Source organism: Lactuca virosa, chromosome 9 (genome assembly GCF_052849685.1).
Source record: "Lactuca virosa cultivar CGN04683 chromosome 9, Lactuca_virosa_CGN04683_v6, whole genome shotgun sequence".
Lineage (NCBI taxonomy): Eukaryota > Viridiplantae > Streptophyta > Magnoliopsida > Asterales > Asteraceae > Lactuca > Lactuca virosa.
In genome coordinates this window covers 90,748,334-90,820,422 of record NC_136434.1, presented here as the reverse complement: position 1 = coordinate 90,820,422, position 72,089 = coordinate 90,748,334, and the positions used below count along the sequence as shown (strand labels likewise).

Genomic DNA, 72,089 nt, shown 5'->3' with positions numbered 1-72,089 from the left:
CTAGCATGCTTATTTCGAAATTAACATATAAACAAGTTAGAATGATACCTTTCTTTGTAGCTTGAAGATCTTCAACCTTTGAGAGCTTTAGTATCACAAGTGTAATACCTCTAAACGATCACAAACACCAAGAGCAAGTTGGAGGAATATGAGAGAGAGGCTAAGGATACTAATTTTTGGCTGGAACTATTCTTAGGGTTTCAAGTTGCCGAAAATATGATGCCCCAAGGGTTCCTTATATAGCTGAGGTATTAGGGTTTCAGTTAAATACCTAATCTGGTTGCTTAGGCCTTAAGCAGTCCATAGGATCCTTCCCGAACACCCTATGGACGAATTCTATGTGGGCTTCCACAAGAATTTCGTCCATCCCTTAACTTAGGGATCCACAACCCATTTTGCAATTATCTTATAATTACAATATCAGTCCCCTTAATTTAATTAATATCTTTTGATCACAAAATTAATTCTAAATTAATTCTTGACCAATATTAATTAAATAATATGATTTCACTTTTAATATATTATTCCTATAATATATTAATAAATCATAATTAACCTCGTTCTCTATAATTCATCCAGTCAAGTTGCTATGGTGAAGGCAACCCAAAAGGACCATGCCACTATTGGGTCAAGTACATACCAAATATAGTTATGGGCTTAGACACCTAATCAAACAGTCTCCTACTTGGATAAGTCTAATAACTATAAATTCAAGTATGATTTCAAAATCCGATTAGCAATCGTAGCTCTCAAAAGTCGTTGTCGAACTTTGACACGTCCTATAGATAAGGGATCATGTAGTCCTCCGTTCTCAAGATATCTGACAAAGAACTTAATTGAACACATCAATTTAGTCCTGACCGGGCCCGACACATAAGTCAAAACAAAATCATCGAGGGGCCCAAGATATCGCTTTTAATCCTATTAGGATAAAAGGAACAGATAAACTTTGACTCATATGCTTGTACTATTTACTCATTAAATCGTACACAACAATACATTTTTATAACATCAAGTTACTGATGCGTTTACGCATTATCAATGCACAACCAACTCGTAAACAACAACTCATATATCTCGGTTTAAAGACTATACGATATTATCGTCACACAATCACTCGTGATAAATTCCATGAAGTGATTCATGTGAGCGCGGGTTTAATCCAATACTCAAATCTTACTTCAAGAGCACTCATGAACGTTGTAGCAAACCTTTGCTATGTCTAAACGCTTAGACAATCTACAAGCCAATTCATGACAGCCTTGCCTCAATACTTACTTCCGAAGTATGATCGACTGTGGATAGTTTGAATAATCATATTATTCTGGAAGTCAAATCATGCAAAATGAAAAAATAGTAAACAATTGACACAAGACAGTAACATTACTTATAAATAAAACTCCTTTATTTAATCATCAAATGTCAATTACATTTTATCTATTACAAGTTTCTAAAAGCTATCTAATCACTAAAACTAATATCGTCCTTCAGCCCAATACTCTTAGCATGTTGCAAGTGCTTAACCCTACTCAGTCCCTTCGTAAGGGGATCTGCTGGGTTCTCCACTGACGATACCCTCTTCACTACGAGGAGTCCCTCTTCTACTCGATGTTTGATGAAGTGGTATTTTCTATCGATGTGCCTGGATTTGCCATGATCCCTCGGTTCCTTGGTTAAGGCAAACACACCTTTGTTATCACAGAAAATCTTCATAGGCTCCTTTATGGCAGGTACAACTCCAAGGTCTCCAATGAAGTTCTTTAGCCATATTGCCTCCTTTGACGCTTCACTCGCTGCTATGTACTCTGATTCGCATGTTGAATCAGCTACAGTCTCCTGCTTGGAACTTTTCCAGATCACTGTTCCTCCATTCAGGGTAAACACCCAGCCCGACTGAGAGCGGAAATTATCTCAGTCGGTCTAAAAAATGACGTCACTATACCATCGCACTCTCAAGTCATCACTCCCACCGAGGATAAGAACTCAGTCCTTAGTCCTCCGCAGGTACTTAAGAATGTTCTTTACTGCATCCAATGAGCTCTACCAGGATTCCCTTGATATATGCTGGCCATGCTCAAAGCGAAGGCCACATCAGGGCGAGTACACGTCATAACATACATGATCGATCCAACAGCGGAAGCATAAGGTACACGACTCATTTCTGCTATCTCAGCTTCGGTACTCGGACTTTGAGTCTTACTCAACTTGGTATTGCTTTGGATTGGTGATTCCCCTTTCTTGGAATTCTCCATGCTAAAACGTTTCAACACTTTATCCAAGTAAGTACTTTGACTAAGTCCTATTAGTCTCTCACTCCTATTTCTCAATATCCTTATCCCTAGAATATAAGCAGCTTCTCCGAGGTCCTTCATAGCGAAGCACTTCCAAAGCCATAACTTGACCTCCTGCAAGGTTGGGATGTCGTTTCCTATGAGTAGTATGTCATCCACATACAATACAAGAAAGCTAACTACAGTCCCACTGGCCTTGAGATATACACAAGACTCATCCTCGCTTCTCGAAAAACCAAACTCTTTGACTTTCTCATCGCAAAAAAGATTCCATCTGCGAGATGCTTGTTTTAATCCATAGATGGATTTCTCAAGCTTACACACTCTATTAGGGTGCTTCGCATCGACAAAACCCTCTGGCTGACTAATGTAAACATCCTCAGCCAACTTTCCATTAAGGAAAGCGGTTTTGACATCCATCTGCCATATTTCATAATCATGAAATGCAGTTATGGCTAGCATAACCCTTATAGATTTAATCTTTGTTACTGGTGAGAAGGTCTCATCATAGTCAACTCCGGGAGTTTGAGTAAAGCCCTTCGCAACCAATCGCGCCTTATATGTGTGTACTTTCCCATCCATGTCGGTCTTTTTCTTGAAGATCCATTTGCACCCGACCGTCTTACGACCTGGTACATTGTCAACCAAGTTCCAAACTTGATTGTCATACATGGACTGAATCTCGCTGTCCATAGCCTCTTTCCATTTCGCAGACTCCGGGCCTTCCATGGCTTCCTTGTAGTTGTTAGGTTCATCCAATTTTATCAGTGCACTATCACTAATAAACGTATCACCCTCAGCAGTTATATGAAAACTGTCACAACCCCAAACCAAGGATGGCGGAAACGTCCGGGGGTGGAGGACTTCATGTATAGTATCATAACAACAATTGTAATAGTAATTCAAGCAAACAAAACCAACATATATATAATTGAAAAAGTTACATCATTGTATGAATTACATGTTTACGAATCAATTACAATATGTTGACAAAATATGAAATAGTAGACGCCTTAGCGTCCCATCCTCAAAAGCACTTGGTTACCTGTTTAATGATTTCCTGAGAATACAAGTTGTTTGGAAAAGTGTCAACACAAAGGTTGGTGAGTTCATAAGCTTTTGCTTGATATTATTAAAAGCCTTTCGTTTGTAAAAGTAGTATTTGTTTTAGAAAATCCAATATTTTCCTTAATGTGTAAATGTAGTCTTAAATTCAAAGACCGAAATGTACAAGTAACTTTTCTTACTTATAATAAATAATGTAAGTTTAAATCGACATAAACTCGTTTAACTTTAATGAAGTTCCCGTAAATTCCAATATTTATTAATACTTTGTGTGAGTTTATTATAACCATGCTATGACCAAGGTTGCCTAAAACGACGTTCTTCGGGCGTCGGAAATGTTATGACATTTGTCACCCTAGACCTATCGGTCTAACTGTTGCATACAGTTTAGGTGTGGGTTTGTCAAACCCAATATAGATCTATACACAACTATCACGCTCTCCCTCAAGGAGACTCTAGTTACAATACAAGACTTAATGGTAGTTTGAAGTAAATGTCTCACAAAGTCATTAACGGAATTACGTGTTATGAAAACTTGGTACCGTATGGCCGTACCTTGCTTAATGAAAATATCCTTTGTATAAATGTACCCTTTTTAAATGTGTATGTGTTATGTAATGTATCATAAACTATACCTATTATAGTTTATCAACCAAGGGTAGTACGTAGTAATGTATGCAAACTATATTCAAAATAGTTTATTAAATGTTTGAATGTATCGGTTGTACTTTGATTATAATCACTTGTTATTCTTTATATTTTATATGTCCAAATCCATTTGTAAACTGATGTGTGTCTAAATATTAAGATGAAATGTCATATATTGCAATAACATATAATCACATAAAGATATACACCTTGCTCAACATGTTACAAGGTGAAATGAAATTGACAGCAACTTTTCGTTAAAATAATGGGGCCGTCTGCGAGACCTCTCGGATGGGGGCCGAGACTTCGGACCCTCGCATGCGAGGCTGGTGTCCGAGGGCTTCAGATTCGGTCTCCTGAGAGGCTTCAGCTTCGGTCCTGATGAGAGGCTTCGGATCCGAGGCCTCGGATGAGAGGCTTCGGTCCTGAAGCTTCAGTTCCAGGTCCTTAAGGTTATTTTACCCGTTTTTACCTCGTTTCAAGCGATTTTTGACCCGGTTAAGGGTCGATATGACCCAAATGATTACAAAAAGTTAAAGTAACTTTTGAGAGAGATTTGGGAGAGATTTCAAATAGAAAGAGATAGAGTGAAAACGATTTAGAGAGGTTTCGTTTGTGATTAATTTGAGTGTCCGGCTTCACAACGCAAGGTTCGTAAACCCCGTTAAACCGTGTTTTAGTGTCGTACACAATCCCGATGATTGTGCAATAGTGTTTTATCGCTTTGGTTCGTTGTTTAGCACTGTTAAGGCTAAGGAAAATCAAACACATGAACTTTCCAAATGATGATTTCTCATTAAAATAGCTAATTGTATAGTGATTACATAACGTAAACCCTAACATACAAGGGTTATTGGAGTTGACCGGTTTGACTTGTTGACTTTGTTTGACTTTGACTTGACCGAAATTTGACGGTTGTCACATCATCCCCCCGTTAGAAGGAATTTCGTCCCGAAATTTTCATTTTGACTGGGATTTCAAGAGTTTGGGAAGAGATGTGGATACTTTTGTTTCATCTGATCCTCGTGTTCCCAGGTGAATTCGGGTCCTCGTTTAGCGTTCCAACGGACCTTCACGATGGAAATACGACTTTGTTTCGTTCGTTTGATTTCCCGATCCATGATTTCGACTGGTTCCTCCACGAAGTGGAGATTTTCGTTAACTTCGATTTCGTCGAGTGGTATTACGAGTGTCTCATCAGACAAACACTTCTTTAGGTTCGACACGTGAAATGTGGGATGTACTTTGTCGAGTTCCTGAGGTAATCGAAGTTTGTATGCTACTGGCCCAAGCCTAGCAAGGATTTCGAATGGCCCGATGTACCTTGGATTTAGTTTCCCGCGTTTGCCGAATCGTATCATTCCTTTCCAAGGGGAAACTTTTAGTAGTACACGATCACCCACCTGGAATTCCAAGGGTTTGCGTCGTTTGTCTGCGTAACTCTTTTGCCGATCGCGAGACGCTTTCAGTCTTTCTCGAATTTGAACGATCTTTTCTGTGGTTTCCCTTATGATTTCAGGGCCAGTGAGGGTGCTATTAGAGACTTGCCCTCTAGCTAGCTGTGTATCCCCCACCTCAGCCCAACACAGGGGTGATCTGCATTTGCGACCGTAAAGAGCTTCGAATGGAGCGACTTTGATGCTAGTATGATAGCTGTTATTGTAGGAGAATTCGATAAGCGGTAGATGGGTATCCCATGCTTTACCGAAGTCTATCACACAAGCTCTTAACATGTCTTCCAACGTTTGAATGGTTCGTTCGCTCTGTCCGTCGGTTTGTGGGTGGTAGGCCGTACTCATGTCAAGCCTAGTTCCCAAGGATTTTTGTAGAGATTGCCAAAACCGTGAGGTAAATCTACTATCTCTATCGGAGATAATGGATATCGGCACACCATGGATTCGTACAATCTCTCTGATGTACGTTCTAGTCAGCTTCTCCATCTTGTCGGTTTCTTTTATCGGTAGGAAGTGTGCTGATTTGGTCAATCTGTCTACGATTACCCATATGGTGTCAAGCCCGCCCGATGTCTTAGGCAGCTTGGTTATGAAGTCCATGGTTATTCGTTCCCACTTCCACTCAGGTATATCCGGCTGTTGCAATAGCCCGGATGGTTTCTGGTATTCGATTTTGACCTTGGCGCAAGTCAGACACTTGCTCACATAGGTAGCAATCTCAGCTTTCATGTTCGGCCACCATTATAATTTCTTGAGGTCCAGATACATCTTATCTGACCCGGGATGGATGGAATATCGAGTCTTGTGTGCTTCATTCATGATGACGTCTCGGAGTCCACCGAACTTCGGTGTCCAGATTCGATTCATGAGATAACGTACTCCATCATCCTTGACTTCTAAGTTTTTATCCATTCCCCTTAATGTCTCTCCTGCCACCTTTTCTTGTTTCAAAGCTTCTAGTTGAGCTTCCTTGATTTGTATGGTCGTGTGGGAATGGATCGTCATTGTTAAGGATTTTACTCGGCGGCCCGAGTACTCCTTCCTGCTTAGAGCATCAGCCACTACATTGGCCTTGCCCGGATGATAACGAATTTCGCACTCGTAGTCATTCAGCAACTCTACCCATCTCCTCTGTCGCATGTTGAGCTCTTTCTGATTGAGGATATGCTGAAGACTTTTGTGATCAGTGAAGATAGTGCATTTCGTGCCGTAGAGGTAGTGTCTCCAGATCTTCAAAGCGAATACCACTGCTCCTAATTCCAGGTCGTGCGTAGTATAATTAACCTCGTGCGTCTTAAGCTGTCTTGATGCATACGCGATAACCTTCCCTCTCTGCATGAGCACACATCCGACCTTGATTCGAAGCATCACAGTACACTACGAAGTCCTCGGTTCCCTCTGGGAGAGACAAGATCGGTGCGCTGCATAGGGCTTGTTTTAACGTTTGGAAAGCAGTTTCTTGTTTATTTTCCCACTTGAATATCACACCTTTCTGCGTCAAGGTGGTGAGTGGTTTCACAATCTTGGAGAAGTTTTGTATAAATCTTCGGTAGTAGCCAGCAAGCCCAAGGAATTGTCGAATTTCGGTTGGCGTCTTGGGTGCTGACCAATTCTCGATTGCCTTGATCTTGGAGGGATCCACATGTATGCCTTTCTCACTTACCACATGGCCAAGGAAATCCACTTCTCTAATCCAGAATTCACACTTAGAGAACTTAGCATAAAGCTTCTCCGCTCTTAGTGTCTCTAGCACTTAGCGTAGATGTAGGCGATGCTCTTCTTCGCTTCGCGAGTAGATCAAGATATCGTCGATGAATACGATTACAAACTTGTCTAGGTAGGGTCGACACACTCTATTCATTAGGTCCATGAATACTGCAGGTGCGTTTGTTAAACCGAAGGACATCACCACAAACTCGTAGTGCCCATAGCGAGTTCTGAATGCAGTTTTGGGAATATCTTCTTCTTGAACTCGTAGCTGATGGTAACCTGAACTTAGGTCGATCTTTGAGAAGAAATTTGCTCCTTGGAGTTGGTCGAAAAGGTCGTCGATTCGGGGTAGAGGATATCGGTTCTTGATGGTGAGTTTGTTTAGTTCCCGATAGTCGATGCACATGCGAAAGGATCCGTCCTTCTTCTTTACAAAAAGGACTGGTGCTCCCCAAGGTGAGAAGCTTGGTCTGATGAACCCTTTGCTCAAAAGCTCGTTCAACTGACTGGACAACTCTTGCATTTCTGTTGGTGCGAGGCGGTATGGAGCTCTGGCTACGGGGGTAGCTCCGGGTATTAAGTCGATTCTGAAATCGACTTGTCGTGCGAGTGGTACACCAGGAAGATCTTCTGGGAACACATCCGGGAAGTTACACACTTCGGGGATGTCTTTGATGTCTTTCACGTCTTGTTTCTTGTCTACTACGTGGGCCAAGAAGGCGTGGTACTCCTTCCGGAGATACTTTTGGGCTTTGATGCATGAGATGATTTGTAAATTCGCACTAGGTTTGTCACCATAGATGAGAAGGGTTTCGTCATTTGGTAGATTGAGGCGAACGGCCCTTTCGTAACATAGAATGTCGGCACAGTGAGGAACTAACCAATCCATCCCGATGATTACGTCGAAGCTTTTTATGGTGACCGGCATCAGGTCAATTTTAAATGTATGGTTGTCTAGAGTGAGAGTACACTCTGAGTATATATCGCTAGTGCGTTCTACTTTCCCATTTGCCATTTCTACTACATAAGTATCCTTTAGTGATTGGGGATTTTGTTCAAGTAATTGTTTATATTGGTGGCTCACGAAACTCCTCTCCGCTCCACTATCGAATAATACGCATGCATACGTACCGGTAACCACCGCGGGATCCTCAACTGCTTCCCCATGTCCTATTGCCAGGATTCTTCCTACTCCACCAGCATTAGGGGCTTGTGCTTTGGGGCAGTTTCTTTTGAAGTGACCTGCGTCTCCACAGTTGTAGCAGGTTCGGGTTGCCCCCGTACTGGCGACTTGGTTGATTGGTCGAGCCGGCGCTTTACAGAAACGAGCAGTGTGCCCCTTCCTGTCGCAGTTGATACAGTGCATCTCCCTACAAGCACCATTGTGGTGAAAGTTGCATTTGTTGCACTTGGGTAGGGTTCCAGCATATGGCTTCGGTGGTGCAGTAGTGGCAGCATTAGTGGCAGCATGGACAGCAACAGTTTGTTGCTTCTTAGCGGGGTCCTGTGCTGGTTGGCTCTTCTTTTGGTTCCAGAACTTCCTTTTGTTGTTTCCCCCTTTTGATTGATCAGTGGTGGTGGTTGTAGTATTATGACCGGCTCGGTGGTCAACAAGTTGTTGTGCCAGCTCTCTGGCACTGTCAAAAGTAGTTGGCCTTGAAGCCAGGACACTACTTTGCACTTGGGGAGACAGTCCCCAAAGGTATCGCTCCACCTTTTTCTCCTCCGGAGTAACCATTGTTGGGCAGAGGAGAGCCAATTCATTGAATCGGGTGGTGTAGGTTTCAAGGTCGGAGCCCGTCATCCTGAGGTTCCAAAGTTCTTGTTCCAGCTTTTGAATCTCACCTCTCGGGCAGTACTCCTTCATCATCAACGTTTTTAGTTCTGCCCAGGTTATGGAGCTAGCCACTTCGAGAGTAAGTGAATTAATCCGGCAGTTCCACCAAGTAAGGGCCCGGCCGGTGAAAGTGAAGGCTGCGAACTTAACTTTGCTCGCTTCGGGGCAAGAGCACACCTGAAAGACTACTTCGGTCTTTTCAAACCATTGCATTAAAGTGATGACTCCCCCGCTCCCATTGAAGTTGTCGGGTTTGCCATTGGTGAAGTCTTTGTAGGTGCACTCTCTTGTGCGCACCCATTTGTCACCCTGGTTAGAGGGTGTAACACCTGGTCCAGATCCACCATTTCCATTAGAGACAATTTGGGACACAGCTGCCGCTACTGCTGCTGTTATTGCAGCTTGGAGTATTGCTGGATCAAATTGTGGAAGTGGCGGCAGAGGTGTTGGTGATGGTGGTGGAGGTGTCGGTGATGGTGATGGTGGTGGAGGTGTCGGTGATGGTGATGGTGGTGGAGGTGTTGGTAGTGGTGGTGGAAGTGTCGGTGATGGTGGTGGAGGTGTTGGTAGTGGTGGTGGAAGTGTCGGTGATGGTGGTGGAGGTGTTAGTAGTGGTGGTGGAGGTGGTGCTGCACTGCTAGATGGTCTAGTCTCCTTCCTTGGCGGCATGGTTCTGTCATAAGTTGTAAACCAATGTACTTTTAGTACAAGTATATTTATAGGAAGAGAAATCTTTTATACATAAAGTATATTATTACGTTGTTTTCCGATATGTTTACGATACATACGATTTTATACTTTTAATTGACCCAATACATTGGGCTACGAGGTAAAATGAAAGTCTAAAATATTTTATTTGAGTTTCCTTGTTTCCAAGTATATGACCATTTGTAAGAGTTTCCCATATGCTAATTTAGTCGGGACATAATTAATATATTTATTATAGTAACACAAAATACTCCTATAGTATTTGTAAATATTTAGTTTTGAGTTCTTAAAGTATCCTTTGTAGTGTGATATTAGGTTGTTAGATTTGTTGCCCATCCTGACCATCCCCCGGTATATGCAAGTCAATTCTCGGACTGATATAGTTGATCAGGCTATATCCTTCCCAGAATTAATCCACATATACTAAGGCATACTCAAAATGTTCAACTCTTCTTCTTTTGCTTTATGTTTTCTCTAGTCATGATATCATGCAAGTATGTAATGTATGTATGTATACTTTAATCAAGAAAATAATTTATTTTCTAAAAGTATATTTATTTGAAAAATGCACAATTCAGAGACTATTAGTCCCAATTGTGTTTATAGTTTGTATATCTTATGTGGTTTGATATACTTAATTCACTATAAACTGTGCTCTGATACCAATCTGTCACACCCCCAAACCAAGGATGGCGGAAACGTCCGGGGGTGGAGGACTTCATGTATAGTATCATAACAACAATTGTAATAGTAATTCAAGCAAACAAAACCAACATATATATAATTGAAAAAGTTACATCATTGTATGAATTACATGTTTACGAATCAATTACAATATGTTGACAAAATATGAAATAGTAGACGCCTTAGCGTCCCATCCTCAAAAGCACTTGGTTACCTGTTTAATGATTTCCTGAGAATACAAGTTGTTTGGAAAAGTGTCAACACAAAGGTTGGTGAGTTCATAAGCTTTTGCTTGATATTATTAAAAGCCTTTCGTTTGTAAAAGTAGTATTTGTTTTAGAAAATCCAATATTTTCCTTAATGTGTAAATGTAGTCTTAAATTCAAAGACCGAAATGTACAAGTAACTTTTCTTACTTATAATAAATAATGTAAGTTTAAATCGACATAAACTCGTTTAACTTTAATGAAGTTCCCGTAAATTCCAATATTTATTAATACTTTGTGTGAGTTTATTATAACCATGCTATGACCAAGGTTGCCTAAAACGACGTTCTTCGGGCGTCGGAAATGTTATGACATTTGTCACCCTAGACCTATCGGTCTAACTGTTGCATACAGTTTAGGTGTGGGTTTGTCAAACCCAATATAGATCTATACACAACTATCACGCTCTCCCTCAAGGAGACTCTAGTTACAATACAAGACTTAATGGTAGTTTGAAGTAAATGTCTCACAAAGTCATTAACGGAATTACGTGTTATGAAAACTTGGTACCGTATGGCCGTACCTTGCTTAATGAAAATATCCTTTGTATAAATGTACCCTTTTTAAATGTGTATGTGTTATGTAATGTATCATAAACTATACCTATTATAGTTTATCAACCAAGGGTAGTACGTAGTAATGTATGCAAACTATATTCAAAATAGTTTATTAAATGTTTGAATGTATCGGTTGTACTTTGATTATAATCACTTGTTATTCTTTATATTTTATATGTCCAAATCCATTTGTAAACTGATGTGTGTCTAAATATTAAGATGAAATGTCATATATTGCAATAACATATAATCACATAAAGATATACACCTTGCTCAACATGTTACAAGGTGAAATGAAATTGACAGCAACTTTTCGTTAAAATAATGGGGCCGTCTGCGAGACCTCTCGGATGGGGGCCGAGACTTCGGACCCTCGCATGCGAGGCTGGTGTCCGAGGGCTTCAGATTCGGTCTCCTGAGAGGCTTCAGCTTCGGTCCTGATGAGAGGCTTCGGATCCGAGGCCTCGGATGAGAGGCTTCGGTCCTGAAGCTTCAGTTCCAGGTCCTTAAGGTTATTTTACCCGTTTTTACCTCGTTTCAAGCGATTTTTGACCCGGTTAAGGGTCGATATGACCCAAATGATTACAAAAAGTTAAAGTAACTTTTGAGAGAGATTTGGGAGAGATTTCAAATAGAAAGAGATAGAGTGAAAACGATTTAGAGAGGTTTCGTTTGTGATTAATTTGAGTGTCCGGCTTCACAACGCAAGGTTCGTAAACCCCGTTAAACCGTGTTTTAGTGTCGTACACAATCCCGATGATTGTGCAATAGTGTTTTATCGCTTTGGTTCGTTGTTTAGCACTGTTAAGGCTAAGGAAAATCAAACACATGAACTTTCCAAATGATGATTTCTCATTAAAATAGCTAATTGTATAGTGATTACATAACGTAAACCCTAACATACAAGGGTTATTGGAGTTGACCGGTTTGACTTGTTGACTTTGTTTGACTTTGACTTGACCGAAATTTGACGGTTGTCACAAAAACCATATAATACGGGTGGAATTCTAACTCTACTGGAACGTCTAAGAGGTAGGGACTCGTCAATCGGTTCAACAGGAGTTTCCTCCTCGGGTTGAGCGCCAGTGTTAGAGGTTCCTTCATTGCTTGATTCTTGAAGCTCTTCAAGATCAATTTGCCTCCCACTGTCCTCTTGGCATTTGAGTTCTCTCTACCAGAAAACCCCTCTCCTTGCAACGAAGACAACATTGTCACTCAATCTATAGAAGAGATATCCAAAGGACTTCTGTGGGTAGCCGATGAAAATACATCGCTCACTACGAGTTTCGAGCTTGTCGTGAGTCTCTCGTCTTACAAAAGCCTCGCAACCCCAAAACTTGATATGTGCCAACGAGGGAACCTTCCCTGTCCATATCTTGTGAGGTGTTTTGGCAACCTTCTTAGTTGGGAATAGATTAAGGATATGGGTGGCAGTCTCTAAGGCATAGCCCCAGAATGAGATAGGTAACGAAGCACGACTCATCATGGAAAGAACCATGTCCAACCAGGTTCGATTGCGCCTCTCAGCCACACCATTAAGTTGTGGTGTCCTTGGTGGCTTCAATTGTGAAACAATTCCACATTCCTTAAGATATTCGTGGAACTCGAAACTAAGATACTCACCACCTCGATCGGATCGGAGCATCTTTATCTTCCCGCCCAACTGATTCTCCACTTCCTGCTTAAGCTCTTTGAATTTTTTAAAGGTTTCTAACTTGTGCTTGATTAAGTAGATATACCCATATCTGCTATAATAATCGGTAAAAGTCACATAGAAGTGGTTTGCATCCCTTGTGGTGGATCTAAATGGCCCACATAAATCCGTATGTATGAGATCCAATAAACCATCACCCCTTTCACAAGTACCAGTGAATGGTGACTTGGTCATCTTTCCAAGCAAACAAGATTCGCATGTGTCATCTGGCTTTAAGTCAAATGACTCCAACACTCCATCCTTTTGGAGTTGGGCTATGCGTTTTGTTGTTGACATGTCCAAGACGACAATGCCACAAGCATCCTTTGTCCAAACCATTGGATGAATTGATATGCAACACATTATTTCCTAAGTTGTCTACAACCGTCACAGTTTCATATATACCATTACAAGGCAATGCGTCAAAATAGAAAGTACCATTCAAGAAAGCATTAATAGAACCAATTTCATTATTAAACGAAAATCTAAAACCTTGTTTATACAAACCATGAAAATAAATAATGTTTCGTGTCATTTCTGACGAGTAGCAACAATTATTCAACTCTAAACCTAACCCACTACTAAGCACTAAAGAATAAACTCCAATCTTGGTGACATGTGACGCTTTCCTATTCCTCATGATCAAGTTCATCTTCCCATGCGCCACATCCCTACTTCTTCTTAGACCCTGCAAATCAGAACAAATGTGAAAACCACATCCTGTATCAAGGACCCAAGAAATAGCATGTGATGAGTTGTTAGATTGAATAGTGTAAATACCTGCAAAGGTGGGCTTTATCTTCCCATCCTTGATGTCTTGCAGATACTTCGGGCAACTTCGTTTCCAATGCCCTTTGTCGTGACAGTGGAAGCATTCTGCACCCTTCAGATTGGAAGAGGGAGCAACAGAACTAGCTTTGGTCCCACTAGAAGAGGATCCATCATGGGGCTTTCCCTTGTGGCTCTTAGAAGGAGCCTTCCTCTTCTTCCCTTTCCCTTGTCCAATTGCCAAGACAGGGGCAGCAGCAACAGGAGTAGATGCAACAGATTTGCCTTTCAAACTACTCTCAGCAGTTCGCACAAGGCCTTGGAGCTTGGCTAGAGTGACCTCCTCCTTGTTCATATGATAGGTCATACGAAACTGATCATAACAGAGAGGCAAAGAGTGTAGAATGATATCTATGGCCAACACTTCATCAAAGTTTACATTTAACTTCAACAAGCGGTCCACGTACCTTTGCATCTTTAGTAGATGGGTGGTGATGGACTCTCCATCCTTCATAGTAATCATGGAGGCGATGATCTCGTACCTTTCCTGCCTCGCACTTTGATGGCACCTTTCCATCAAATCTTGGTGCATCTCGTAGGGATAGTAGTCCTCGTAGGAATTCTGGAGTTCGACAGTCATGGTTGCGAGCATGATACACGACACCTTTGTCGCGTCCCTCTCATGAGTATCATATTGAGCAATTTGCTCGGGAGTAGCAGTGTTGTGATCAATCTCCTTCAGTTTCTCATCGAGAACATACTCTTTGTCTTCGTAGTGGGTGACCATGAGTATGTTGCGAATCCAATCATTAAAGTTAGATCCATCAAAGATCACCCTCCCACACAAGTTTATGAGGGAGAAGGAGCTAGAAGCGTTGGAGTTAGCAGCGTTGTTTGAAGTAGACATCTGAAAAGGAAAAGAGACAAAGTTTAGATTAGATAAGAATCCCCAATTTAACACCCAAATGAAAAATTAGGGCTAGGACCCTACACAATATTTCACAATTCGGAAGAGGGATGCCGTAATCCAATTGTCAAATATTTGAAGGTAGGTAAATGACGATTTACCAATTTCCACCATGAAAAAAACGAAAAGGAATTTAGGTTTTAAATGAGTTGAAATTCCTAGATTCTTTTGAGATTCATTGAAATTTTCAATGGCATGTTTGAATCTCGATTATTCCCTTCAAGTTTGTGACTGGGATACCAAGGATCACAAACAAGGTGTGAATAACCATGCAAATATGCTTGGTACTCTCGATGTCATTTATCACCTAATCAATGTGCCGGTTAACCACACACGCTCTATTGGTCTATGATAAACATCGAGCTACCCTTTTCCACCCTTGCTAGTCCCAAATTAGTGTGTCGGTTAGCCACTCACGCTCCACTAACGACTTGGCAAGGTGCAAAGTGCAATTTCATGGAATAGCAACATTTTCACATTTTTCCTAAAGTAACTAAGATTGAGAATTTATGAAAACATTTAGTTACTTTATAAAATCATTATACTTATTAATGAAGAATTAGTTTGTCCTATCCTACTCGTTCGGCTAACGACCCTCCACCTATCAAGGAAGCGGTAGGTGAGAGTGGACACCCATTCAACCGCCATTTTATAGACAGTTTCCTTATACCCCCCATCATAGATCGGCTTCGTGAATGAGGCCTACTAACGGTAAGACTGACTTATCTTACACATATAATTATTAATCCTTTAATATTATAATAATATAAGGGTTGAATTTTAAACTTTTAAAACTCTAGAGTTTAGAATTTAAATATTTCAAAATTAAAACTTTTTAATCAAAATTTAAAATCCAAAACTTGAGGGCAAGTTTTGAAACTTTTCAAAACATTTCTAGATCAAATTTAAACAAATTAAATTAATCGTATAATTTATTATTATCTAAATTTGACCTAATCCAATTTTTTTTATATTGGCAAGATAATTACAAATTAAAATTTACAAGTAATTAGTTTATCACATAATCTAGTAATTATCTTAAATTTTAACCATTATCTTTCAATTAGATTAAGATATGCATTACCATAACAGATAAAACAAATTTTAATTAGAAAAACAATTTATGATAATTATCCAAATCTAAGTTAAGCCAAAATCCCGAAAATATGCACTCCGACTCGCCACCACGTCGTGGTCATCAGGCAAATGCAAAATTTTCGACTTTTCAGCTAAGAACAATTAAGTTATGCATCAAATACAATAGAAAAACGACCTAAGCTCTGATACCACTGATCAATTTTGAGCATTACATCAATCATATGGTGCACATGCAACCCTAAAGCTTTGGATCTAGGTTTTCTCTAATTGTACATGTAATAATAATCATCCAAAGCTATAACCCTAATCTAGCATGCTTATTTCGACATTAACATAATAAACAAGTTAGAATGATACCTTTCTTTGTAGCTTGAAGATCTTCAACCTTTGAAAGCTTTAGTATCACAAGTGTAATACCTCTGATCGATCACAAACACCAAGAGCAAGTTGGAGGAATATGAGAGAGAGGCTAGGGATACTAATTTTCGGCTGGAACTCTTCTTAGGGTTTCAAGTTGCCGAAAATATGATGCCCCAAGGGTTCCTTATATAGCTGAGGTATTAGGGTTTCAGTTAAATACCTAATCTGGTTGCTTAGGCCTTAAGCAGTCCATAGGATCCTTCCCGAACACCCTATGGACGAATTCTATGTGGGCTTCCACAAGAATTTCGTCCATCCCTTAACTTAGGGATCCACAACCCATTTTGCAATTATCTTATAATTACAATATCAGTCCCCTTAATTTAATTAATCTCTTTTGATCACAAAATTAATTCTAAATTAATTCTTAACCAATATTAATTAAATAATATGATTTCTCTTTTAATATATTATTCCTATAATATATTAATAAACCATAATTAACCTCTTTCTCTATAATTCATCCAGTTAAGTTGGTATGGTGAAGGCAGCCCAAAAGGATCATGCTACTATCGGGTCAAGTACATACCAAATATAGTTATGAGCTTAGACACCTAATCTAACATGTTATTCCTTTGATAGGTAACAGATGCACACGTAGATTTTTTTTTATCATATGCAGTTGGTTTTGGGATAACAGCTTAGTTTTTGGTGTTTGGTTATGTTGATGGACAGGTTTACTCATGGGTATTATATGGTGATTATCTATTATATATGGAAGATGTTAGTATTGGTTGGAGCATTTACATTTCAACAGATGAAGGGGTAGATGTATGATATTTTATGCTTGTTAAACTCGTTATTAAACTTTTATACTTATTTACTTATATTATTTGGATTAAAGTTGGATTTATTAAATTTTGAACATTTTTCTTAATAATTAATGGTCCCCGATTAATCTCCGCCTAGCCGTTTAATCCATTGACCCCACTCTACCGTCTAGCTACCGCCAAACGTGTTTTACAACCTTAAAAAAATATGTTACTATAAATATATTAGTATGTTGCTATTTTATTTTAAAAACATAAGTATGTGGTTAATTTTGAGTTAAAGATAAAAATATGTTTCGGTTTTCGTTTAATAATATAAATATTGTAAATTTTATATTGGTTCAATATAAACTTTTGATATTAATTTTAAAAGAATGTTTAGTTTGATCAAATTTAGAATATACTCCTTAATAAAGACATAAATTTTTCAATGCAAATCTAAAAAAACGTTTGATAAACTAATAATTAACTATGCTGCTACACATGCTAAAACGTTTAATTCATTTTATTATTATATTTGTTATATTTTAGTTTTTTTGTCTCTTTATTTGATTTATGATAATTAATATAAGATTTAATAGACTTATCTAGAATTTCTATATTGGTCGTTGGATAGTTTTTCACAAATGGTCTTCAGACAAGTTTCACAAAATAACAGAAATTGTTTTTATGAAAAAATTCTTTCAATTTAACGGATTTATTTAATGGACATCCATAATAAAGACTATTTACGTACAAGGTTTGTTCTAAAAATACTATCCATGAAGAAAAAAAAAGATTATTTTAGAGAAAAATGTGAAAAGAATTAGAACCATTTGTGAAATATTGTCTAAAATTAGTTACCTATAGAGAGAAACTTTAATATTAAAGGTACCCAATAACCAATTTCCGTACATAGACAAATATAGAGAGTTACCCAACCATCCAACCACCTTATGCTAAAGGGAAGTAGTTTGGACGTAATATTTATATGTCTATACAAAACATTTTGTATAATATGTTTCTTTAAAATATAAATTGTTATGTATACAATTATAGATAAAAAAAATGGTGTGCTAAACCCCTCTTTGCAAAATTGCATGTAATAAAAAGATGTTTGATAAACTACATAAAGATTTTGATAAAAAGTTTATATTCAATAGATATACAAATTCACATAACAGAGCACATATAATTTCGGAATCGAGAAAGTTGACTAAATCCAAACGACGCCGCTGTTTGGCTATAAACTGTAAACATGGGCCTTTATCAGATGCATTAAATATGACCCACCCGGTGGATATACTTATGAACTTTAATGTAACCGAAATGCTAGTTTTCAAATCCCCAACATGACATGATAAGCGTAAGCATTTATACCTCTACCACATGCATATTACAGTATATAGAGTCAATTTCATGATTGGTCCCTAAGGTTTGAGATAATATGCGTTTTGTATCCTTAATTTTCTTTTTTAAACTCGGACCATCCATGTAGTTTGTTTTTGTTTCGATTATGGTCTGGGACCGACTATGAATGACAATTATGCACTTATATATTTCAAACCTTTTATTTATTTAATTATTATTATAATGATATAAATAAAATATCCAGAATATAAAGTGAAAAAAAGAAAAAAAAAAATCCCAAATCTAATTGTTTTCACTTTCAGCTCCTACGTTTTCTACAAAGGTTCAAGCCTTCTTCTCTATTATATCGCCATTTAGTGTATTGCATGTCCAAGACGTACATTGGGTAAATGAGAAATGAATCACTGAAATTTGATGTTTTAAATGGTGATTTGAGTGATCAACCACTTTGACTATGGTGCTTTGGTAAGACATATGAAAGATATGGTGGATAACCTATTGATACATGTTCAAATCCTGACATTACTTAGCCCATGTGGCCATGGAGTGATGGAGGTTCGCCTGCAGTGACTCCAAGGCATGAGACATAGTCTCATGTTTACAATGGGGGATTAGTTGGTGCGCGTAAGCTGACCCGAAAACCCTCGCTAGGAAGTTGTCTTTCCAAAAAAAATTGGTTTTATGTTTTGTTTTTAATATTGATTTATTTATGGAATTAAATCTTCAGTTTTGTGATGACCTTAAGTTGTGATTATGGTTGCCGTTCAAGTTTACAATAAAAATAGACCATTCTTGTAAACAACACATATACACCGAAAGAAACCGAACTCTCCTTTTTTCTTCCTTATATTGCTGCCACAACGAGTTTTAAGGTGAAGTAAATCCCCTATATCTGATAGCTGTAACAGGCCTTCTTCTTACAAAGAAATGCCCCTATTGCGCCGACCTCCCGGAGGCTCCCGAGAAAGCTATTTCAGCATTCCGGACAGTTAAGGGCAATTCCTACGCCCCTCATCGGTCTGAATCCCCTCTGTCAACTACCTCTTTATTTTATATTTTGATCACTCTTTTTTCCATCAACGATTGCCACGTGAAAGCTCTAAGTCAAGAAGTCAAGCCAGCAAGAAAGTCTGAAAGTGAGAAGGTACGGTTTCATCATCCTAAGCTACCTCACCTCACTAAGTCCAGTCTATGCGCCCTTAGCCCAAGGATAGAGACAGGGCTAATGCTTTGGTCATACTAGATGACGAGGCTTACCGAACTACCTTTGCCGTAACTCAGAACCTCTCGCTGGTTTTTGGAATTCGATATCAGGAAGTGTTTTCACACCATCTACCGACATCGACAAAAAAAAACAATAGCCTAATTGAATTCCAAGGTCTCGCATAACCATCTGTCTATGTTGTATCCTGAAAAAAAAAGGATGAATTTGTTTTAAGATTGTAAGAAAGTGTAGTAAAAATATACGAAAGAACATATACAAAGAAATCAAGGCAGAGGTATGTAGAAGTATATGTGTCTAAGGTATAATGTTATTAAAACAAATTCTTATATTTTTATAGAATATCAAACAAACATCATGAACAGTTTCGCCCACTCATTAAATGGGCTAAGCGATGACAAGTTCCTCTTCTTCATATCTCGATCCAACAATTACTTGTCAATTCTGTAATAAAATGTATCAAATATTTTTCTAATTATTATTCAATTAATTGGTTTTAAAAAAATTATTGCAATGCTAATGAAAACTGATTATTGTTATTCAATCAATGCTTGTAGGTATTTTTAATGTATATAGAGTAAGGTTGGTTTTCATGGATGGAGAGAGAATGACAATTGTGCCCATGACCAAGAAAGTAGGCTAATTTATTGTAAATTAGTGGTTGTTTTCACTAAGAAAATATCATAACAAATATAAGAAAATTTGTCGTGTGTATTAAATGGCAAAATTAGTTTTACATATTAAAATTTGATTTTTATGAATCCTAGTTATATACGTGCATGTTGTGTGGCTATATTAATTTGTGTATCTTATATAATAGTCATGCCCCGATTAAATCTATTTTTCTGCGTAACACAGTTCATATGCTTCAGCAGTTCAGCTTCACATTACTGGCGACTAACACACCTTTTGTGCGAAAAGATTTAAAAAAAAATGTAAGTATGAATGGGTAGAAAGTAACTTATCAAATTCAAACTGATCAACTCAGTTACAAAGACCGATGTAAACTGAATATGAAATTATAATTGAATTGGACCAGTTTCAATTTTAATATTTAAATCGGATGGCTTGGTTGTTAGATGTCAATCCAGATTCAATAAAATTTAACCGGATGGATGTAATTATTATCCAATTGGATATCAAAGTATTATCCAATAATATATCTAACTCTTCTTTTTTTAAAACGATAAATATATTAGGTACTGGACGCCAATAATTAACCCATTAATATTTGGTAATCCAAATAATAGCTAATTAATACTTGGTTATCCAAGTAATAGCTAATCAAATATCCATTGAAATATGTATCAAAATAATAGCTAATTAAATTATTCTCCAATAGTTAGGCCTGTTATACAGTGACATTGCTTCTACTAGACTCATGAGGGGTGATGATTATTGGGACTGTATTCTTGCGAACTGATGGTGAGTACAAGGTGGAGCTTCTTAGGAAGAAAATTGATCATATCCCCCCCTCCCATCCAACTCCTTCTATCATATGGTGTAAAGAAGTTCCAATTAAAGTCATAGGCTTCATGTGGCGTGCAGTTCAAGGGCGGATTCCTACGGCTATGGCTCTTTCTCATCGTGGGATTGTTCTGCACTCGTCTGTGTGTGGCTCTTGTATCGGATATGAGGAGGATGCGAACCACCTGCTAATTTCCTATCACTATGCACATTGTATTAGGGATATGATTTTCAGGTGGTGTGGAGTCAATAATTCTCGGTTTACCGACGTCGATGATTTGATTAATTACGCAAACAATTGGGGTAGTTGTTTGGTAAAAAGAAGGAGATTCGTGACTATTTGCTATGGTTTATTGTGGGGGATATGAAAATTTAGGAATGATAGAATTTTTCAGGACAATTTTACTAGTCCAAGAAGAGGTGTGGATTACATTAAGTCAATGATGTTTATGTGGCTTAAATGTAGGAGTAAAGGTATTATATGTAATTGGGATGAGTGGAGTACCTCTCCTTTCCTTTACTTTCATAGTTTTTCTGCATTCTAAAATTGTATTAGTGAATCATTGTTCCTATTTTGCTCCTGTCAGCTTCTTGCTTTGCTGGGGTTTTATATATGATGGCCGTTTCCAAAAAAAAAATTTAACTGGATGTTCAAATTTTAATTATATAGTTGGTTATCCTATTTTTATCTATTAGATGTTTCCACGTATCATCCGGACTGAAAGTAAATTTTCATAAGTCCAAAGTGTTTGATATTGGAGCTCTGGAGAGCGAAACTAACAGGTGGGCCGACATGAATTTAATAAAAAACTGGAAGCAAATCATAGACAAATTTCACTCCAAACTATCTATTTGGAAGGCAAAAGCGATGTCATTTGGTGGTCGAATAACATTAGTGAAGGCAGATCTGGGTAATCTTCCCAAATAGGCACATACTATCGTTCTCCGTTTAAAGCTCCATGTTGTGTAATTGGTACACTCGAAGAGATCAGGAAGAGGTTTCTCTCGTCTAGGGTGATTCAGAGGATATGTCCAAAATTAATTGGGGTTTCGTGGGAAAAAGTTTACTACTTCAAAAGAAATTGGTGGCTTAGGTGTCGGGTCCTTACACTCTTTAAATATCTCTCTTATGACGAAATGGTGGTGGAGGTTACGTACAGATGGCAACTCCCTATGGTTTGGGATTATAAGTGGTATACATAATTTGCACGGTAAACCTCCTGATTATTTATCTAAAAAGAGTACGATCGAGGTATGAAATAATATAGTGGGGGAAAAACATGATATATCCAAATTTGGTCTTCATGTGAATAATATTGTATCGAAAGTGAATGATTATTGCAGATGTAATTTGGTATTTGACAGTAAGTTCTCTGTGGATGTCATTAGATCGAAATTCAATCTATCTCCCTATTGTCCTATCGGTGCAATGGTTAAATGGTTGAAAGAAGTCTCAATCAAGATAACATCTTTTGTATGGAAGGCTATTCTTGGTAGGATCCCTTCGGCAACTGCCCTTCATTGGCATGGTGTCAACATTGATTCAGATACTTGTCGTTATTGCACCTTAGCAATCGAAAATTCAGATCATATTCTTATTAGTTGTAACTTCGCAAGTATTAATTGGAAATGGATTTTCAAATGGTGTGGGATTGGTGTTGTTTTGTTTACGAAGGTGGAAGAGATATTGAATTATGCAGCTTCTTAGGGACATTGTCCAAAAAGAAGCTTTTTACCGTCATTTGTTATGGTACAATTTAGTCGATATGGAAGGTGCATAATGCGAGCACTAAGGTCGCTGACAATATCATAGCTTTGGTTTTCTTATGGTACAAATGTAGGAGTGGGGGGGGGGGGGTGTTTAATTGGTACAATATCATAACTTTGGTTTTCTTATGCTACACATGTAGAAGGAGGGGGGGGGGGTAGGGGTTATTTGGTTGGATTGGTGTGTCTCACCATTTCTTTGTGTGTAAATTGAATCTTTTTCTTGTATGATTTCTCCTCCCGGTATCCTGCTAGGTGTAGGTTTTCAATATACCTGATACCGCTAGGCTACTCCTAATATATCTTTCTTTTTCACATAAACCAGTGGCGGAAGTGATGGAGGTCTCGAATGTAATAGGGAGTTCCGACGATACAGGTAATTAATATTTTCTAGTGAATGTCGATTGAATGGTTGATGGTTATCTGTGGTGGTGTTTGGTGGAGGGTCGATGGTGGTGTAGGTTGTGGGTTTCGAAGGTGGATGCAACAATTGTGAAGGGGTGGTGTCGTTCAGTGTTTCCATCCAGAGAAGAGCTTCAATGGCAGAGATGTGTTCGGTGGTTGAAGGTGTCACAACTAGCATTCTAGCTAGGAAATTCTGTACTCTTGTAAACATTATCTACTGTAAACTCGTAAACCCTAATTCATGTTATGCTTGAAATTCAACCTATGGAAGCACATTCAAACCTAGATTCATCAAGTAAAGTTGAAAACCCTAGAAATCTCGGTTTAAGTCCATTATGGATTAGGATTTCCTTATTGGGCCTAATGGGCCAATAAACTTCCAATGTGACTATTTTGGGCTTAGAACTCGTAATTGGGCTCTAATTCAACCCACTTTCATAAAATTTAACATTTTGGGCCATAATGGGCTTAAAATGAAATAAATTACCTTAATGGGCCTTGTTGGGCCATAACAAATCCAATAAGCCCTAATGGGCCATAAAACTCATTCTTTTATGCAATTTGGGCCGTAAACTACCCTAAGGGTCCAATGGGCCGAAAACCATCAATTTGGGCTTCATATTATGGACTCTAGCACAAAAGGCCCAAGCCTTTCTTTCCCTTCTCTCTCTGTCGGCCCAACTACAAAAAAAAGTGAGAAGAGTTGACTTTTAAGGTTGCCACCTCACTATTACACTTCATACTCCCATGCAAGACCCAGCATGTATCCAAGCTAGTCATTCACCACTCTCTCTCCCCTCTCTTCTTCTATTCTCGGCCGAGGATCACCAAAACACACACAGATCACAACAAACTCTCTTAAATTCTCTCAAGACTCATCCATATTCTTCATCCAAAATTCTCAAAACTTTTGCTTGTGTTTCAAGAGGTTTTCACCAGATAATCATCATTCTTGAGCTTCTTAAGTTCGAAATCAACTCTAGGAGGCTTGCTAGGACCAAAAATCTCCTTCACACCTTCTTTAAAACCGAAGCAACTAAGCAAAGGTGAGTTCATACCCCTCTATTTTCGGTTTTCATATGATTTATGGGGGAGAATACAAGTAAAATGTGAAGATCTATGTGTATTTGTATGTTATGTGTGATTTCTTGTGTTTTTGTGGTAAATATGTGCTAAAAATGAAAGATATTTCGAGATCTATAGCTCAAGAAGGAAAAATATGTGATCTAGGTCATATTTCACTTAACATGTCAAGATAAACTACTATACAAGCTTTAAAATAACACACTACAACATAAAACTCATTATTGGACTATTTTTGTCAAATAAACAAAAGTTTGGGAAAAAGTTGTCATTTAATTTATACAAGGCTCAAAATGTCAAAACAGGTAAAATGGAAGTTTCTATGAACATTATGTTTTTCAAAGGACTAAAAATGAAATTTGTAGCTTATTGGGCTAAAATTTTGGGCTTTTCGACCCATAGGCCCAAAGTTGCGAAAAATATGGTTTAAGGGGGGCTGAAATGGTAAATTTCTCAAAACAGTGGGTAGAAAAGTAAATAAATCTATTTCTGGGGTTAAAATGACCTTATTTGCTAAAAATGATTGAAAATGCAAAGATTTTGGATTTTGGGTAAAAAGTGTAAAAATTGCGAAAAGTGTGGATTAAAATGCAAGTCTTTTAACTAAAGGGTTGAAACTTTCTAAAAATTTACTTTTGGACTTAAAGCATTATTTAAATAAGTGTTTGGGTCAAAAATGTCAAGAAAAATAGTTCAAGGACCTAATATGTCATTTTTTTTATAAAAAGGACTAAAATTGCCAACTTTACCAAAATAAGGGGCTGAATAGGTCAAACTAATATTTTTGGTCAATTATGTTAATAATAAAATAATTGGGTCAAAATATACAAAACTTTATAACTTATGGGTTTTAAATAGAAAAATAACTATTTTTATAAATCTATGAATCATTATAAAACAAATTCGTGATTTTTACGACATATCGATTAAACAACTCGCAACATTAATACTATACAAAACAAGTAAACATTCTAATGGTTGGGCTTGAGAGATTCTAATCATGCTTATTGGGCCTTCGTGACTCATTAACATGACTTTTGGGCCCAACATAAATAATACATGTTATTGGGCCTCCTGTGACCCAATTACATGCTTAAGGGACCCTCAATGGTTTTTTACATGCTATTGGGCCTCAGTGGCCCATTAGCATTACTAGTAAGGTCTAAATAAATCATATGCGAAATGGGCCAACGCGCTTTTCGTATACCCGACAGCCTCAAATAACATACGAAATTAGTAGGGCCTAGTAGTCATCTTCTCCTCGTCTGTTAGGCTTACCTTCTCTTCAAGTAAACTAAAATCAGGTCATTAATCAAGGTTAATCAAATTCATGTGGATTAAGTGAGTAATAACGGGTGACACCAATAAGTGTCGGTCGTAGTCTGTAGTTGTAATCAAAGTCTCCTGGAGGGAGAGTGAGAGTTTGTGTATAGATCTATACGGGGGTGACTCCTCCACACCTAAGCTGTTCGCTATAGTTAGACTCGGCCAGTCTAGGGTGACAAAATCTTAAGATCAATTTCGGTGTTCATTAGAATGCCAAGACAGATGAACTAGTCATTATCATGCATGGTTATAACGACTCACGTAGAAATCCGATATCATTTAAGTAATCAAGGGAAATCATATTCATTCGATGTGACGATACAATAATGTAAAACCATCATAACTTTTTATCGGAAAACATCAGGTTTTACGGGGAAACCAATCTTGCTCATTTGTAATTTCAAAAACTATAATGCAAAACTTCTCATTTATTCATGTTTTGAAATCATTCACGCATATACTTACAGGATCATCACAACATTTTCAAGAAAAGTCTTAATACAGAAAATATTGGATTTTCTGGGTTTTACGAACGACATAAACTATTTTACATCAAACACACTTATGAACTCACCAACATTATATATGTTGACCGTTTTCAAAATAACTTGTATTCTCAGGTAATCGTTAGACAAGGAAGCATCCTGTGTGTTGAAAGTTTCTTTTGTAGTTGCTAATCACCAAACACTTTATATTTTGGAATCATGTAATGTAAATCTTGTACTTAATGTAAACAATGCCAGTTGTACTATGTAATGTTTGGTGATGAATGTGTTATGTTTCATGTATATTCATTGTGATGATATTTCAATTTAAGTCACGCGAGCCCTCGGACGTTTCCGCCGTCTGGTTCGGGGGTGTGACAGGTTGGTATCAGAGCTCTGTTTATAGTGAACTGGCATATCTAACCACACATTGATATGCAACTATAAACCCAGCAAGGGACTAAATAACTCTGAACAAAACAAATAAAATGTGCTAATAAACACTCTTATTTGTGCGACTTAGAAAAATGAACATAATAACAAATCGAATAAGACGATTGGGAGAACCTGACATCTCGGTTAAGCCAGGACTGTTCACAGTTGTATTAGGGATGAAAGTAGCCTGATCAACTACATTTCTTCGTAATATAACTATCACATGCCCTGGAACAATCGCGATGGTCAGTAAACCCAAGGCATACCCTATTGTTAAGCAAGAAGAATGCATCAACCCAATTTTTATAACAACTAAAATTATTTTAGGATTAATAATAGTTTATTTATATACCTCCTTACGTGTTCCCCCTCACAGTCACCATGGAAGAGGAGCATCAGGGCATTCAGTTTCATCAGGTCTTAATGGCCCACGGAATGATTGAGGACGACCTGGAGGATGAGCAAGGGGGAGCACACGACGTTGGACCCGACGAGTACACAGACACAGACTACGAGTTTGATGGGACCGATGACGATATGGAGGAAGAAGGAGGCACAGACGAAGCCTCAGTCACACCACCTACTGGTGAGACACCACGGAACCACCCCGCCCCACCAGGAAATCCCGTGAGAGAGAATCGTTCTCCGGAGGCTGAGGCTGCCGCACTACGACAACAACTATTCGCCATGGAAGCACGAGCGGTGCAGGCTGAACAGGAAAGAGATGAAGTCATTGGAGAAATGACTGAGATGGGCCAGTTGTTGGCACAACACTTCGGTATATGATCTCACTGCCACCGTTGGGCGCTTCCTAGTGTGTTAGGATCAACTTTACCCTACTAGTGCTATGTTCTCTTATGTTTGTTATGTACTACCGACTCCATGTTTAAGTGATTACACTACTCATAGAGTCGTTATGCTGTCGAACTTTGTACCTCTATGTATGCTCTTTCGAGCAAATTTTCATGTATCAAAGTACAAATATTATTAGTGAAAAATATTATGTGTTTTATGGTGATGTTGTGACCTGCTATGTGTTTTATACGATTATTGTTTGGTGTAAATATATGGGAACAATTAGATACAAAAAAAAATCGATTCACGAAATTCTCAACTTAAAAACAATACATACTCAACATCTTTCTGTTCCGTAACAACAAGATGCCTCAGAGACCAAACCGCAGAAATAACCAACCACCGACACCACCGGAAGTCAACTCAGCTGCGTTTCAAGCCGCTGTATCTGCTGCAGTCACAACAGCCATGGCACAAATTCACCAAGGGAACAATGGCGGAGGAAACGGGCAGGGAGCTGGAAGTTCAAACAACGGAATAAATCAAGGACCTACCAAGACATGCTCTTACAAAGACTTTACAAACGCCAAGCCACGAACCTTTAATGGAACGGGAGGTGTCATAGCCCTAAAGAGGTGGATTGAGAAAATTGAATCCGTCTTTGAAATTTGCGGGTGTCCAGATGGGTGCAAGGTCAAGTTCGCAGCATGTACCTTTGTTGATCAAGCTCTTTCATGGTGGAACGGTCACATCGAAGTCATGACCCTTCCAGTGGCAAACGCAATGCCCTGGGAAGAAGTGAAGGAAATGATGTTGGCAGAGTACTGCCCTAGAGGCGAGATACAAAAGATAGAACAAGAATTGTGGAACTTGACAGTTCAGAACTCCAACATCGAAGGATACATATCCAGGTTTAGCAAGCTATCCCTTCTGTGTCCGGGTATGATCACCTCAGAAGGGAAAAAGATTGAGAGGTTCATTTGGGGATTGACTGCACCTATCCAAGGGAATGTCATTGCGGCAAACCCTGAGACGTTTGTTAGCGCCAAAAGATTGGCCAAGAAACTGTATGATCATGGCAGCAAGAAGAGTGTTAAGATTGTGGAAGCGGATGTTAAGAAGGAAGAAGAGAATAAGAAAGGGAAGAACTCAGAATCATCTAAGAAGCAACAGACATTGACTGTCCATGCAGCAACCCAAGCTACCACAACACCACATGCTCCAGCCTCATCCACGCCGAATACTCCGAAGCAGTACACAGGGAATCTTCCCAAGTGTAACAAATGTAACTACCATCACCTCGGGGAATGAAGAGAGATGATGTGTACAAGATGCAACCGGAAGGGCCATACAACAAAATATTGTAGGACCCAGTTTCCACAAAACCAGATGCCCAACAACAACAACAACAACAACACAAAGGATGGAGCCAGTTATACCTGTTACGGGTGCGGGAAGACCGGACATTTCAGACGGAATTGTCCCAATGCAAACACCCAGACGACAGGAGCAGCAGGAAGAGTGTTGATTATGGGACAAGGAGAAGCGGTTCAGGATCCTGCTGTCGTCACCGGTACGTTTCTCCTTAACCACTCATATGCATGCATCCTGTTTGATACCGAGGCAGAGCGAAGCTTTGTGAGTAACAAATTCAAACACTTGCTAAAACAACAACCCCAAAAGCTTAATGAAACCTTTACGGTGGACATGGCTAATGGGAAAACAGAATCAGCCGGGGAAATCTATGTAGGATGTACCCTAACTTTAAATCAGCATACCTTTCAAATAAACTTGATGCCTGTAACTATTAGGAGTTTTGATGTGATTATCGGCATGGACTGGTTGAGCCCCCATCATGCCGAAATTATGTGTCGCGAGAAGGCCGTTTGCCTTCATCTCCCTAATCACGAAACCCTAATTATATACGGAGACAAACCCAGTACGAACCTTCATCTTATCTCGTGCATTAAGGCACAGAAGTATCTACAAAAGAAGAACTTGGCGATTCTGGCACACATAGTGGATAAGTCTAAGGAAGAGGTCAATATTCGAGACATCCCAGTGGCTTGCGACTTCCCAGACGTCTTTCCCGAAGATCTTCTGGGGATACCCCCAGAAAGACAAGTCGAGTTCCGAATTGACCTGGTACCGGGAGCTACGCCCATTGCCAAATCACCCTATAGGTTGGCTCCTGCGGAGATGCAAGAACTGTCAAGCCAACTCAGCGAGCTCTTGAGTAAAGGATTCATCCGACCTAGCTTCTCACCCTGGGGAGCTCCGGTCCTTTTTATTAAGAAGAAGGATGGATCCTTTAGGATGTGTATCGATTATAGAGAGCTGAATAAGCTCACTATCAAAAATCGCTACCCACTTCCACGAATCGACGATCTGTTCGACCAGCTCCAGGGAGCAAATTACTTCTCTAAGATAGATCTGCGGTCCGGCTACCACCAGCTCAAGGTCCGGGAAGAGGATATTCCCAAAACTGCTTTCCTAACCCGCTATGGACATTATGAATTCGTTGTAATGCCCTTCGGTCTAACGAATGCCCCTGCCGCATTCATGGACCTGATGAATCGAGTCTGCCGACCCTTCCTCGACAACTTTGTCATCGTTTTCATCGACGATATCCTGGTCTATTCTCGAAGTGAGGAGGAGCATGGCCGACATCTCCGGCAAATCTTGAAAACCCTACGGACCGAAACGTTATACGCAAAACTCTCTAAGTGTGAGTTCTGGCTCCATAGCGTAAACTTTTTGGGTCATGTTGTTAGTCAAGAAGGGATACATGTGGACCCTTCTAGGATCAAAGCCATTGAAGGATGGGCAGTCCCAGCGACACCCACAGAAATTCGTCAATTTTTAGGTCTCGCAGGCTATTACAGGAGATTCATTCAGAACTTCTCCAAAATAGCCACGCCACTTACCATGCTTACACAAAAGGGGTACCATTTGAATGGACAAAAAAGCAGGAGGTTGCCTTCCGAACTCTGAAGCGAGCTCTCTGTAGTGCACCAGTACTATCACTACCAGAGGGAACAGAGGACTTCGTAGTTTACTGCGATGCTTCGAATCAGGGTTTAGGCTGTGTACTCATGCAACGTGGTAAGGTGATAGCTTATGCATCCCGGCAACTAAAGACGCATTAGGTGAATTATACCACCCATGATCTTGAATTGGGAGCTGTGGTCTTCGCCTTGAAAATTTGGAGGCACTACCTTTATGGTACCAAGTGCACCATTTTCACCGACCACAAGAGTCTCCAGCACATTTTAAATCAAAAGGAATTAAACATGAGGCAGCGAAGATGGGTTGAGCTGCTAAACGATTATGAGTGCGAAATCAAGTACCACCCAGGCAAGGCTAACGTGGTAGCTGATGCCTTGAGTCGGAAATAATACTCCAATCGTCGTGTGAAGACTCTTTCAATAACCATCCAATCCCATCTGTCCTCACAAATCAAAGCAGCCCAGTTCGATGCCATGAAGACAGAAAACAGAACGAGCGAAGCGTTACGTGGAATGGAAAAGAACTTCGAAGTCAAGGAGGACGGAACATATTATTTCATGATCTGAATTTGGGTCCCTAAACTTGGAGGATTCAGAGAAGTAATCATGAATGAAGCTCATAAGACACGATACTCCATCCATCCAGGATCGGATAAAATGTACCTGGATGTCAAGCAATGTTATTGGTGGCCTAACATGAAGGCAGAGATTGCCACTTACGTTAGCAAATGCCTCACTTGTGCTAAAGTGAAGGTAGAGTATCACAAGCCCTCGGGACTATTACAACAGCCGGTAATACCCGAGTGGAAATGGGAAAGGATTACTATGGTCTTTGTGACCAAATTACCCTAGACAACAGATGGATTGGATACCATATGGGTAATAGTCGACAGGTTGACAAAATCCGCCCATTTCCTGCCAATAAAGGAGACATACAAGATGGAGCGACTAATAAGAATCTACATCAAGGAAATTGTGAGACTCCATGGAGTACCAATATCTATCATCTCAGATCGAGATAGTAGGTTCACTTCACGCTTTTGGCAATCGCTACAGAAGGCTATGGGGACACAACTCGACATGAGCACTGCTTACCACCCACAGACGGATGGTCAAAGTGAGCGAACCATTCAAACGCTTGAGGATATGCTTCGAGCGTGTGTGATAGACTTTAGAAGGTCGTGGGATACCCACTTACCTTTAATTGAGTTTTCGTACAACAACAGTTATCACAAAAGCATCAAAGTTGCTTCTTTCGAAGCATTATATGGTTGTAAATGTAGATCACCGTTGTGTTGGACAGAGGTAGGCGACACTCAACTGGCAAGAGGGCAGACACCAAACAATACATTAATAGGACCATAAATCATACGCGAAACGACAGAGAAAATAGTTCAAATCAAAGCTCGACTTCAAGCATCACGCGACCGACAGAAGAGCTACGCTGATAAACGACGAAAGCCCTTGGAATTTCAAGTCGGGGATCGGGTGTTATTAAAGGTCTCCCCCTGGAAAGGGGTGATCCGTTTCGGGAAACGGGGAAAACTAAACCCACGGTAGATTGGACCATTCGAGATTCTTGCCCGAATTGGTCCAGTGGCTTATAGACTGCAGCTACCTGCCGAGCTCAGCAATGTACACCCCGTGTTTCATGTTTCCAATTTGAAGAAGTGCTTATCCGATGAAACTCTCGTCATTCCGTTAGAAGAAATCGAAATCAACGAGAATCTCCTGTTCATCGAGGAACCAGTTGAAATCATGGACAGGGAGGTGAAGCGTACTAAGCAAAGCCGCATTCCAATAGTGAAGGTTCGGTGGAACGCGAAACATGGACCGGAATTCACATGGGAACGCGAAGACCAGATGAAGCTACCCTCACCTATTCTCGCATTCTCAAATCTAGCTTCAAAAAGAATTTCGGGACAAAATTCCCTCTAACGGGGGGATGATGTCACAACCAGCATTCTAGCTAGGAAATTTTGTACTCTTGTAAACATTATCTACTGTAAACTCGTAAACCCTAATTCATGTTATGCTTGAAATTCAACCTATGGAAGCACATTCAAACCTAGATTCATCAAGTAAAGTTGAAAACCCTAGAAATCCCGGTTTAAGTCCATTATGGATTAGGATTTCCTTATTGGGCCTAATGGGCCAATAAACTTCCAATGTGACTATTTTGGGCTTAGAACTCGTAATTGGGCTCTAATTCAACCCACTTTCATAAAATTTAACATTTTGGGCCATAATGGGCCTAAAATGAAATAAATTACTTAAATGGGCCTTGTTGGGCCATAACAAATCCAATAAGCCCTAATGGGCTATAAAACTCATTCTTTTATGCAATTTGGGCCGTAAACTACCCTAAGGGTCCAATGGGCCGAAAACCATCAATTTGGGCTTCATATTATGGACTCTAGCACAAAAGGCCCAAGCCTTTCTTTCCCTTCTCTCTGTCTCGGCCCAACTACAAAAAAGGGAGAAGAGTTGACTTTTAAAGTTTCCACCTCACTATTACACTTCATACTCCCATGCAAGACCCAGCATGTATCCAAGCTAGTCATTCACCACTCTCTCTCCCCTCTCTTCTTCTACTCTCGGCCGAGGATCACCAAAACACACACACATCACAACAAACTCTCTCAAATTCTCTCAAGACTCATCCATATTCTTCATCCAAAATTCTCAAAACTTTTGCTTGTGTTTCAAGAGGTTTTCACAAGATAATCATCAAACTTGAGCTTCTTAAGTTCGAAATCAACTCTAGGAGGCTTGCTAGGACCAAAAATCTCCTTCACACCTTCTTCAAAACCGAAGCAACTAAGCAAAGGTGAGTTCATACCCCTCTATTTTCGGGTTTCATATGATTTATGGGGGAGAATACAAGTAAAATGTGAAGATCTATGTGTATTTGTATGTTATGTGTGATTTCTTGTGTTTTTGTGGTAAATATGTGCTAAAAATGAAAGATATTTCGAGATCTATAGCTCAAGAAGGAAAAATATGTGATCTAGGTCATATTTCACTTAACATGTCAAGATAAACTACTATACAAGCTTTAAAATAACACACTACAACATAAAACTCATTATTGGACTATTTTTGTCAAATAAACAAAAGTTTGGGAAAAAGTTGTCATTTACGGTTTATACAAGGCTCAAAATGTCAAAACAGGTAAAATGGAAGTTTCTATGAACATTATGTTTTTCAAAGGACTAAAAATGAAATTTGTAGCTTATTGGGCTAAAATTTTGGGCTTTTCGACCCATAGGCCCAAAGTTGCGAAAAATATGGTTTAAGGGGGGCTGAAATGGTAAATTTCTCAAAACAGTGGGTAGAAAAGTAAATAAATCTATTTCTGGGGTTAAAATGACCTTATTTGCTAAAAATGATTGAAAATGCAAAGATTTTGGATTTTGGGTAAAAAGTGTAAAAATTGCGAAAAGTGTGGATTAAAATGCAAGTCTTTTAACTAAAGGGTTGAAACTTTCTAAAAATTTACTTTTGGACTTAAAGCATTATTTAAATAAGTGTTTGGGTCAAAAATGTCAAGAAAAATAGTTCAAGGACCTAATATGTCATTTTTTTTATAAAAAGGACTAAAATTGCCAACTTTACCAAAATAAGGGGCTGAATAGGTCAAACTAATATTTTTGGTCAATTATGTTAATAATAAAATAATTGTGTCAAAATATACAAAACTTTATAACTTATGGGTTTTAAATAGAAAAATAACTATTTTTATAAATCTATGAATCATTATAAAACAAATTCGTGATTTTTACGACATATCGATTAAACAATTCGCAACATTAATACTATACCAAACAAGTAAACATTCTAATGGTTGGGCTTGAGAGATTCTAATCATGCTTATTGGGCCTTCGTGACTCATTAACATGACTTTTGGGCCCAACATAAATAATACATGTTATTGGGCCTCCTGTGACCCAATTACATGCTTAAGGGACCCTCAATAGTTTTTTACATGCTATTGGGCCTCAGTGGCCCATTAGCATTACTAGTAAGGTCTAAATAAATCATATGCGAAATGGGCCAACGCACTTTTCGTATACTCGACAGCCTCAAATAACATACGAAATTAGTAGGGCCTAGTAGTCCTCTTCTCCTCGTCTGTTAGGCTTACATTCTCTTCAAGTAAACTAAAATCAGGTCATTAATCAAGGTTAATCAAATTCATGTGGATTAAGTGAGTAATAACGGGTGACACCAATAAGTGTCGGTCGTAGTCTGTAGTTGTAATCAAAGTCTCCTGGAGGGAGAGTGAGAGTTTGTGTATAGATCTATACGGGGGTGACTCCCCCACACCTAAGCTGTTCGCTACAGTTAGACTCGGCCAGTCTAGGGTGACAAAATCTTAAGATCAATTTCGGTGTTCATTAGAATGCCAAGACAGATGAACTAGTCATTATCATGCATGGTTATAACGACTCACGTAGAAATCCGATATCATTTAAGTAATCAAGGGAAATCATATTCATTCGATGTGACGATACAATAATGTAAAACCATCATAACTTTTTATCGGAAAATATCGGGTTTTCCGGGGAAACCAATCTTTGCTCATTTGTACTTTCAAAAACTATAATGCAAAACTTCTCATTTATTCATGTTTTGAAATCATTCACGCATATACTTACAGGATCATCACAACATTTTCAAGAAAAGTCTTAATACATAAAATATCGGATTTTCTGGGTTTTACGAACGACATAAACTATTTTACATCAAACACACTTATGAACCACCAACATTATATATGTTAACCGTTTTCAAAATAACTTGTATTCTCAGGTAATCGTTAGACAAGGAAGCATCCTGTGTGTTGAAAGTTTCTTTTGTAGTTGCTAATCACCAAACACTTTATATTTTGGAATCATGTAATGTAAACCTTGTACTTGATGTAAAGAATGCCAGTTGTACTATGTAATGTTTGGTGATGAATGTGTTATGTTTCATGTATATTCATTGTGATGATATTTCAATTTAAGTCACACGAGCCCTCGGACGTTTCCGCCGTCTGGTTCGGGGGTGTGACAGAAGGGTATTAGGGCGTTATACGATGTTTAAAGGTGGCGATGGAGGGTGCGATTGGAGGTTGTGATAGGTGGCTACCGGATGAGATGGTTGACGAGGCTGCTAAGATGGAAATGCGGCGGTGATGTATGTTCTCCGGCAGGTGGTATAATAATGGGGTGGTTGTTTTTCGTTGTTTAATGGTTGTAACATCATGTTTCAAGAAGTTTCTTATTACGAGATGGTGTACAAGAAATGGATCGAGTAAAGGCCTTGGGCTTCAAGAGAATAGGTTTTAGACCTTTTTGGATGTTGATAATATTGGTTATGTAATCTTAATCCCTTTGTTTACGTTTTGGAGCCAAATGGTGAAATGGGAAAACTTATATGTTAGGCTTCTTGCATGAATTATGGTTTCTATTTCAACATGTATTAATCCAAAATTAACTAGATAGAAGTGTGGGGATCGCCAATACCTTTCTGTGGATATAAAGATCGCCCAAAAATGGATTTTGGAGGAAAAACCGTTGCCATAGAGTGGGGATCAGAGCCCACAATGTGGCAGTCGCCACAACACGACGACCAGTCATGCCCAAGCCCATGATTTTTAGGGTTTTCAACGTATTTAAGCATAAGGTTCTGACTTTTTGGCCATTTTATCATCCTCCATCACCTCTAGAACCCCTTGGGAGAAAACCTAGACTTTACCTTCAAGATTTAAGCTTATCCTCTCTCATCTCTCCTCTTTTGGATGGTTTTTATGTTATTTTGATGAAGTTTAAATATCAAGAAGGTTCTTTTGGTTGCAAGGAATGATGCTTTAAGTTTAGATCCACCAAAGACACTACATTTGTAGACTATTGTAAGTATAAAGTTCCAATCTTGCTATCTAGTTCTTTAGATCTTGTCATTTGGGGGTTTTTGGCACTTTTTGTCCATTTTATGGGTGATCTTGGAGTTGAGTGGACTCCAACATCTTTTGACCATTTTATAATGCTTCATGGACCTCATGGACTAGGAAAGTTGTGATCTTTTGCCTTGCCTTATAGTCGTGCAAGTTATATTGGTCCTTTAGGTCATTTTGGTGTATTAAAGTTTAGATCTTGTAAGCTTGAGACATTGTTATGGATAAAGTTGGAAACTTTATCCATCTAAACATCATGTTGATTCAGATCTGAAGGTTGGAGACATGGACTTAATGGATTAAGTTAAGAAAGATGCATTTTTTTGTCCCTTTGAGACTTAAAGTCTACATCTTGATGGTTTGGACCTTCGTAATGGATAAAGTTAGAAACTTTATCCATTAAGACCTTGGAAAGGATCAGATCTGAGCTTTGGAACTCCTGAAATTGGAAGAACATGGATTGAGCTCGTTTGAGCTATTCAGGTTAGTCCCCACAATATGGCCTTGGCTTCCATGACATGGCGAGTGGGGAAATCATCGACTGCTTTGGCATTTTGTGCCCATGATGTGGCCAAGGATGGCCACAACGTGGAGGATTGATGTTGGAAAATTTGACCTTAGCTTTGACCATTGACTTTTTGACCAGTTTAGTCTTTGGTTAAATGTGGGTAAAACTGAGTATTTGACTAAGGATGGGTTTCGGTTTGGCTTTAGGAAGCTTGGATTGGCTATTGTGTTGTTGAGGTAGCTGTTGAGCTTCTGATGAGTAGTTCAGGTGAGTTCTTCCTTACTGTACTCTGGAGTCGAATGCACCAATGCCGACCCTCTAGACTTTGTATGTATCTTGGTATATAGAATGTGGTATGGTGTAGAGATTGGATAGTTAGTAGATCTGTATGATTACCTGTTTTGTTGGTTATTATTTGTTATATGTTTATCTGTTGCATATGTCGACATATTGGTGGTTGGGTTGAGGCGGGAGGACAACAAACCCTATATGATGGGTTGAGGTGGTACTGCTTCATGCGGTAGACCAACAAACTCAGGAAGGTTGGGTTGAGGCTATAAGCCAACAAACCCTATATGCATGTAATCTAATTGTTATTGTGTTGTTGTGTGGAGTATTTTGTGGGAAACTCACTAAGCTTTGGATTACATTTTGATTTTATGGTTACAGTTTGAAAACCATGGTTTTGTATGGCTAATGGATTATTAAAAGGTTTTAAAAACGAAATTTTTTACTATGATTTTTGGGATGTACAATGGTGGTCGATGGGGCATCCGGTATTCCGATGGAGTTGTGGGGTTGTTTTCAAGGTTAACTAGAGGTGGTGATTCTGGTGGTCGGAGTTGTTTACAGCATGCATCCTTGGTTGAACATGTAACTTTTTACAAGAAAATATAGGACCAAATATACTAATATTGTAAATTATTATGGCAGAAATTAGAAACATATCAAACAAACTATTCATTTTCCATTTGCAATTAGTAATATAAAATAATTATAAAATCGTCCTTATTAGTTAGTTTGTTTTTTTGTCACCTTCTAAGGATTTGTTGATAATTGATGCATCATATACATCTAGATGTTAATGGTGACTTTCATGTAGAGGGGGGGGGGGTGAGGGAGGAGGAGGAGACTTGACTATAATATCGAAAACAATAACAAAAAATATAAGTAATAAGGGCTTTTATTATAGAATAGTCTGCAATAAAATAATACAATAAATGTATATTTATAATGACCTCCAATCATTAAATTGTAACAACTAAGAGTAATAGTGTATGGGGAATGACTCATACAAGAGGTGTTTGATGTCAAACCAACAAATAAAGAGATAAAAGTAATAACAATTAAACACAAGTTACTATTACTAAATATACGAAATATAGTATAGAATAAGCAGGGTCGGTCCATAGGGATACAAGACTTAATGTTTAAACATATTCTCACATAAATTCATTACCAATTGATAAAGTAAAGGGGGGTTTGTTAACATCAAATTAAACTTCATAACCAATAAATTGAAGACTAAAGTCAAAATCTAAAAGACATTTCCATTTTCAAATCATATTCAAGTACTATGTTGAAAGATGTAATGTGACTTCAATTTATGTTCATCTAGGTTGGTAATTAAGATATTAATAAGCTATAATATCTCAAAATTTACAAAAGTATTTTACTCAGAACATGATCTTTAAGTAAAACTTCAATTTATGTTCATCTAGGTACATGTAGGTTACGAAAGCAAAGTAAAAAAGCAAAGCACATAGGTTCTGGACTGCATCTCCGAGGTTATCTCCTTCTTCGAGCGGGTTTATTCTCTTGGGAATACATGTGGTTTGAGAGGTCAACATAATGTTGGTGAGTCCACAAGTTTTATTGTTATAAAACATGTGTCAATATTTTAGTTGTTTTGTTATCCTAAACTCACTTCCTTGAGTTTATGAGTACTATAACTACTTCCATAGGTACGCTCCTAGTAGGCGTCTAAGATAGTTGAGAGTTGGTTGACCTAAACTCGCTTCCTCGAGTTTGTGAGTACTATCACTACTTCCATAGGTAGGTTCCTAATGGGAGTCTAAGATAGTTGAGTGTTGGTTGATCTAAACTCGCTTCCTCGTGTTTGTGATTACTATCACTACTTAGTTGGATTAATCCTAATAGTAGTTTATGACAGCTATTTTTGGTTTGAAAAAGTTACGATGAGTTCCTATAATCGAGCTATGACTGTTGATTACGAAAAAAATAACGCGACGCTTCATCGGATGTCACTGTGGTAAAAAAGTTATGCCTGCTTCGACTTGCCGTCGGGTTGTAGCTAGCAACCATAGGTGGGAGTGTCAATCCTGTATAGATCTATACATATCTCTCTCGCTCATTTAAGAATTAACGATTATAGGTCGGGCGCTAGCTGAATATCAATCAGCGTGTTGATGAATCGTGTCTCATCTTACTTTTTTCGTGGGGGCCTCCCCTGGTCGATCGTTTTGTTATTCGCGTTGTGTTTTATATGGTGTGTATATATATATATATATAAATATATGTATGTATGTATGTATGTATGTATGTATGTATGTATGTATGTATGTATGTATGTATGTATTTAGTGTGTTTAGTGTAGCCGATAATTTAGGCAGAGTAACGCTAGGTACTGTGCTTATCCAGAGATGGTTATAACTACGAGTTTCAGCGTTTCCTGGAAACTAGCCAGCGTGACAACAAGGTATGATCTTATCTATAATTGTGGTTCAACATAACAACTAGGCATAATATTAGCTAAAGATTTTAGGCAGAGTAACTACCAGCCTAATATTATCCTAATGTTATGTGCATAAGTATCTAACTATAATTAGTGATAACTATGTAAAGTTGTAATTTAGACATGTATCCCCCCCCCCGAAAATAGTTGAAAATGGGGCCGTGAACTCACCTGTGATTTTGAAAACGTTGGTGTAGGTTATAAACCACAAGTTAGCGCTTCGATAGGCGATTAGGGCGATGGCACACGAGGCGATTTTTAGAGAGATTATTCGAGAATGGTGTGAGGAAAGTGTATGCCGAGACCTGCTATTTATAGCATGTTTAGAGCGCGCGCCGTGAAAATGCACACGAGTCGCACGATCGTGCCACATGTCCTCATCTCAGTGTGCCACGTCATACCGTATCTCGACGCAATCAGATGTTAGTGCGTGCGAGCGCGCGTGACGGTAAATTTTAAACTTTAAAAACTCGTAACTCTCGCATACAAACTCCGTTTTCAACGAACCTTATATATTCGTGTAAAACTTTCCTTTTGGTCGTTTTGTCTAGTTTTGACTTTCATTTTTCGACGTGTTTTTTATTACCGTTATAATCTTATAAAAATCATAACTCTCATATGTGATGTCTATTTTAGGCGTTCCTTGGCTCATAATTGCTACTTTAAGTAGTACTATGATTGTCTAGTTGGTGACTTTCTACGGAAGTCAACCAATCTCCTTATAGTTTTCATCGTTGTAACTTTTTAATTATGGTAGATACAAATTTGCCATAAACGTTATATCTCCTCCGAATTGTGTCAGATTTTTACGAAATTTATATTTATGGAATCACGGTAGCTTAAGGAGTCTAAATATCCTAACCTGCTCTTAAAGTGACGCGACTTTTTGTGCACTTATTTTTGAGCCTAATGGTTGGTGTAATTAAGGATGAAAATTTCGAATATCTTAAAATATATCGGGTGGTTACAAGGTTGTCCTTATTACATTTTTACATCCTATCGTTCAGTGTTAACGACGTTTGGTGACGTATTCTCTGGGTTGTCATACCCTCCCCCCGTTAAAAGAAATTTCGTCCCAAAATTTAGCGTGTAGTTGGGGAGTTCTCAAATAAATGGGGATACTTGCTCCTTATTTGATCTTCGTGTTCCCATGTGTACTCCGGTCCTCGCCTAGAGTTTCATCATACCTTGAGTATGGGAATGCGTCTTTGCTTAAGCTTCTTGACTTTGTGATCCATGATCTCGACTGACTCCTCTACGAAATTGAGTTTCGTGTCGATCTGGATCTCATCGAGAGGTACAACTAGCATGTCTTCTGAGAGACATTTCTTAAGGTTCAAAACATGGAAGACATTATGTACGTTGTTGAGCTCTTGGGGTAGAGCGATTCAATAGGCTACTAGGCCTATTCTGGAAAGGATCTCAAAAGGTACTATGTATCGTGGATTGAGTTTGCCTCTCTTGCCAAATCTTATAAATCCTTTCCAAGGAGATACTCTTAGCCTGACTCTATCCCTAACTTGATGTTCAAGTTGTTTTTGTCGAAAGTCGGCTTATTTCTTCTGACGATCACGAGTCGTTCTCAATCGTTTGTTTACATTCATGATCTTCTCGGTTGTCTCGTGAATAAATTCAGATCCGGTTAGCAACGTGTTTCTAGCGTGCTTCTTTTCTAGTTGGGTGTCACTGACTTCTGCCTAACACAACAGTGAACGACACTTTCTCCCATAAAGTGCTTCGAACGGTGCATCCTTTATGCTCGTGTGATAACTATTGTTATAGGAAAATTCAACCAATGGTAGGTAAACATGCCATGCATCTCCAACATCTATCACGTATGCTCTAAGCATATCCTCTAGGGTTTGTATGGTCCTATCGCTTTGACCATCTGTCTGTGGGTGATAGGCGGAACTCATATTTAGCCGGGTTTCTAATGTTCGTTGCATTGATTTCCAGAAGCGGGACATAAATCGGTTGTCTCTTTCCAAAATTATAGATGTAGGTACGCCGTATAGCTGGACTATTTCCTTGACATAAGTCATGACTACATTCTCCATTTTATCCGTTTCCTTAATGGGTAGGAAATGGGCGGACTTTGTCAGACGATCAATTACTACCCAAATCGTATCAAAACCGCTAGGCGTCTTGGGTAGTTTCGTGATAAGTCCATGGCAATTTGTTCCTATTTCCATTCGGGAATTTCGGGTTGTTGCAGTAGAGCCGATGGTTTCTGGTATTCGGCTTTAATCTTAGCGTAGGTTAAGCACTTTCTCACATATGTTGCGATCTCTTCCTTTAAGTCCGGCCACCAGTACCTTTTCTTTAGGTCAAGACACATCTTATTAGATCTTGGGTGAACTGAATATCTTGTCTTGTGAGCTGCGTCCAGTACCAGACTCCTAATGTCGCCAAATTTTGGTACCCATATTCGGTCCAGGAAACACAAGGTTCCATTTTCTCTGGACTCGAATTTCTTCTCCATACCTTGTAGGCCTTCTTCTGCCTTGTTCTCTTCTTTGAGTGCCTTTATTTGGGCTTCTCGAATTTCGGAAGGAAGGTTTGACTGAATTGTTAGATTAAGTGCTTTCACTTTGCGAGGATTGACTTGTTTCTTTCTGCTTAGGGTTTCAACTACTATGTTAGCTTTGCCCGGGTGGTATTGAATCTCACATTCGTAGTCATTCAGTAGCTCAAGACATATTCGTTGTCTCATGTTGAGTTCCTTTTGGTTGAAGATGTGCTGAAGACTTTTCTGGTCCGTGTATACGACACACTTTGTGCCATACAAGTAGTGTCGCCAAATCTTTAAGGTGAAAGCCAATTCCAGGTCATGGGTCGTGTAATTATTCTCGTGAGTCTTAAGTTGGTGTGAGGCATAAGTGATCACTTTGTCTCTTTACATGAGTATGCATCACATGCCCTGATGTGATGCGTCACAATAGACGACAAAATCTTCGGTTCCTTCCGGAAGTGATAGAATTGGCACACTAAACAACATGTGTTTCAACTTCTGAAATTCGGATTCTTATTGTTCTTTCCATTCGAACTTTTTATCTTTCCGTGTAAGCATAGTGAGAGGTTTTGCTATTTTTGAGAAATTTTCTATAAATCTCCTATAATAGCCTGCCAATCCTAGAAATTGACGCACCTCTGTTGACGTCGTGGGTGCTTCCCAATTCTTTATGGACTTAATCTAGGAATGATCTTCATAAATGCCTTTATCATTAACCACGTGTCCTAGAAAATGTATTTCTCTTATCCAAAATTCACACTTCGAGAATTTTGCGTACAATTTCTCCTTCCTTAACAACTCCAAAATGATTCGAAGGTGTTGACCGTGCTCTTTCTCTAGTCGTGAGTATATAAATATATTATCGATGAATACTATCACGAATTTGTCGAGGTAGGGTTTATAGACACGGTTCATTAGATCCATGAAGGCTGCTGGGGAGTTAGTTATGCCAAAATGCATAACTAAGAACTCATAGTGGCCATAACGAGTTCGGAATGTCGTCTTCAGAATATCTTCTTCTTGTACTCAAAGTTGATGGCACCCAGACCTAAAATCAATCTTCGAATAGAAGCTGGATCCTTGAAGTTGATCGAACAGATCGTCAATCCTTGGGAGTGGATATCTATTCTTGATTGTTAACTTGTTCAACTCTCAGTAGTCGATGCACACTCTAAAGGTTTCGTCCTTTTTGACGAATAACACTAGGGCTCCCCATGGTGAGAAACTCGGTCTTATAAAGCTTTTATCCAAAATCTCTTGGAGTTGACCGGATAACTCTTGCATTTCCAAAGGGGCTAATCTGTAGGGTGATTTTGCCACTGGAGCTGCCCCTGGGACTAGGTCAATTTGAAATTCGACTTCGCAAATTGGCGTTAGTATGGGAACGTCCTCCAAAACTACATCAGGAAAATCACATACTTTGGGTATGTCCTTGATTTCCTTCTTCTCACCCCTCTTATCTATGATATGGTCCAAGAAGGCATGATACTTCTTGTGAAGGTACTTATGTGCCTTCATGTAGGAGATAATTCTAAGACCCTTGTTGGTCTTATCTTCGTAGATTATTAGAGATTCCCCGTTGGGTAACGGTAGTCAAACAACCTTGTCGTAGCACAAGATTTCCGCTCGGTGCGGTAATAGCCAATCCATGCCGATTAGGACATCGAAGCTACCAATGGTCATAAGCATGATGTTGATGTGAAAGGAGTGGTTATTGAGAGTTAGAAGGCAGTTTTCTAGTATTTCCTGAGTACTAAAGGATTCTCCATTGGCCATTTCTACTATATAAGGCTCATCTAATTTCCTAGATTTATGGTTTAAAAGTTTTCTAAACTTAAGTGTAATGAAACTTCTTTCAAAACCATAATCAAAGAGTATAGATGCATATAAACTAGGCCTGATAATTGGGTTGGGTTCGGGTTGGCGGGTTGGCGGGTCAGAAAACATAAACTCAACCCAACCCATATAATATATGGGTTGACGGGTTGGCGGGTCACGGGTTGGTGGGTTGGAAACCTCAACCCAACCCAACTCATATAACCCGTTTAAGTATATGGGTTCGCAGGTTCACAAGTTAATGGGTCAAACCCAACCTATATAACCCGTTTAATAAATAAGCAACACATTTTAAGAAATGAGGTTTTCTCAACATAAATTCATAAAATGATTAAAGTAATTAACATAAAAAAGGTTTTCAACATAAATTCATAAAATGATTAAAGTAATTAACATAAAAAAAAGTTTTCAACATAAATTCATAAATTCAATAACATCCAAATAAAAATGAAAAATGAAAATATTCATAGAAATTGGATGTGTTCTTCGTTCGTGACTCGTGAAAACAACGACATGTATTTTTTTTTCTGATTAACGAACCGCAAATGCAAATTAGTCACATACGAATACGGAAGGAATACAATGATACGGAATATTACGAATACGGATGGAAATCAAATTTCATTAATAATTAAATGTATCATTTTTTAAATGTAATATATATATATATATATATATATATATATATATATATATATATATATATATATATATATATATATATATATATATATATATATATATACGGGTTGGCGGGTTGACCCGCGAACCCAAATAGACAACCCAACCCAACCCATGAAATAAACGGGTTGGTGGGTTGGCAGGTTGACGGGTTGGCGGGTCAAAAATCTCAACCCAAACCCGTCTATTTTCGGGTTGGGTCAGTGTCGGGTTACGGGTTGGGTTGAGAGTTGCCACCCATAATATAAACCGTTAACAGGAAATGTACCTGTCACAACGGTGGGGTCCTGAATGGCGTCCTTCGTGCCAATCACGAACGCTCTTCCTCTATCATTTCCCCCCTCATTCTTAAGCTTTGGACAGATCCTTCTAATGTGACCAACAACCTCATATTCAAAGTAGGCTCGACTATCTCGCAAAGCAGCCATGCCTTGGTTGGTTGTGGCAATAGGAGCAGTTGCGGCCTGGCGGCAATATTTCTCGGTATACCCTCAACGATTACACATGTTACAGTGCATGCAGTTGCCATAGTGGTGGAAGTGAAACAAATGGCACTTTGGTTGCTGTCCCACATACTATCGTTGAGATGCAGGAGCTGTGACCGCTGTCGGGGCCGGACTGATGATGTAAGCCCTGACAGTCTCCTGTCTCTTGGTGGGAGTTTTCTTAAAAAGTACCCTTGAATCCGTTCCCAGATTTGCGCTTGCCCTTGCTCGACCTAGGGATGTCAGTCTTCCGGACTAACGTGCCTCGTCTTATTTCTTGTTTGGTCAAGCTAAAAGCCAACCTTTTGGCACTGTCATATGTTGATGGTCGAGAGGTCGTGACCAACCCTTGGATGGGTTGAACCAACCCCCAAATGTACCTTCCCACTTTCTTGTACTCAGGGGCCAAAAAGTTTGGGCAAAGGGTTGAAAGGTCGTTGAACATGTTGGCGTAGGTTGAGATGTCGACGTCGCTCATGGTCAAGTTCCACAGTTCTTGCTCTAGTTGTTGCATCTCCTCTCGAGGACAGTACTCCTCGATGAGCATTTGTTTCAATTGCTCCCTAGACAGAGTATTGGCGTTGGCGAGACCTATCGTCTTGATGTGGCCATTCCACAAAGACATAGTCACGTCTGTGAACGTGAGGGCGACGAACTTGACCTTGATCTCCTTAGCACAAGATCTGATCTCGAAGACAGACTCAGTCTTCTCGATCCATCGGGTAAGTCCTACAACTCCCGTTTTCCCATAGAACGTTTTGCATTTGCATATCATGAAATAATTGTAGGTGCATGTCTTGGTGCACCTTTGTCACTTCCTTAGGAGCCTTCTCCTCCCGTTCCAGAGTTTGTGTGATTACCATGGGCAGCTAGTGCCTCAGCCATCCTTCGTTTGATCATTGCTTCAACAGATGCATGGTCTAGAGGTGGGATACTTTGTACTGACTGAGCATCCTGCTAAGCTTGAAGACCTTGACTAGATATGGTAATTCTCGGAGGTGCCATTTCTAGACTCCTAAAGTTAGCATCGAGGCTTAAGTTAGTTTGTCGGAATTAGCAAGTTTGTGCTCTCATGGTTAGGTTGTGTTTTGTTAATGTTAATGTTAATGGGAACAACAATAACAACACAGATTTCATGCAATTGGGTATGTATAATATATATATATATATATATATATATATATATATATATATATATATAATGTCGATGTCACCAAAATTGGGTGTGGTTAGGGTAGGAATAGCCCTGTGATTACAAAACATGCGTGTGAAGGCTTTTCCCGCTACCCTAACCCAAAACAAAGTATATATATCCCTCCTAGCTACCATGCTAGGGCCAAAATATCCGAAACTAAAAACCACAGTACACTATGAGAAGTGTCATCGGTTGGACTAACTGTCTATATAGAAACTCTAGCCAAACACTAAAAAGAGACTCTCGAGACTCCACTCTCTCCACCTGGAGCTCCAATCGATATGTGTGGCTAATCACCTCCTCTAGCACCTGACAGTGGAACCGGGTCTCCTCCATTGCCTCCTACAGCTGGTCCTGCACGAGTAAGGTCCTTATCTCCACAGTGTCTCTCTCCTCCTCCAAGTAATGCACCCTCTCCGTGAGTTGCATCAAATCCATCCTCAGCAAGAAGAGCGCAGTGTCCATCGCAAAAAATACGATCTGAGTGATGGGCAGTGTGGGGCACCAAAATAGAGATGGATTGCTCCACAGGAGTAGTTGAGGTAAGGGGAGGTGTAGTGGATGACTCCCCCACCTCGAATCGTCAGCCAATAGCCTCCTCATGCGCCCATGCTTGTATCTGGGGCATCCAGACGGTGTCTCGGCGGGATTTCTTTGTTTTCGATGGTGATGATGGTGGTGACGCCGCCCACTTCCGTGAGGGGGTAGCATCAATCTTCCTTAGGCTCTGCTTCACCCGAGTACCCATGGGTGTCCTATAAGATCGATGGGAAGGAGTACGGCGGGGTGGTGAGGTATCCGATGAGGTGGTAGTGTCCTCCTCATCCACGTCGGGCTCGTACTCAGAACTAAGGAGCTCTAGCCCAGCGGGTGTGTAGTCTGGTGAAAGGGATAGCTCTGACGGGCGCTCAGTGGGAGTATAATCGGGATCGAAGTCATCACCGTCCTCCAGGGTATCGACTGAGTCATCAAGTACTATATGCTCTACCTCTGATGAGGAAGCTTCCCTCCACGATCCATCGCATGCCATGCTCTTCACAAACCTACATAAGACATCAAACAGGAAGATGTTTATGAGAGATGTGAAGATCAATTAAATACTATATAATATCAAATTATAAGTATATAAAAGATTGTACCCGTAAATCCTAAGTTTCCCTCATTATATCATAACTTATAGGTTCCTAGGGCGGAAAAATCCTCGAATGTTGATGTCGTTGCGTTTTCCATCCCAAAATGTAGAAGTCTCTAAGAGAAGCTTCTGAGTATAAAATCCTATGCATCCAATCCATAAGTCCTCAAGCGTTTAGATTTCCAACCACCGTATCCGAGTTCGTGTTGGATTAGGTGTCTAAGCCATAACTATATTTGGTATGTACTTGACGCGGTTGTAGCATGGTCCTTTTGGGTTGCCTTCACTAAAGCAACTTGACTGGATGAATAATGGAGAAAGAGGTTATTATGCTTTATTAATATATTATATGAATAATATATTAAAGGAGAAATCATATTAATTAACTAACATTGGTCAAGAATTAATTTAGAATTAATTTTGTGGTCAAAAGAGGTTAATTGAATTAAAGGGACTGAACTTGTAATTATTGGATAATTGCATTGTGGGCTGAGGAAACCCTAAAGATAAGGGTTGGACGAAATCCTTATGGATAGCCCATAAGATTTCGTCCAAGGAGGGATTCTGGAAGATTCTTTTGGGCTGCTTAGAGCCTAAGCAACCGGATAAGTGTTTGACTGAAACCCTAACTCCTCACTTATATAAAGGATCCCTAGGCTTCATAATTTCGGCTACACCAACCCTAAGAAGAGTTCCAAGAGCCGAAATTATCTTCCCCTCTCTCTCTAAGATTCTCCAATTTGCTTTGGTGTTTGTGATCTATTAGAGGGACAACATTTGGGGTGCTAAGGTTCTCAAAAGCTCAAGATCTTCAAGCTACAATCAAAGGTAACTTTCTAACTTGTTTATTAGATATGGTTTTCGATTTTTATTGTATGCTAGACTAGGGTTTGCTAGTGTTGGACATTATTGCATGTACAAATAGAAAAACTAGATCCAAGCATTAGGGTTTGCATGAACACCATAGGAATGTTGTTTTGCTCATAACCCAACAGTGGTATCAGAGCCTAGATCGTTTCTCTTTTGTATTTGATGCATAGCTAATTTGTTCAAGCTCAAAAGTCGAAAAATCATGCCTCTGACTGATGGGATCGTCGATTCACCAGATGAACTCGACGAGTCAGGGCTACTCGACGAGTCCAGTTTTGTGACTCAGCGAGTCGGCTCGTCTGGTGGCTGATTTTTTGAGATTTTGACTAAAATTGAGTTGGGATAATTACCAAAAACGTTTTTGACTGATAAAACTCGATTTTTTCAATATGGTATTGATTATCCTAATTCAATTGATGGATAATTGTCATAAATAAGATAATTACTTGTTTTATAAGATAAAATTGATTATTTGTATTTTTGATTTGAATTATCTAGTAAAGAAAATAGATTAGGTCAAATTATGTGATAAATATTAATAATATGATTAATTAATTATTTTTCAAATTTGATTTAAAAGTTGTTTTGAAAAGTTTCAAAACTTGCCCTTAAGTTTTGGAATTTAAATTTTTGATTAATAGTTTTAATTTTGAAATATTTAAATTCTAAACCCTAGAGTTTTAAAAGTTAAAATTCAACCCTTCTACTATTATAATATTAAAAGATAAATAATATATATGTGTATAAGATAAAGCTAGTCTTACCGTTAGTATGCCTCATTCACGAAGCCGATCTATAAGGGGGGTATAAGGTTGCTACCTGTAAAATGGCAGTTTAATGGGTGTCTACTCTCACCCACCGCTTCCTTGATCGGTGGAGGGTCGTTAGCCGAATGGGTAGGATGGGGAAACCAATTCCTCATTAACAAGTATAATGATTATAATAAAGTAACTAAATGTTTTTATAAAATTCCCAATCTTAGTTACTTTAGGAAAAATGTGAAAATGTATGCTATTCCATGAAATTGTACTTTGCACCTTGCCAAGTCGTTAGTGGAGCGTGTGTGGTTAACCGACACACTAATTTGGGACTATCAAAGGTGGTAAAGGGTAACTTGATGTTTATCATAGATCAATGGAGCGTGTGTGGTTAACCGACACATTGATTAGGTGGTAAATGACATCGAGAGTACCAAGTATATTTACATGGTTATTCACACCTTGTTTATGATCCTCGGTATCCCAGTCACAAACTTGAAAGGCATAATCGAGATTTAAACAAGCCATTGAAAAGTTCAATGAATCTCAAAAGAATCTAGGAATTTCAATTCATTTAAAACTTAAAGTCCTTTTCGTTTTTCATGGTAGAAATTGGTAAATCGTCATTTACCTACCTTCATGTTATTTGCAATTAGATTACAACATCCCTCTTTTGAATTGTAAATAATCGTGTTGGATCCTAGCCCTAATTTCTCATTTGGGTGTTTAATTGAGGATTATTATCTAATCAAAACTTTGTTCCTTTTCTATTTCAGATGTCTTCTCAAAACAACAACGCTTCTGGCTCGACCCCTTCTGGCTCATTCTCACTCATGAACTTGTGTGGGAGGGTGATATTTGATGGGACCAATTTCAATGATTGGATTCGCAACATTCACATGGTCACCCGCTACGAGGACAAATAGTATGTTCTCGATAAGGAGCTGAAAGAGGTCAACGTCAACACTGCTACTCTTGAATAAATTGCTGCTTACGAAACTCATGAGCGAGATGCTACGAAGGTTCATTGCATCATGCTCGCAACAATAACTGTTGAACTCGAAAAGTCCTACGAGGACTACTATCCCTATGAGATGCACCAAGATTTGATGGAACGTTACCATCAAAGTGCCAGGCAGGAGAGGTATGAGATCATTGCCTCGATGATCACTACCAAAATGAAGGATGGAGAGTCCATCACGACCCACTTGCAGAAAATGCAGAGATTCGTGGACCGTTTGCTGAAGTTGAATGTCAACTTCGACGAGGAGCTAGCCATAGATATCATTCTACACTCGTTGCCTCCTTGTTATGACCAGTTTCGTATGACCTATCATATGAACAAGGAGGAGGTCACTCTGAGCAAGCTTCAAGGCCTGCTAAGGACTGCTGAGAGTAGTCTGAAAGGAAAATCTACTGCATCTACTCCTACTACTGCTGCCCCTGTCTTGGCTATTGGGCAAGGGAAAGGAAAGAAGAGGAAGGCTCCTTCTAAGAGCCACAAGGGTAAACCCCATGATGGATCCTCTTCTAGTGGGACCAAAGCTGGTTCTACTACCCCCTCTTCCAACCCAAAGGAAGCAGAGTACTTCTACTGTCACAACAAAGGGCATTGGAAACGAAGCTGCCCGAAGTATCTGCATGACATCAAGGATGGGAAGATAAATCCATCCTTCGCAGGTATTTATACTATTCAATCTAACAACTCATCACATGCTATTTCTTGAGTTCTTGATACAGGATGTGGTTTTCACATTTGTTCTGATTTGCAGGGTCTAAAAAGAAGTAGGGATGTGGAGCATGAGAAGATGAACCTGATCATGGGGAATAGGAAAGTGTCGCCTGTTACCAAGATTGGAGTTTACTCTTTAGTGCTTAGTAGTGGGTTAGGTTTAGATTTGAATGATTGTGGCTACTCATCAGAAATGGCGAGAAACATTATTTCTTTTCATGGTTTGTACAGACAAGGTTTTAGATTTTCGTTTAATAATGAAATTGGTTCTATTAATGCTTTCTTGAATGGTACTTTCTATTTTGAAGAATTGCCTTGTAATGGAGTATATGAAACTGTGAATGTTGTAGACAACTTAGGAAATAATGTGTTACACATTGATTCGTCCAATGGTTTGGACAAAGCATGTTTATGGCATTGTCGTCTTGGACATGTTAACAAGAAGCGCATAGCCCAACTCCAAAAGGATGGAGTGTTAGAGTCGTTCGACCTCAAATCGGATGACACGTGCGAATCTTGTTTACTTGGAAAGATGACCATGTCACCCTTCACTGGTTCTTGTGAAAGGGGTGAGGGTTTATTGGATCTCATACATACGGATGTATGTAGACCCTTTAGATCCACCACAAGGGATGTGAACCGCTTCTATGTGACTTTTACCGATGATTATAGCAGATATGTGTATATCTACTTAATCAAGCACAAGTCAGAAACCTTTGAAAAGTTCAAAGAGTTTAAGCAAGAAGTGGAGAATCAGCTGGACAGGAAAATTAAGATGCTCCGATCCGATCGAGGAGGTGAGTACCTTAGTATTGAATTCCATGACTACCTCAAGGAATGAGGAATTGTTTCACAATTGACGCCGCCTAGGACATCGCAGTTGAATGGTGTGGCTGAGAGGCGCAATCGAACCTTGTTGGACATGGTTCGTTCCATGATGAGTCGAGCTTCGTTACCTATCCCATTCTGGGGGTATGCCTTAGAGACTGCCACCCATATCCTTAATCTAGTCCCAAATAAGAAGGTTGCAAAAACACCTCACGAGATGTGGACAGGGAAAGTTCCCTCGTTGGCACATATTAAGGTTTGGGGTTGCGAGGATTTCGTAAGATGAGAGACTCACGACAAGCTTGAACCTCGTAGTGAGCGGTGTATTTTCATCGACTATCCACAGAAGTCCTTTGGATATCTCTTCTATGGACCGAGTGACAATGTTTTCTTCATTGTGAGGAGAAGGGTTTTCCAAGAGCGAGATCTCATATGCCAAGAGGAGAGTGGGAGGCAAATTGATCTTGAAGAGCTTCAAGAGTCAAGCGATGAAGAAACCTCTAACACTGGTGCTCAACCCGAGGAGGAAACGCCTGTTGAACCGATTGACGAGTCCTTACCTCTTAGACGTTCCACTAGAGTTAGTGTTCCACCTGAGTTTTATGGTTTCCATATCACTACTGAAGGTGATACGTTTATTAGCGATAGCACACTAATAAATTTGGATGAACCTAACAACTACAAGGAAGCTATGGCATGCCCAGAGTGTGCGAAATGGAAAGAGGCTATGGACAACGAGATTCAGTCCATGTATGACAATCAAGTTTGGAACTTGGTTGACAATGTGTCCGGTCGTAAGACAGTCGGGTGCAAATGGATCTTCAAGAAGAAGACCAACATGGATGGGAAAGTGCACACATATAAGGTGCGGTTAGTTGCAAAGGGCTTTACTCAAACTCCTGGAGTTGACTATGATGAGAGCTTCTCACCAGTAGCGAAGATTAAATCTATAAGGGTTATGCTAGCCATAGCTGCATTTCATGATTATGAAATATTGCAGATGGATGTAAAAACCGCTTTCCTTGATGGGAAGTTGGTTAAAGATGTTTACATGAGTCAGCCAGAGGGTTTTGTCGATGCGAAGCACCCTAATAGAGTGTGTAAGCTTGAGAAATCCATCTATGGATTGAAACAAGCGTCTTGCAGATGGAATCTTTGTTTTGATGAGAAAGTCAAAGAGTTTGGTTTCTCAAGAAGCAAGGATGACTCCTGTGTATATGTCATAGCCAGTGGGAATATAGTAAGCTTTCTCATTTTGTATGTGGATGACATACTACTCATAGGAAACGACGTCCCAACCTTCTAAGAGGTTAAGTCCTGGCTTGGGAAGTGTTTTGCTATGATGAACCTCGGAGAAGCTGCCTATATTCTAGGGATAAGGATATTGAGAAATAGGAGTAAGAGACTAATAGGACTTAGTCAAAATACTTGCTTGGATAAAGTGTTGAAACGTTTTAGCATGGAAAATTCCAAGAAAGGGGAGTTACCAATCCAAAGCAATACCAAGTTGAGTAAGACTCAAAGCCCAAGTACCGATGCCGAGATAGCAGAAATGAGCAGAGTACCTTGTGCTTCCGTTGTTGGCTCGATCATGTATGCTAAGAAATGCACTCGCTCTGATGTGGCCTTCGCTTTGAGCATGGTAAGCAGATATCAAGGGAACCCTGGTAAAGCACATTAGATCGTAGTAAAGAATATTCTTAAGTACCTTCGGAGGACTAAGGAATGGTTTCTTATCCTCGGTGGGAGTGATGACTTGAGAGTGCGAGGGTATAGTGACATTCGTTTTCAGACTGACCGGGATAATTTCCGATCTCAGTCGGACTGGGTCTTTACCCTAAATGGAGGAGCAGTGACATGGAAAAGTTCCAAGCAGGAGACCGTAGTTGATTCAACGTGCGAATTAAAGTACATAGCAGCAAGCGATGAGTCGAAGGAGGCAATATGGCTAAAGAACTTCATCGGAGACCTTGGAGTTGTACCTGCCATAAAGGAGCCTATGGAGATTTTCTACGATAACAAAGGTGCGGTTTCCTTGACCAAAGAACCAAGGGATCATGGCAGATCCATGCATATTGACAGGAAATATCATTTTATTAGACATCGGGTAGAAGAGGGACTCCTCGTAGTAAAGAGGGTATCGTCCGAGGATAACCCAGCAGATCCCCTTACGAAGGGACTAAGTAGGGTTAAGCACTTGCAGCACGCTAGAAGCATTGGGCTGAAGGACAATATTAGTTTTAGTGATTACATAGATTTTAGAAACTTGTAATAGATAAATTGTAATTAACATTTGACGATTAAATAAAAGAGTATTATTTATAAGTAATGTTACCATCTTATGTTATCTATTTACTATTGTTTCACTTTGCATGTTTTAACTTCCTGAATAATAAGATTATTTAAACCATCCACAGTCGATCATACGTTGGAAGTAAGTATGAAAGAAGACTGTCATGAATTGGATTGTAGATTTTCTAAGCGTTTAGTCATAGCAAAGGTTTGCTGCAACATTCATGAGTGCTTATGAAATATGATTTGAGTATTGGATTAAACCCACGCTCACATGAATCACTTCATGGAATTAATCACGAGTGATTGTGAGATGATAATATCATATAGTCTTTAAACCTAGATATATGAGTTATTGTTTATGAGTCGTTTGTGCATTGATAATGTGTAAACACATCAGTAACTTGATGTTATAAAACACATTGTTGTGTATGATTTGATGAGTAAATAGTACAAGCATATACGTCCAAGTTTATCTGTTCCTTTTATCCTACGAGGCTAAAAGCGATATCTTGGGCCCCACGATGATTTTGTTTTGACTTATGTGCCGGGCCCGGTCAGGACTGAATTGATGTGTTCAATTAAGTTCTATGTCAGACAAATCAGAGATCGAGAAACAAATTGCTGGACAATAAGTATGACTATGTTCCATGTGATTGTCCACACGCTATCTTGAGAACGGAGGACTATACGATCCCTTATCTATAGGACGTGTCAGAGTTCGACAACAACTTTTGAGAGCTACGATTGCTAATTGGGTTTTGAAGTCGTACTTGCATTTATAGTTATTAGACTTATCCAAGTGGGAGACTGTTGGATTAGGTGTCTAAGCCATAACTATATTTGGTATGTACTTGACCCGGTTGTAGCATGGTCCTTTTGGGTTGCCTTCACCAGAGAAACTTGACTGGATGAATAATGGAGAAAGAGGTTATTATGGTTTATTAATATATTATATGAATAATATATTAAAGGAGAAATCATATTAATTAATTAACATTGGTCAAGAATTAATTTAGAATTAATTTTGAGGTCAAAAGAGGTTATCTGAATTAAAGGGACTGAACTTGTAATTATTGGATAATTGCATTGTGGGCTGAGGAAACCCTAAAGATAGGGGTTGGACGAAATCCTTATGGATAGCCCATAAGATTTCGTCCAAGGAGGGATTCTGGAAGATTCTTATGGGCTGCTTAGAGCCTAAGCAACCGGATAAGTGTTTGACTAAAACCCTAACTCCTCACCTATATAAAGGATCCCTAGGCTTCATAATTTCTGCTACACCAACCCTAAGAAGAGTTCCAAGAGCTGAAATTACCTTCCCCTCTCTCTCTAAGATTCTCCAATTTGCTTTGGTGTTTGTGATCTATTAGAGGCACAACATTTGGGATGCTAAGGTTCTCAAAAGCTCAAGATCTTCAAGCTACAATCAAAGGTAACTTTCTAACTTCTTTATTAGATATGGTTTTCGATTTTTATTGTATGCTAGACTACGGTTTGCAAGTCTTGGACATTATTGCATGTACAAATAGAAAAACTAGATCCAAGCATTAGGGTTTGCATGAATACCGTCGGAATGTTGTTTTGCTCATAACCCAACAGTTCGGTCATGCGTCGGTCGAACCATTAGAAAAATTAGTTGCGCACTCTAGGTCTAGTTGTGGTACGACTGCTGTACTATACCAACTCTAAATAGGGTTTTTGACCTAAAATCCCGAGTTTCGACTTCGTGGCTTCATATTGTTGGGTAGTAGATATACTTATATGAGTGTATCTACATCGATCTAAATCTTTGTTGGGTTGAATGTATTTTAGGGTTTTTTACTCCAAGACTATCAAGTAAGGATTAGCCAGATGAGAAGTACCGGTGGGCAGGATCGTTGTAGCATATAGCCGTTCTGAAATCCAGCAACCCAAGCGATAGTTCAAAATCATCACCTCACCCATAAGTATTTGAGAAGTATGGAAATTAATATTAATACTTATTATTATTAGGCTTAGAGGTCTAAACCTAATCAGTGTGTAGTCCTAGATTATAGTTGTATTTCCTAAGGAATTACTAGTTCGCGATAATCTGTAGCTCTGATACCAATCTGTCACTGTAATACCTATTCCAATTATTATTAATTTTCTAAGTTTTAGGGTTTTGGTGTTGGGGCTCGACGAGTTGGGGAGCTCCGACTCGTCGAGTAGAGAACATTTTGCGGACGCGGGATCTAAGACCTACTCGACGAGTTGGAAGGCCCAACTCGACGAGTAGGTGCTGTAAAGGAAAAACCTTAATTTTAGGGTTTGCACCCTATATAATCTGCTTAAGAACCTTGAGGCTGACCTTCCATCAGCCTCCAAACCCTAAGAACGTTTGTGCTAAACCCTAATCCCCATTCGCTTTCATTTTGTGAGCTAGAGTGACTTGTGGAGTTTAAGAAGAAGAAGATAGTGAGAAGAAGGAGAAGATCCAGCAAACCAAGCCCTCACTCTTGAGCTTGACCATCTTGTGGACTGTTGTAAGTCTTTAAGACTCAATTTTTATCTTAGAATATGGCTAGATCTTGAGTTTACTCTTCATTTCCTATCATTCTTGTTGATTGCATGCATGGGGTTCATAAAGTTTGCAACTTTATGAATCTCCAGGGCAAAATGGTCCCAAGGTAGGCTAGATCTAGCTTTTGGTCAAGTAAGGATGCCATGCAAGGGTTTTTAGAGTATAATTCCCCTTTTTGGCCATTTTGACTTAAAGACATGCATTGGACATGCATGTCCATAAAGCCCCTATCTTTGGAACGTTTAGATGACTAGAAAATCTTCTAGAAAGGAGGGTTTCCAGATCCCTAGTGTCTTGGATCACATGGCAAGGCTTTTGAGCTTTCCAACCTTTGATAAAGTTCTTAGAGCATTGGGAGTGGTTCAAGAGGGTAAAGGTGGAAATTTTATCCTTCTAGACACCTTAGGGTTTCAGATCTAAGCCTTGGAGTCCCTGCATTCGGCCTATCATCATAATAAGCAAACAGGGAGGGGGACTCGACGAGTTTCCCTAGCAACTCGACGAGTTGGATCGGGTTCCCCCGTCTACTGGATATCAAGTGAACTCGTCGAGTTGATGAAACAACTCGACAAGTTGGCTAGGGTTTGTTCCGGTTTTTGGACACTATAGGAACTCGATGAGTTGCTTGATGCACTCGACGAGTCGGGGTCAACATGGACTGTTGACCTTGACTTTGACCAGGGCTGACCAATGTTGACTTTGAAGTTATTTATGGTATTTCGGGATTGTGACAAATTAATCTCATGATGCTTATAGGAAGTTGAGTTGGAAGCTGTGCGTTGGGTCTTATTGGATCTTATCTTTTCATTTCAGCATTCGCGAGAGGTGAGTCTCCTCACCATACCAATGGGTCCAAGGCACCAAGGCCGACCCATTTTATGATAGGTGATTGCTAGTTGTATATGTAGTATGCTTGTATGGAAGACCATGGGAGAGCCCATGACACTTGGATGTAAGACCATGTGGAGAGCCCATGGCCTTCCTACTAAAGACCATGGGAGAACCCATGACAACCGTATGTAAGACCATGTGGAGAGCCCATGGCTTTCCTACTAAATACCATGGGAGAGCCCATGTCACTTAAGTGTAAGACCATGTGGGGAGCCCATGGCATCCTAGACTAAGACCCTGGGGACGAGCCCATGGCATCCCTAATTGTTGTATGTATGGCTTATGTGGTAGATGTAGCTTTTATAGCTAATATGATATGTGATATGTGGATTGTGTGTGGGGTATGCTCTGGGGAACTCACTAAGAATTAGCTTACAGTTTGTGGATTTGTTTTAGGTGTTGGATTTGGTGTCTAAGCCCATAACTATATCTGGTATGTACTTGACCCGATTGTAGCATGGTCCTTTTGGGGTTGCCTTCACCAGTGCAATTTGATAGGATGGACTTTTGAGAATAAGATTATTAGTGATTTATTAATATATTATAAGTATAATATATTAATTGAGAAATCAACTTATTTACTTAGTGTTAGTGAAGAATTAATTTGGAATTAATTTTGTGATCAAAAGTGACTAATTAAATCTAAGGAGTTGATTATGTAAATCATCCATTCTTATAGTGTGGGCCAAAGATCCGTTAGGGTGGGCTAAATGGTTCATGGATAGTCCATGGAACTATAACCCATGGAGCCTAAGGGATATGGAAGGTCATGGTGCATTAGGGTTTCATGGATGAAACCCTAGCCTTGAGAAACACTATAAAAGCCTCCCCTTAGTGTCAAAATTGGTTACACACATGCACACAAGAGCATAGAACCGATTTTAAGCTACAAGTCTTATTCTCTTAAGCCTCCTTTGCATATTGGTGTTTGTGACACATTAGAGGAACAACATTTGAGGTACTCAAGCTTCCAAGGTCAAGAACTACACAAGAGGTAAGATATCTAACTAGTTGTTACTTTGAATTGTATGCTAGTTAACTTATATGCTTTGGAAATTTGAAAATGAATGTATAATTAGAGAAAACATAGTTCCAAAGCATTTAGGGTTGCATGTGCACCATAGGAGTGTTATAGTGCTTAAAACCCAATAATGGTATCAAAGCCTAGGATTGCTTTCTATTATACTTGATGCACACTTGTTTTCAAAGCTGAAAAATCGACTTTTCTGCACTCTGACAGATGAACTCGCCAAGTCCCATGAACAGACTCGCCGAGTCCACTCAATAAGGCATCAACTCGGCGAGTCCAGTTCATTTACTCGGCGAGTTGATGCTCCTGTGTGCAGAAAATTCGAGTTCTTGGGTAAAATGGATAAAGTCATTACCACAAATTGTTTTGTAATCATAAAAATTGTATTTTCTGAATTGGTAATGATTGTCTTCATCCATTTAAAAGGCAATTTTCAAATGTTCAGATAATAAAGTAATTATATGTAGTATTTGATATGAATTGTCTTGTTATGAGTTTGTTTAGATTAATAGGAAAAATTATATGATAATTGTGTTTGATCCAAAATTTGATCTAATTGTTAATAAAATGTGTTATTGTAACTTGTCCTCAAGTTATATGAAAAGTCACATTCATGGATATTAAAACTCATAATGGTTCATAGGTTATGAATATGAAAAGGTCTTGAAAAGTTTCAAAACTTGCCCTCAAGTTTTGGAATTTGTAAAGTCACATTAATAAGACATTTAATTCCAAAACCCTAGAGTTTTAAAAGATTAAAATTCTACCCTTATACTATTATAATATTAAATGTTAATACTTATATATATGTATAAGAAAAAGTCAGTCTTACCGTTAGTAGGCCTCATTCACGAAGCCGGTCTATAAGGGGGGGGGGTATAAGGTTATTGCCTATAAATGGTAGTTTAATGGGTGTCCATTCTCACCCACCGCTTCCTTGAATGGTGGAGGGTCGTTAGCCGAATGGGTAGGACAATACATTAATTCTCGTTAAAAGTATAATGAAATTATAAAGTAACTAAACCTATTATTAAATTCCCAATCTTAGTTACTTTAGGAAAAATGTGAATAGGTGCTAATTCATGAAATTACACGTTGCACTTTATTGAGTCGTTTGTGGAGCGTGTGTGGTTAACCGTCACACTAATTTGGGACTAATAAAGAGTGGAAAAGGGTATCTTAATGTTAATCATAGATCGATGGAGCGTGTGTGGTTAACCGACACATTGGTTAGGTGATTTGTAACATTAAGAGTACCAAGTTTATTTGCATGGTTATTCACACCTTGTTTGTGATCTTCAGCATCCCAGTCACAAACTTGAGAGGGCACAATCAAGATTTAAACATGCCATTGAAAGTTCAATGAATCTCAAAAGAATCTAGGAATTTCAAATCCAATTAAAACTTAATTAGTAGTTTCGTTTTTCATGGTGGAAATTGGTAAATCGTCATTTACCTACCTTCAAATATTTTACAATTGGATTACGGCATCCCTCTTCGCAATTGTAGAATATTGTGTTGGATCCTAGACTTGATATTTCATTTGGGTGATTTATTAAGGATTTTCATCTAATCTAAATTTTGTTCTTTTTCTTTTACAGATGTCTATCCCAAATAGTGCTTCCAACCCAATCTCTTCAGGCTTTTTCTCGCTCATGAACTTGTGTGGGTGGGTCATCTTCAATGGGTCGAATTTCAATGATTGGATTCAGAACATAAGGATGGCTATTCATTATGAGGACAAAGAATATGTCCTAGATAAAGAGCTCAAAGAGATTGATGTCACTACTGCTACTCCTGAACAAATTTCTAAAAACACTACTCATGAGAGGGATGCGACAAAGGTGTCGTGTCTAATGATTGTAACCATGATTGATGAGCTGCAGAAGTCCTATGAGGACTACTACCCCTATGAAATGTATCATAATTTGATGGAAAGATACCATCAATCAGCTCGGCAGGAGAGGTATGAGATCATAGCCTCCATGATCACTACTAAAATGAAGGATGGAGAGTCCATCACGGGCCACTTGCAGAAAATGCAAAGATATGTGGACCGCTTACTAAAAGTGAATGTCAAATTTGATGAAGAATTAGCTATTGATATTATTCTTCATTCCCTACCTCCTTGTTATGATCAGTTTCGCATGACATATCATATGAATAAGGAGGAGGTCACTCTTAGCAAGCTTCAGGATCTCCTCAGAACTGCTGAAAGCAACATGATAGGCAAATCTGTTGCTACTACTACTCTTACTGTTGTCCCTGTCCTGACAATTGGACATGGTAAGGGTAAAAACAGGAAGGCTCCTTCCAAGGTCAAGTCCCGGGATGGATCTTCTTCTTCTAGCAGAACCAAAGTTGGTTCTGTTGTGCCCTCTACCAATCCGAAGGAAGCAGAGTGATTCCATTTCCATGAAAAGGGGCACTGAAAGCGAAGCTGCCCAAAGTATTTGCAGGATATTAAGGATGGGAAAATCAAGCCCTCCTTTGCAGGTATTTACACTATTCATTCTAATGAAACATCACATGCTAATTCTTGGGTCCTTGATACAGGTTGTGGTATTCACATTTATTCTGATTTGTAGGGACTAAAAGGAAGTAGGGATGTGGAGCACGGGAAGATAAACTTAATCATGGGAAATAGGAAAGTGTCGCCTGTGACCAAGATTGGAGTTTGTTCTTTATATCTTAGTAATGGTTTAAATTTAGATTTGAATAATTGTTGTTTCTCGTCCGATATGGCGAGAAATATTATTTCCTTTCACAGTTTGTATAAACAAGGTTTTATCTTTGCTTTTAATAATAATAATGGTGGTATTTATGCTTATTATAATGGTGTCATTTATTTTGAAGCTTTACCTTGCAATGGTGTGTATGAAACTGTGAATGTTGTAGATAACTTAGGAAATAATGTGTTACATATTGATTCATCCAATGATTTGGATAACGCATGCTTATGGCATTGTCGTCTTGGACATGTCAACAAGAAGCGCACAGGCCAAATCCAAAAGGCTGGAGTCTTGGAATCATTCGACTTGAAATCGGATGATACTTGCGAATCTTGTTTACTTGGAAAGATGACTAAGTCCCCCTTTACTGGTTCTTGTGAAAGGGGCGAGGGTTTGTTGGATCTCATACACACTGATGTGTGTGGGCCCTTCAGATCTGTCACAAGGGATGCTAGCCGCTTCTATGTGACTTTTACTGATGATTATTGTAGGTATGGCTATATCTACTTAATCAAGCATAAGTCAGAAACCTTTGAAAAGTTTAAAGAGTTTAAGGCAAAAGTAGAGAATCAATTGGCAGGAAGATAAAGGTACTCCGATCCGATCGAGGAGGAGAGTATCTTAGTATCGAGTTCCACGACTATCTTAAGGAATGTGGAATTGTTTCACAATTGACACCTCCTAGGACACCACAGTTGAATGGTGTGGCTGAGAGGCGCAATCAAACCTTGTTGGACATGGTTCGTTCCATGATGAGTCGAGCTTCGTTACCAATCTCATTTTGGGGGTATGCCTTAGAGACTGCCGCCCACATTCTTAATCTGGTCCCTACCAAAAAGGTTGCCAAAACACCTCACGAGATATGGACTGGGAAGGTTCCCACTTTAGACCATATCAAAGTTTGGGGTTCCGAGGCTTCTGTGAGGCGCGAGACTCACAACAAGCTCGAACCTCGGAGTGAGCGATGTATTTTCATCAGCTACCCACAAAAATCCTTTGGATATCTCTTCTATCGACCAAGTGACAATGTTGTCTTCGTCGCGAGAAGAGGGGTCTTTCGTGAGAGAGAGCTTATATGCCAAGGGGACAGTGGGAGGCAAATTGACCTTGAAGAGCTTCAAGAGTCAAGCAGTGAAGGAACCTCGAACACTAGCCATCAACCGGAGGAGGAAACTCCTGTTGAACCTATTGACATATCTGTACCTCTGAGGCGTTCCACCAGAGTTAGGACTGCACCTGAGTTTTATTATGGTTTCCATATTACTACAGAAGGTGATACATTTATCAGTGATAGTACATTGGTAAATTTGGATGAGCCTAATAACTACGCGGAAGCCATGGCGGGCCCTGAGTCTGCTAAATGGAAAGAGGCTATGGATAACGAGATTCAGTCCATGTATTACAATCAAGTTTGGAACTTGGTTGACAATGAACCGGGTCGAAAGACAGTCGGGTGCAAATGGATCTTCAAGAAGAAGACCGACATGGATGGAAAAGTACACACATATAAGGCATGACTGGTTGCAAAGGGCTTTACTCAAACTCAGGGAGTTGACTATGATGAGACCTTCTCACCAGTAGCGAAGATTAAATCTATAAGGGTTATGTTGGCCATAGCTGCATTTCATGACTATGAAATATGGCAGATGGATGTCTAAACCGCTTTCCTTAATAGAAAGTTGGCTGAAGATGTTTACATGAGTCAGCCAGAGGGTTTTGTTAATGAAAGATACCCTAATATAGTGTGTAAGCTTGAGAGATCCATATATGGATTGAAACGAGCATCTCGCAGTTGGAATCTTTGTTTCGATGAGAAAGTCAAAGAGTTTGGATTTTCGAGAAGCGAGGATGAGTCGTGTGTGTATGTCAAGGCTAGTGGGAGTGTAGTTAGCTTTCTCGTGTTGTATGTGGATGACATACTACTCATAGGAAATGACATCCCAACCTTGTAGGAGGTTAAGTCCTGGCTTGGGAAGTGTTTTGCTATGAAGGACTTTGGAGAAGCTACCTATATCCTAGGGATAAGGATTTTGAGAGACAGGAGTAAGAGACTAATAGGACATAGTCAAAGTGCATACTTGGACAAGGTGCTGAAGCGTTTCAGCATGGAGAACTCCAAGAAAGGTGACTTGCCTATCCAATGCAATACCAAACTGAGTGCTGAGTCAGAAGCTGAGATAGCAGAGATGAGCCGGATACCATATGCTTCCGCAGTTGGCTCAATCATGTATGCTATGACTTGTACTCACCCTGATGTGGCCTTTGCTTTGAGCATGGTCAGTAGATATCAAGGGAATCCTGGTAGAGCTCACTGGAATGCAGTTAAGAACATTCTTAAGTACCTGCAGAGGACTAAGGATTGGATTCTTACCCTTGGTGGGAGTGATGATTTGAGAATATTAGGGTATTGTGACGCTGAGTTTCAGACTGATAGAGACAATATGCGTTCTCAGTCGGGATGGGTGTTTACCCTAAATGGAGGAGCAATAACATGGACAAGTTCCAAGCAGGAGACTGTGGCTGATTCAACGTGCGAATCAGAGTACATTGCAGCAAGCGAAGCATCGAAAGAGGCGATATGGTTGAAGAACTTCATCGGAGACCTTGGAGTTATGCCGTCCATAAAGGAGCCCATAGAAGTTTTCTGCGATAATTAAGGGGCGGTTGCCTTAACCAAGGAACCGAGAGATCATGGTAGATCAAGGCATATCAACAGAACGTACCACTTCATAAGACATAAGGTAGAAGAAGGACACCTCATGGTGAAGCGGATATCGTCACAAGACAACCCAGCAGATCCCCTTACAAAGGGACTGAATAGGGTTAAGCACTTGCAGCATGCAAGACGCATTGGGCTAAAAGACGATATTAGTTTTAGTAATTAGATAAATTAGAAACTTTTAATAGCTAAATTGTAATTGACATTTTGATGATTAAATAAAAGGAGTTTTATTTATAAGTAAAGTTACTGTCTTATGTCAATTATTTACTATTGTTTGCATGTTTTGACTTCCTGAATAATATATTTATTCAAACTATCCACAGTCGATCATACATTGGAAGTAGGTATGAGGCTAGACTGTAATGAGTTGGCTGTAGATGTCTAAGGAGTTAGACATAGCAAGAGTCTGTTGCACCATTCATGAGTGCTTGTGAAATAAGAATTTGAGCATTGGATCAACCCGCACTCATCAGAATCACTTCATGGAATTTATCACGAGTGATTGTGAGATGATAATATCATATAGTCTTCAAACCAAGATATATGAGTTGTTGACTACAAATTGGTTGTGCATTGATAATACGTAAACGCATCAGTAACTTGATGTTATAAAACGTATTGTTGTGCGTGATTTAACGAGTAGTTAGTACAAGCATATAGAGTCGAAGTTTATCTGTTCCTTTTATCATAAGAAGGATAAAAAGCGATATCTGGGCCCCTTGATGATTTGTTTTGACCTATGTACTGGGCCCGGTTAGAACGAAATTGATGTGCTGAATTATGTTCTATGTCAAACTAATCGGAAATCGGGAAACTAATTGCAGGACAATAAGTATGACTATGTTCCATGTATTTGTCCGCTGATATCTTGTAGAACAGAAGAGTATATGATCACTTATCTAAGGACAGTCACTGACTGGGTCAGAGTTTGACAACGGCTTTTGGAAGCCACGATTGCTAATCGGATCTTGAAGTTACATTGGCAGTTATAGTTATTAGACTTATCCAAGTGGGAGCATGGTCCTTGACCCGATTGTAGCATGGTCCTTTTGGGGTGGCCTTCACCAGTGCAATTTGATAGGATGGACTTTTGAGAATAAGATTATTGGTGATTTATTAATATATTATAAGTATAATATATTAATTGAGAAATCATATTATTTAATTAGTGTTGGTCAAGAATTAATTTGGAATTAATTTTGTGATCAAAAGTGACTAATTAAATCTAAGGGGTTAATTATGTAAATCATCCATTCTTATAGTGTGGGCCAAAGATTCGTTAGGGTGGGCTAAATGGTTCATGGATAGTCCATGGAGCTATAACCCATGGAGCCTAAGGGATATGGAAGGTCATGGTGCATTAGGGCTTCATGGATGAAACCCTAGCCTTGAGAAACACTATAAAAGCCTCCCCTTAGTGTCAAAATTGGTTACACACATGCACACAAGAGCATAGAACCGATTTTAAGCTACAAGTCTTATTCTCTTAAGCCTCCTTTGCATATTGGTGTTTGTGACACATTAGAGGCACAACATTTGAGGTGCTCAAGCTTCTAAGGTCAAGAACTACACAAGAGGTAGGATATCTAACTAGTTGTTACTTTGAATTGTATGCTAGTTAACTTATATGCTTTGGAAATTTGAAAATGCATGTATAATTAGAGAAAACATAGTTCCAAAGCATTTATGGTTGCATGTGCTCCATAGGAGTGTTATAGTGCTTAAAACCCAACATTAGGTACATCTGAGCCCAAGGGCAAGGGCAAGGCTTGATGGCGCGACGTGCACTCTCTCTCAGGTGTTTGTGGGACACTCTGATGTTTTGGAATAAAATTATTATTGATACTAAATTGAAAACAGTTGTATTTGGGGATTTTATGGTTTGTGGCAAATATTTGAATTATTAAAAATGAAAATTTTCTTTTGAAAATTTGGGTTGTTAGAGTTACATCCCTGGCCGGTGGCGGAAGATCCACGCTATGCGAAGTTAGGATGTTGGGATCTCAGGCCATGAAATGCAATGAATGATACATAGGATGTACTAAACAACATAGCTATTTATTCATTAAATAAAAATATTACATAATAGTTCGAGGTACCGGTAGGTTACGAAAGTAAAGTACAAAAGCAAAGCACATAGGTTCCGGACTGCATCTCCAGGGTTATCTCCTGCTTTGGGCGGGTTCATTCTCCTGAAAATACATGTGGTTTGAGAGGTCAACATAATGTTGGTGAGTCCATAGGTTTTATTGTTATAAAATATGTGTGGGTATTTTAGTTGTTTTGTTTATCCTAAACTCACTTCCTTGAGTTTGTGAGTACTATCACTAGTTCCATTGGTAGGTGCCCAGTGGGAGTCTAAGATAGTTGAGATTTGGTTGACCTAAACTCACTTCCTCGAATTTGTGGTACTATCACTACTTCCATAGCTAGGTTCCTAATGGGAGTCTAAGATAGTTGAGTGTTGGTTGATCTAAACTCGCTTCCTCGAGTTTGTGAGTACTATCACTACTTAGTTGGATTAATCCTAATAGTAGTTTATGATTGCTAGTTTTAGTTTGAAAAAGTTACGATGAGTTCCTATAATCAAGCTATGACTGTTGATCCCAAAAGAAATAACGCGGCACTTCATCGGACGTCATTGTGGTAAGAAAGTTATGCTCGCTTCGACTTGTCGTCGGGTTGTATGTAGTAACCACAGATGGGAGTGTCAATCTGGTATGGATCTATTCATATTTCTCTCGCTCATTTAAGTATTAACGATTATAGGTCGGACGCTTGCTGAATATCAATCAACGTGTTGATAAATCGTATCTCATCTAACACTTGTTGTGGGGGCCTCCTCTAGTCAGTCGTGTTGTTATTCACGTTGTGTTTTATACAGTACACTTATTATATATATATATATATATATAGTATTTGGTCCTAAGTAGTGAAATGATCTCCCAAAATTGGCCTCTTAAAGTCTATGGTCTAAGTTCTCTCCAAATATGCCAGAAAGACAAGATAAATCAGAAGTTGCAATCATGAGAAACTACCAGACTATATTACACGACATGCGGAATGCAAAGGGTAACACTAAACAGACGTGTAATGATGAAAGTGGGCTGATGAACTCCAAAACACGACCTGTGTAATGCAATGGCATAAATTACACGGCCCATGTAATCTCTTGAAAAGTGTGCTTTTTCCAAATTTCCAAATTCTTCAATTCAGCTCTAAAAATTCCGAAACTTCGCATAGAGCCTCCCTCGAAAATCCTAAGCATGCTCCAATCTCCAAATCACCCTAAAACATCCACAAAAATGGTGAAAAGTAGATAGATCATCAATATTGTCTCAAAAATGCAAAATACATGTAAAATTACACTAAAATGCAATGCAATGCTATAAATAAACATGATATAAACATGTAAAAAGGTGCAATGTAGACAAACCAAAAAGCTCAAACAATACTATACAGGTCGAAACCCGCTTATCAGGCCAAACTGATAATCTACATGGTGAATCTTCCGTATAAAATCTCCTAAACAACATCCCATGAGAGAAGGAAAAGGAAGGATTATTTTTAAAGGGTTCCACCCTTATGACCAATGGACTAATGCAAAACACAAATGGGTAAGATATGGACTGGATTAGACCTCACCTATAAAAGAAAGTAGTCCCGTCTCTCAAGGGAGGAAAATTTTAGAGCAACATATTCATAGAATGTACAAAGCAATATGTGATTTAGGCATCGGAGAGAAATATTGGGGTCAACCCCTCGGTATGGCTTTCTAACCTAGTCTTTGTTCATTTCATGCAGCATAATTTCCTAAGTGTTCATTAGATGAAGTCCCAAAAGAGTAGCTATCAACATGTCTGGAAACTTCACGTAGCAACATTGGCGCCATCCGTATAAGAAAAATGCAGAAAAAGCAACCTACCTCATTCCTTTAGTCCGATTCACCTTTCCGCCCTATCAAATTGATCCCAACATTCACACCAATTATTGTAACGAAACAAATGAAAAGAGAGATGACAACTTCCCCATCACAACCACCCACACTACTATCTGTTCCGCCAAGTAGCCAACTAGAGGAAGATCCAAATGACTAGACCTCAGGAAGAGGCAAGAAAGTCATACAGGTAATGTTGGTAACAGTAGAGACAGCTAGCAACTCGAGCACTGTGCGGCAGAGCATATCAACTAGACCAACGAAGGTGACGGCCAGAAACTATGAGCTAGCAGTACAATCCTTACCACCCTTACTATAACAACAACACTAATACAACTGCACGCACCTCCATACATACCATTACCACCACCGTTCCCGTATACACACTATCAAGCATATTGGCCCCTCACCCCGAGAAAATCCATAGTTTGCAAGCTACACCAAGGGACCAAGCAATGCCGTACACCCATAAAACAACACAGGCGGTAATAACAATAGTCGAAGAAACTTGCTCGAGAATGCTAACGGAAGCCGGGTTTTGAGGTTGGACAACTCACCCTTGACAAGAAACATACAAGAGTACCAGTTACCTATAGGAACAAACATACAAGGAATTTCAAAGTATGAAGGAATAGGAGATCCCGATGATCATATAAAAAAAATTACAAGTGGACGATGGATGCTTATTATTTAGACGAGAAATATTGGTGCATTTTCTTCCCAACAACCTTATCAGGAGCAGCACGACTGTGGTACAAAAGCTTACCAGCGGAAAGAATACATGATTTTAATCACTTAAGAGAAGAATTTGTTGGACATTTCGTTTAACAAAGAAGATACACAACATATGCTCAAGCTATCCTAGGGTGTAGACAACGAGAAGATGAGTCCTTAAGCGCTTTTGTGTATTGTTTCAATAAAGCCACACTAAACACCCCGTAGAAAGAAGATAACATGATGAGCGTTGTATTTGCATACGGAATACGACCGGGGGTACTATTCAAGAAATTAGTAGGCAAAAAACCAACGTCCAAGAAAGATATCATGGAAAGAGTACATCGTTATATGAAGTAGGAAGAAGCAACATCAAAAAAACTAAAAATCGACCATGATGAAAAACTTAATAGTAACCACACACCATATGAAATGGCTCATGCTTCTAAAAATGCGAGGAGCCAAAATTCAAGGCACCCTCATCCATACCGTTTCCCCCCACCAGAGTCGTAGCCCCACAATGACAAGAAGTAACGGTTGCATTGAGGTGGAAACGATTGATGAGAACAAAAAGAATGGAGGGGGAAAGATGGTAGAAAATCAGGGAACAAGGACCAGGGAAGGCACTGCGAGTTCCATGATCCAACATGGCACAACACCATCGAATGCACTAAGTTGTGTCATGAACTAGAAAACTGGATGCAATTAAGGAAGATGACCGACCTGAAAAAGTGACTTCGGTACAAACACCTAGAAAGTATAGCACATGTCGAGCCAAAAGCAAAAAGGTCGGGGGAAAATGAATTTTTCATGTTCTGACAAGCAGACCAACATAAGGTAAATGCGGAATGGGAAGACTATACAATCACATTTGATGGCACTACAACAAAAAAAAATCACAAAGGGGATGAATCCATTACAATCGGGGGGTTCTTGGGCAAAAATTATGTAAATGACATTTATGTAGACAACGGGAGCTCTACTGATGTCATATACAAACACTTCTACAAACAGTTGTCAAGATATGTGTAGAAAAAGAAATATCACCAAGCTCATGCCTTTCATCATCATAAGTGCATAATCACCATATGATGTAATATTTGAAAGGATATCAATGCATAAGTTCAAGGCCATAACATCAACCATCCACGGTGTGGTCAAATTCTATACAATTTCGGGAGTAGGAACGATACTGACAAAGAGAAGGGGAGGACAATCAGAGAAAGCCCAAAGTAAAAATAATACAAATGAAGGTTTCAACAACATTAAAACTGAGAGAAAAAACAAAATAGTAATAGTAAAAGGGAATTAGGATGGTTACAAGGGTGACATTGAGGAAAATCGAAAGGCCAACATCAATACATTCAAAGGAAACAAACGTTTAATGCAAGCATTAACAACGTTGGTAGAACAAGTAACATGATATGTAATAGAAGTGGACTTATCTATAACTGCAAAAGGGTTCAGATGGACGATAAGTATAGAATCAATTGGCAACAAGGAAATTACGGAAAGAGACAAGGGATACCGAACTGATGTAGTAGAAATATAAACTAAAGCAAGATCCTCTCCTAAAAAATTGGATAAGGTACAAGACGGACATATGAATGAAGATAAAGACGAAATAGAATTACCACAAAAAAGAAGTAAGGCATGAGCAAGAAAGTCGCAATAGAAAAGAAAAAAAGGTTACGAGGAGTCCAGCAGAAGTATATAATAGGGAAATGAAGGAGACAACTGTAACCAAAGGAGATAATTGAGCAATGAAGAATCAGGTCGTTAAATTGCCATCTTTGGGAACTAAGAGATAACAAATAGAGAAGAAGGAAATGATACCATTCAAACCCGTTGGGAAATAGTAAGAGCAAGAAGAGTAAGGCAGTAACCTACTGGTCATTGGCAAGAGCGGCCAAGGAAGAAGCAACAAGTAGGACCTGCTAAGAGCAAGAGTGTAGGTAGCAAGAGATCAACAATCACCTCATTCATGAGTAATGAAAGAAAAGGTGTTTCTATGAAAACATCGAGCAATATAATTATTCTTTATAGTAAGCTCGATCAGCCGACTAGTATGAAATAATGGTCAAGCACTACAACTTGACCAAGGCTATCTGCTTAGCCCAAGAATACACTTATTATTTATTGACAACTCGGTTAAGCGACTAGTTTGAAATAATGGTCAAGCACTACAGCTTCACCAAGGCTACCTGCTTAGCCCTAGAATACATTTAGACCCTTTTGATAGTTGTTGTATGTGAAAGTCTTGTCTGGGAAAGAAACCATATTGTTTGATTGTACATCTGACTGACTCTGCTGAATGATGAAAAATGACCATATTACCCTGTTGTTCTGATTGAATGTTTATATATGAAATGGTCCTCCTAAATTCTATAATCGAAGAAAAGAAAGAAAGAGGCGAGGTTTAGGGCACAATTGTCTTTCTGACCAATTCAACCAGAAATATATGGTTTTGGGGATATATGGGAAATATGTATCTTATCGAGAAAGACCATCTTTTTGTGCAAATCAAACAGTCATTCAGGCCCATTAAGCCAAAAAGATCTGTTTGGACCTGGAAAAAGGTCTATCAAACGAGGCCTTATTCTTTACAGGCAACTCAGTCAGCTGACTAGTCTGATATAACGGTCAAGCACTATAACTTGACCAAGGCTACCTATTTAGCCCATGAATAAACTTAGTATTTACAGACAACTCGGTCAGATGACTAATCTGATATAATGGTCAAGCACTACAACGTGACTAAGGCTACCTCCTTAGCCCAAGAATACACTCATTCTTTATAGACAGCTCGGCCAGCCGATTAGTCTAAAATATCGATCAAGCATAACAACTTGACCAAGGCTACATGCTTAGCGTAAGAATACACTTATTCTTTACAAACAACTCGGTCAGCGGACTAGTATGATATAATGGCCTAGCACTACAACTTGACCAAGTCTACCTACTTAGCATAAGAATACACTTATTCTTTACAGACAGGTAGCTCGGTCAACCGACTAGTCTGATATAATGTTCAAGTACCACAACTTGACCAAGGCCACCCGTTTAACCCAATAACACAATTATTCTTTATAGATAGTTCGAGTAGCCGAATACGCTGATATAATGATCGAATACCATAATTCGAATAGGGTTAACCACTTAGCCCGTGAATATACTTATTTACTACGAACAATTTTTCCAGTCGTATATTTTAGTATTATAATCAAAGACTGCGTCTTAGCCATAATTACTCAGTTATCCAGAAAATACCACCCGATCATTTTCAAATCAAGATATTACACATCCACAAGAGGAACCTTCTGAACAAGGCACACCATAACGAGACATGATATAAGGGAAGCATTAAGCAGTGCAAGTAAAATTATTACAAAAACACTAAGGGGAATGTACTTAGACAAAGTAGAATCATTTTCCAATAATTAAAGCCACGAAGCAATAATATGTGATAAAAAAGACACTTGTACAAAACAAAAACAATGATATACAAGAAAAAGCCATAAAAGAAAGATAACCAATATCCATGAGAACAAAGCAAAGCATCAACGACCTACGATCAAAAGGAAACAACAAGATGTCCATCGACTACCACATAAACATGTCCAAAAATATCCAAAATACAAACCAATGCAAATAAACTATCCTCATCACTCAATTTTCATTATTATCTCCACTACTAGCAGAAGCCCCATGACC

General features: G+C 39.1%; 1 protein-coding gene across 1 annotated transcript; it reads right to left on the bottom strand.

Annotated features, from left to right (window-relative positions):
• Nucleotides 1-41,665: 41,665 nt before the first annotated feature.
• Nucleotides 41,666-42,196, bottom strand: LOC145139513 (uncharacterized). Its single transcript, XM_079073310.1, has one exon. The coding sequence runs from the start codon at nt 42,194-42,196 to the stop codon at nt 41,666-41,668; it is 531 nt and encodes a 176-aa protein (XP_078929436.1).
• Between the last annotated feature and the right edge of the window lie 29,893 nt (nt 42,197-72,089).

Bases quoted from the DNA above. Each gene is read 5' to 3' on its own strand.
- LOC145139513 (XM_079073310.1), bottom strand. From the start codon at position 42,196: ATGAGACAACGAATATGTCTTGAGCTACTGAATGACTACGAATGTGAG.